Source organism: Silurus aristotelis, assembly GCF_946808225.1.
Source record: "Silurus aristotelis genome assembly, chromosome: 2".
Classification (NCBI taxonomy): domain Eukaryota; kingdom Metazoa; phylum Chordata; class Actinopteri; order Siluriformes; family Siluridae; genus Silurus; species Silurus aristotelis.
The window spans coordinates 24,397,908-24,463,950 of NC_139575.1; the positions used below are offsets into that span (position 1 = coordinate 24,397,908).

Sequence of the window (66,043 nt, forward strand, 5' to 3'; positions counted from 1 at the left end):
CCATCCACCCTTCTCTCTCATTTTCCTTGTTCATCAGCTGCTCGAAATACTCCCTCCATCTACTCAACACACTCTCCTCACTAGTCAACACTTTTTCATTTCCATCCTTTATTGCTCTAACTTGCAGCACATCCTTCCCAGCTCAGTCTCTCTGCCTGGTCAAATCCTTTTCTCCTTCCTTAGTGTCCAACTTCACATAGAGCTTTTCATATGACTTTCCTTGGCTTTCGCCACATCCCTCTCTACCTGCTGCCACATCTCCTTGTACTCCTGCCTACTTTTCTCATCACTCTGTCGATCCCTAAAATAAGTCTTTGTCTTCCTTTCTATTTCCAGATGTCACACCAAGTACCTTTCTAGCTGTCTCCTATATCACTTCTGCAGTAGTTGCCCAATCATCCTGCAACTTTTCACCACCACGAGCCCCACAGTCTTTCTCCTTTAGTTTCCACCACCTTATTCTTCTTTCGGTCCTCACTCTCCTCCTCTTCTTCCTCGCCTCCAAAAACCATCCTACAGACCACCATCCGATGCTATCCTGCTACACTGTCCCCTGCCAACACCTTACAGTCTCAAATCTCCTTCAGGTTGCATCTCCTACATTGAACATAGTCCATCTGTGTGCACCTTCCTCCACTCTTATACGTCACCCTCTGATCATCCTTCTTCTTAAAATAAGTGTTTACCACTGCCATTTCCATCCTTTCAGCAAAATCTACAACCATCTGCCCTTCCACATTCCTCTCTTTAAAGCCATACCTACCCATCACCTCCTCATCACCTATGTTCCCTTCACCTACATGCCCATTTAAGTCTGCCCAAATCACCAATCTTTCATTCCTAGGTACATCTTCTACCACTTCATCTAAATCACTAACTAACAATTTTCCCTTCTCCTCCATCTCACAGCCCACTTGTGAATCATAAGTACTGATGACATTTATCATCACCCCTTCAACTTCCAGCTTCACATTCATCCCCCTATCAGAAACTCTCTTTACCTTCACTACACTCTTACTGTACTCTTCCTTCAGAATCACCCTACATCATTTCTCTTTTCATCCACACTATTAAAGAACAGTTTAAAGCCACCTCCTGGCCTTACTCCCTTTACACTTGGTCTCCTGAACACACAACATATTTACACAACATATTTTTTTCTTCTCCATCATATTAGCTATCTCTTTCCCTTTACCAGTCATAGTACCAACATTAAAAGTACGAACCCTAACCTCCACTCTCCTTCACTTCTCCTTTCCCTGCTGTCTCTGTAGACCTCTCCCTTCTCTCCTTCTCCTCCTTCGGCCAAAAGTAGCCCAATTTCCACCGGTACCCTGTTGGCTAACAATACCTGTAGTGGTCATTGGTAACCCGGGCCTCGACCGATCTGGTATGAATTTCTCTTTTTTGCTCCGTGTATTTGATTTGGCACGTTTTACGCTGGATGCCCTTCCTAATGCAACCCTAATACAACCATTTATTGGGACCAGCACTAAGAGTGCACTGGCTTGTGCAACCCTATTGGCTGGGTTCAACAATATCATTAATTTAATTTCTAGAACTTTAAAATTCTGCATAAAGCCCCACTTTTGAAAGCAAAACACTGTCTGGATAGGTTGTACAAAGTCCAACTCACAAAATGCAGGACCAATAGTAAGCATCATTAGAATAACAACTGGAGCTACACCTGCACAAATCTAATAATGAAAGGAGCTTAAGTGTTCTATATGTTCTTATATATCGCCTTACCATTTGTGGAATTTAAATTATTGTACAGCATTGCACACATAATTCATTTGGGTAAGTCAATAATTAAATACTTTGAATTGCTTCCAAATATTTCATTCTGCATGAGCAGCAGGTTTTGCATGTACAGTGGTATTATGCCACACCTTACATTTGAGTATTAAAGGTTAGTATATTGTCGTCATCGCAACACAATTTACGAGGTAAAAATTTCCATTACAATTTTCCAATTTTACTAACAAATTTAGTGCATGAAGCTGACAGTGGATGCTTATAAAGAAAAAAAATGCTAAAAGGGGATGCAATTGTACTCACCCAGGATCAATCTTTTGCCTGACCCTGATGAACTGCACTTCTAAAGTGTTCCAAGTTTCAACTAGAGGATTGAATATAGAAAATTATTTACACCAGTTGTGAGATAATTTCATATTTATTTTAATACTACTGGACTTGAAATTGTGCTTCAGTAAAAAAATAAGTAAAAAAGCTAGAAAGTGTGTAGAAGGGAGGAGACTGAAATTGTCTCTCTCTCTCTCTAGTTGGAAAATCATATCTCTAGTCACAGAGTTATGAAAGGACAGCTTGATGATCATAAAGTGTCAGAAACAAAAGCTTCAAATTTACTGTACACACTGGCTGCCCTTACAGCACACTGGCTGTCAGCAGCATGACTTCCCTCTGTTGGTCTTATATCTTTATTCTGCACCACAGACTTTTGTAAATGCTAACATGCTCTAACTAGTTTTACATCTTGACTGGAATCTGCCACACCTAAAAGGTAAAGATCTCCAGTTGATGTTAAGGTATGTGTGCATGTATACAATTTCTACTTATCAATGAAATAAGTTTGAAATTAGTAAAAATAAGTGGAAGTCATTTTAACAATGCAACATTTAGTTTATTATAATTCTATAATGGTAAATACTACACAAATGTGACTATATTCAAAATATTTTCACTTTGCAAAGATGCTATTTGTCAAAGCTGACAATATACCAATTACAAGGGGTTCATTTCCACTAATGCACTAATAATCATTTGTGAGCAATTTAATGACTATTTTTTTTTTCATTTTTGTTAGCTCTACAGAAAATAAAATGTGTAATAGTGTAGAAAGAAAGAATGTAAAATCAGTCTCTGGGAAACTGGAGCGTGTGCTTTCAGTGTGCATGAATTTGTGTTGCTCTGACTAGTATACAAATGAACAAAAGTTTAGAAGACTCTAAACAGAACATTCCCACGCTACTGTTGTCACTTATTAGTGTTGGGCCATCAGGGTCAGGAAGGCCTTCTCTGCTGGCCTAAACTCTATCAAAATATCTGACTTACATTTTAATATATTTTTGTCCATTAAAATGTACTAAATTATTCTCATTAGTCTATTCTCTTGATTTTATAGCAATGCATTTTTAGGTTAAAGTTTCTGTCCAATCAGATTTCAGTCATCACATCACATATTGCATAAGTCAAAAGAAACTGCCATAAGCCATTCACAATAAAGATTGTGAGTGTCCTGTACATTTAAACTAATGTTGTTTAAAGGCTGTTGCTTTAACAAACCAGATTTCAACTTGGCCACTCCAAGGCCCTCTAGCAGGCATAAAATCACGTCTGCATTTTCACATCCTTTGATTGAATGGTCAGAGTGCATAAGTCATAATCTCACATATATTCATCTGGATTTAATCTTTTTTTTTTTTTTTCTTCATTCCACACTGGCTGACAGAGGAGAAGAAATGCATTTAAAGAATTTGCAGATATACTGAAAGTGAGAAATGCACTTTTATTTTTATCATAAAAAAATGTCTAACTATAGGAAGAAAGATCTTGATAATTAATGCAAACCCAACCTGCTTCTCATAAAGCTGTTGATGAGATACTGTCTCAGATCATGTTTGGGGGTGTTCGTGTCAATATAGGCAAAACATTTTTTAAATATACAACTTATTAGGTAAATCAGGGCTGGCTTTTGTAAGACTTACTTTACAAATAAACTGCACCAATATTAGCGATGAATAAACAAAATTGGTAGGAAGATTGGTGAATAAAACTGTTTTTGATTAAATCCAAGAACATGGACAATCTAGTTGTACCGAGCAAAACCCAGGATTCTTTGTTTTTTTAAATAGAAACACAGTTGAATTACTACGATTATAAATGGGCCAACTTACTTGAATTGAGTTCCAACTTACCAACTTACTGGAATAAAAATTATTCAAGTTATGTGGAATAATTACATATTTTGGTGCTTAATCACCAAATTACTTTTTTAATATTTCTAAAATTATCTAGGAGTTAAATGAAAATATATACTATTTAGGCAAACATAAATAGTGAATGACAGTGCAGAAATTCAATTTAAAAATTAAAAAAAATTAAATTTAAATTTTATTGAAATTGGTCTTGCTGCTCCAGTACTTTCAGAGTGAACTGTTTTGTAACAAGGGTGTATTAATATTATATATTTTTTTATTTTAGTTTAAGAAGCTATTTATGATTTAAGTTATATAAGTTGATTACAATAGTAAGTGTAATAATAATAATTTTATCGCATTATTGCTATAACACTTTCACATGGTCTGTATGTGGTCTGGCCTTTTGAGGCACCATGCTTCAGCTGAAGTATTTACAGTGCAGTTTTCTTCTATACCTCGGTATGAGCATTTTTACCTATACCGTTTATGTTAGTATGAGGCCTCCTGATGATCCAAATGCTGTGTCTGTCTTGAGGTGCCATCCAATTCCTGAAAGTGTAAAGTTTTGCTACCCACCACCCCTTACTCAAGATGGGAAAGAGCAGAATCTCAAGGCTTGAGCTACTTCAACTTTCCACTCACCTGCCCTAATATACAACACAAGTTTTAATTTATTATGGAGACCCTGAGCAAAGAAGAGGAAGACTACCCTCTGGCCTTCATCATCACTATTCACAAAGACCTGGAGATGTTTGTACGTCTGCTCAGAGCCATTTATGCACCACACAATGTTTACTGTATTCACGTAGATGCCTAAGCTCCAAAAGACTACAGAGTAAGTGTTGAGAGATTATCAGACTGTTTTTCCAATGTCTTTCTATCCTCAGTTAGCGAGACAGTGACCTATGCAGGATTTTCCCGTCTGAAGGCTGACATTAACTGTATGGAGGACCTGGTGAAGTCTCCAGTCAAATGGAAAAAATTGATAAACCTGTGTGGCCAGAGTTTCCCTGTCATGAGCAACCTGGAGCTGGTCTGGTATATGCAGGATAAAGAATGGAAAGATAAAAATATGACTCCAGGGATCAAACAGCCGAATAGCATGCGAGACAGGGCGAGACTGAAATACAACACAAGGAAGTCACAGGTCAATATGTGGTATCTTTTGGCCCAAATAAAAAAAGTCCTCTGCTCCACACAACCTGGAGATCTACTTTGGCACAGCCTACTACAGTCTAAAAAAGAGAATTTGTGGAATATGTCCTTAACAGCACAGTGGCCAAAGACCTGTTGGAATGGTCTAGGGATACCTACAGCCCTGATGAGGATTACTGGGTAAAGCTTAACCATGTGAAAGGTAAGATCAAACTGATCCTATATTTCAGTATATGATTTAAAATATGATTCTCAGACATTCAAGTAAGCAGATGAGGTATTTGCAAATAATGATACTAATTATTATTTTGTTGTTGTTGTTTTTGTGTAGAACATTAATGATAATAATAAACAATAATTGCTGGTAAATCAGTATGAAAAGCCACAACATATAACACTTATTCAAACTGTTAACATTCTTCACAGAGCCCCCTGACAGTAAGATAGACCCTGGCGGGGAGGGTAACATTCGAGCCATTAAATGGAAAGACCAAGAAAGGACAGCACATCCAGGCTGTAAAAAAAAAAAAAATCATTAGTCATTACAATAGTAGCTGTGCAAAACAAAGGAACAAAACAAAGGTCATGTGTATAGGAGAATTTCAGTCAAATATTTACACAAGATAAACTTACATCAGGGATATCTGCATCTACAATATTGAGGATGTACCCTGGATAATTGAGAGCAACAGCATGTTTGCTAACAAGTTTGAGAGCATTACAGTCTTACAGCAGGCAAAGGTGCCCATTCAGTCAAAATGGGAATTTGCAAGAGAGATCAAAATTAACAATGCAAAATTGCCATCTAATTGAAAAGGTTCACAGTTAATATTAACAGTTAATTCTTAAAAAAAAAAAAAAAAAAAAATAATAATCATAAAAATAATTTAAAAAATCTACACAATTCAACATGAAACGATTAATCCATGGAACAACAACCGTGTAGCTACAGCAGGTGATGTTATACAGGGCTGTTTTTATTCAAATTTGAATGACACTCAAATAAAAAAAATTATAAAAAAAAAAAAAAACAGCCATGTTTAATAAAAGGAATTTTATTTATTAAGGAAAGATTTTGATTTCTGAAAATTTGATGCATGTGTAACTTTTCTTCAAAATACTTATGCACACTGGCTTCATATTGAGTATATATAGAGAGCACTGGGGCCATCCAGCAGGCACACAATAATGTTGGCTTTTACACATACTTTGATTTGAAGGTCAGAGAGTGCACTAGCCAAAGCTCATAGACCACAACTGTTCCAAACTGCACTAGCTCGAAAAGAGCAAAAGAAAGTCCACAATGCAGATGAGAAAACCAAATCTCTTCTTAGAAACTCAAAAAATACAAGCAAAGCCTTTCTTTGAAAAGAGCTAAAAATATCAAACTAACAAAGACATACATAGGGTGACTTGGGACAGGCAGCTCTGGGAAACATGAGAAAAGACAAGGGACTCGGGGGACAAAAAACGTATGCTTAATTTAGTTTTAAAAAATCTCCGGAAACGCACCACACATCATTACAACTAACCAGCAACAAACAGACAAAAAAAAAGGAACACAGGCTAATAGATAGAAGCCCTGAGAACTAACTAGGAATTAGGGAACACTTTGGCGACATCTGGTGGAAAACACCGGAAAATACAAGGAGAGAAAATCTAAAACAATTAAAAATAAATAAATAAATAAATAAATACCTAACCGAAAACCCCCAGATCATGTCAATGGTCCAAAAACTGTAACAGTATAAAACAATGTAAAATTGTTGTTTCTGCTTTCAAATAAGGAAATGGCCCAGTAATTATTACTAATTGTTTCTAAAACACTTTTTATTAGATTACAGGAGTTAGTAGGTTACATTTCTTTTTTCAAAAAAGAATCATCAGAAGTGTGACACTATTGAGAAAACAATGATTAGTAGGTACAAAATCAAAGAATTTCATATATAAGAAAAAAATATTATTTTATACATGCTTTACATCTGACAAAATTCTGCTTTATGCTAAACACTAAGTAGCTCAGTGGTCAAGATAGATAGATAGTGTGGTCAAGATTGTAAGCAAGGCCTTTGACCCTCATCTGTATGTACAGATAGCTGTAAGTCACTCTGGATAAGGGCATCTTCCAAATGAGATAAATATAATATTAAATATGTACAACATATGCAGTAAGTTGCAAACGTGTAGAATGCCACTCACATTGGCATTTATTCTGTAGAAATATAAATTCAACCAGACCATTTTGCTTTTTTTCAGAGTACACACAAAAATCTTGGTATGGATACTTTTTAGACCAAAACAACACTTTCCACTAGATCCAAAAATCAGTGCAAGGAGAATTTGATTGTTTTTCATTTATTTACCTTTTTGCACACCTGATTACCCCAATACAAGAATTCCTTGTATTGCCTGGAATCAGTCAGAGATCCAGTTAATTTAAAATTTGTTCCCTCATTTGAGTTTGGAGCTCCGTGCAAGCCACTTCATTTTTTACTAACCACCTTTACAGAGCTCTTGTGGTCATACTGGAACATTTTTAGTAAATACAATTTTTAATGCTACAGCATATAAAACATTCTACAAAATTGGGTGTTTGCAACATTGTGGCAAAAGTTTGGAGAAGGTCCACATATGAAAGAAAAAAAAATCATGGTGCCATTAATTCTCCCAAAAAATTCCAAAGCTGTAATTTCTAAATTTCTTTTACTGTCCTCCTCACTGTGAATTGAACATTGAAAGCTTGTGTTCACTCATGTTCGATGTAGTTTAACAGTCAAATAAAAAGAAGAGAAAAAGTTTAAAAGATGTACCTATTTGAAGGATGTCTCACTGGGAACTTCTTATGGAAAAACAAGACCAGTGCTTCAGATGCTGGACTTTTGATCAGAAGGTTGTGTTCACATACTAACACTTCCTATCTGCTGCTACTTTGCCCTTGAACAAAGGCCTTAACTCTCAACTGCTCAGTTGGATAAATTAGATCATTGTAAGTCCCTTTTGAAAGGGGCACCTGCCAAATGCCAAAAATTTAAATGAGTGCATGTGTATAAATGTTAAAACATTGTTTTAGGGAATATTTCACCACATGTTTCATATTACATAGTTAGTGTAACAAGCTCCTTAGAGCCAGATAGAAAGGGAAAGGTGTTCACATAGTTTTGTTCATTTGGGGGTCATATGCCCAAAAAGTATGGGCAGTTGATCTACAGTTGTATGCAAAAGTTGAGGACCCCCCGACAATGTCCATGATTTTCATTGATAAATATTTGGGTGTTTGGATCAGCAATTTCATTTTGATCTACCAAATAACTGAAGGACACAGTAATTAACAGAATTAATGCGCAATGTGCATCAAAACGAAATTAGACAGGTGCATAAATTTGGGCACCCCAACAGAAAAATCACATCAATATTTAGTAGAGCCTCCTTTAGCAGAAATAACAGCCTCTAGACGCTTCCTATAGTCTGTAATGAGGATTTCTGTCTGGATTCTGGATGAATGTATTTTGGACCATTCCTCCTTACAAAACATCTCCAATTCAGTTAGGTTTAATGGTTGCCGAGCATGGACAACCTGCTTCAAAATCACCCCACAGATGTTTAATGACATTCAGGTCTGGGGACTGGGATGGCCATTCCAGAACATTGTACTTGTTCCTCTACATAAATGCCTGAGTAAATTTTGAGGCAGTGTTTTGGGTCGTTGTCTTGTTGAAATATCCAGCCTTGGCATAACTTCAACTTTGTGACTGATTCTTCAACATTATTCTCAAGAATTTGCTGCTATTGAGTGGAATTCATGCAACCCTCAACTTTAACCAGATTCCCAGTACCGGCACTGTCCACACAGCCTCACAGCATGATGGAACCTCGCCCAAATTTTACTGTGGGTAGCAAGTGTTTTTCTTGGAATGCTGTGTTATTTTGCCGCCATGTATAACGCCCCTTGTTATGACCAAATAACTAAGTCTTTGTCCACAGCACCTTATTCCAAAATGAAGCTGGCTTGTCCAAATGTGCATTTGGATACCTCAAGCGACTCCATTTGTGGCGTGTGTGCAGAAAAGGCTTCTTTCACATCACTCTCCCATACAGCTTCTCCTTGTGCAAAGTGCGCTGAATTGTTGAACGATGCACAGTGACACCATCTGCAGCAAGTTGATTTTGTAGGTCTTTGAAGGTGGTCTGTGGGCTGTTTTTGACCGTTGTCACCATCCTTCACCTTTGCCTCTCTAATATTTGATGTGGCCTGCCACTTCTGGCCTTAACAAGAAATGTGCCTGTGGTCTTCCATTTCCTCACTATGTTCCTCACAGTGGACACTGAAAACTTATATCTCTTAGATAATATTTTGTAGCCTTCCACTAAACCATAATGTTGAACAATCTTTGTTTTCAGGTAATTTAATAGTTGTTTTGAGACCCCCATGTTGCCACTCTTCAGAGGAGAGTCAAAGAGAACAACAACTTGCAATTGGCCACCTGAAATACCTTTTCTCATGATGGGATGCACCCGTCTATGAAGTTCAAGGCCTAATGAGTTTACAAACCAAATGTTTGTTCCAATTAATCAGTGCTAAGTAGTTACAGGTATTTAAATCAACAAAATGACATGGGTGCCCAAATTTATGCACCTGTCTAAATTTCGTTTTGATGCATATTGCGCATTTTCTGTTAATCAAATAAACCTCATTTTATTACTGAAATATTACTGTGTCCTTTAGTTATTTGATAGATCAAAATGAAATTGCTGATCCAAACACCCAAAAATGTATAAATGAAAATCCTGGACATTGTCAGGGGTTCCAAAACTTTTGCATACAACTGTATATGCTTGCTGGGTTACAAATAAAAGCTGCATTGCCCCACAGCCTGTCCAACTGCCACAAGAACAATGTTTCTTGCGCTCTTTTTTATCAAGTGTCTCAGAATTACTTTGTCACATCACAGCATGCTGTCATTAAAGGCATACAAAATAGAACAAAGCATAAGAAACTCTCAAAGATTCTATTTTTCACTCAAGTTATTGTCCAAAATGTACCTTGTTAGAATGATAAAAGAGGCATTTTTACTAGAGCTCTCAGAGTTATACAGCTAATGTATGCAAGTACATATGCATATATAAACATTATATAAGTATGTATACACACACACAATTTTCATTCAACATTTTTATGCTTATGAGTAAATACATATTCATTAATTCAGGTGTACAATGTCAAATGATATGTATTACATGTGTAAATTTGTGGAGAAAAGTGGATATATGGATGTAGATAACATATACCTCACTGTAGATCTCCTGAAAGTGTGTCTTTCAACTTGGAATATCTGAAGTCAAGTTGCTCTCTGTACCTTAAATGTATTTTTGAATTGTGCATTCTGCAATATCCTGAGTCTTTCTCAGTGGCATTACTGCTGGTTAGTATGTTATTATGACAATATATTAGCTTGTGAAAAGCACCATGAATGAAAGAAGCATTTTCTTCCCTGTAAGCTCTGGTAATAAGCTATAAAGTGGAAGCTACTGTCATTAAAGTAAGAATGAACAAATTTTTTTTACCTCATGTAATTTAAGTGATATTTTATTAAAAAAAATAAATAAATAAATAATAAAAAAAAATATATATAGTATTTTCCTTTATTATGTAGTCTGTTAAAAGTTATTTTAGGTACCCAACATAATTCACTTTTTCTTTATTATTTTGGGTTTCATGAAGCATTAAACAAACTCAAAAACAATGATTTACTGGCAACACCAGAAAAAGGCTAGAAACTCAGGAAAACAAACTTGGGAACACAAACCACACAACAAAATAAACAGAGACAGGCACAAATGGGTGCCTTAAATGTAGTGGTCCCCCAGATCATCTTAGAACGTAACCCACGCGAGTTCCGAAAATGTGCGAATTGTGGACGCAACCCCACAGACCCTATGATACCTTAGTAAATTCATCTAGACATTGTCACTTTATAAATGTAAAGGTGTACAGTATTTGACCAAATACATTTTTTAACATGTTCCTGAACATTCGGCCCCGCTGTGGATTCCTGTGAGCTTTAAGATATTCCGCAACTTGCTGTTAGTTAGGTTCCAATTGAGAACAAAACCAACAAGACTTAGGTGGAAACACCTAACGAAGGCCCAGGGAACACTCTGGCGACATCTGGTGGGGAAAAAACAGTAAACAACATACACACACACACACACACACACACACACACACACACACACACACACACACACACACACACACACACACACACACACACAAGCCAGGAACCTCCCAGATACTGACAACCGAATCTAGAATGGACACAACTGCTGTTTTTAAGGGGTCTTCCTGATTATCAAAATGAACATAAAAATAGTTGATAATTAGTGCTTTGTCTAAAGAATTAAATAGGTTTGAAATAAAAACCAGAATAGGGCCCTGGAGGACTATAGATACTATAAAAATACTAGACTTGTGTTTGGAAGCAACATACATTATTTTAATTTAAAGAACTTTGAATGTGTTACATTTATATATTTTTTTTTTTTTCTTTTTTGTGTGTGTGTGTGTGTGTGTGTGTGTGTGTGTGTGTGTGTGTGTGTGTGTGTGTGATGCTGCATATAACTGCTACACCACTTTCTTTGCCATTTAGACAGTGCTGGTTTATATAACTACCCTTCAGGAGGCATGATTTTTGTCAATAAATCTTTAAACATTGGAAGTGTAGGGAGTCGGTAAAATCTTCTTGTGACTTCAACTTGCAGTAGGTGATTAATTTTATTAATTACACTAAAGCTAGTAATTTTTTTTCACAAGACATTGCTTAAATGTAGATTGTAAATTTAAATTCCACAGTACATTCTATTTCCAGCTGTCTTTTATGTGTTATAACTATGCATGTTTATTTGATGTTGAAGAGCAATACAAAATTAAAGTAATTGCACTATAATTACATAAACGATCAACACATTATCTATGCTATGCTATTACATTTGTAATCTGTACAAAAGGTCAAATTAATGTGTCCCTAAGTTTGGTTAATTACATTTTAATCAAAGCAGCTCAGAGAGGCACATTTCTTCACGTAATTAGACGTCCGCAATGCATACAACTTGATATGGATCCAGAAGGGAGACGAATGGAAGACTGCCTTCCATACCACTAGGGGGCACTAAATATATACAAGGTCATGCCATAATGCCTCACAAATGCACCTGCAGTGTTCCAATCTTTCATGATTGAGATATTCTGGGATCTACTAAATTCATGCGTCATCGTGTACATCAATGACATTCTGGTATTTTCCAAGACATATCACCTCCACATCCAACATGTTTGCCTTGTTCTAAGCTGTCTACTGCAACACCAACTCATGGTCAAAGCAGAAAAATGTGTTTCACCAAAACTACCAACTTTTTAGGCTATGTCATCATTCGATGAAGTGTGGAAAAGGGAAGAAGTAAGGTTGAAGCAATAACATCTTGGCCATCTCCATCCACCATTAAGGAATTACAAAGGTTCCTGGCATTCGCCAACTTCTAGTGGCATTTCTAAATTCTACAACACCTAGACCCAAACAGTCCCTTTATTGTGGAGGTAGACGCCTGGAGTTGCGGAATTGTCAGTGTACTCTACTAACTTTGTGGCAACCCAGGGAAAGTTTTACTGTGGGCCTACTTCTCATGAAAATTAACCTCCGCAAAAAAGCAACTACGATGTTGGAAATTGTCAGCTTCTTTTGATAAAGGAGCTACTAGAAGAATGAAGATATCAAAATATCAAGAGAAAGAATCTGAATCCACACCAAGCACAGTGGGCACTGTTCTTCACAAGGTTAAATTTCACAGTCACCTACTGCACAGGTTCTAAGAACCCATTGAGAGAACAACCACCCCAACGAACTGCCCACTCAATAAGCAGGGTACTGAAATGGGTTATATTACTAAGTACAGGACACCCAGGTATTCACCACACTACCAAACTTGTACAGAACACCTTTTGCTGGCCATCATTTCACACAAATGTTAAAAGATATGTTAAAACCTGTCACCTGCGTAGTAAGTAAGAATTACCATAAGGTCTACTGGAACCACTCCCAGTCCCTCAACGACCAAGGTCACTCGTCGCTATAGACTTTGTCATGGGCCTTCCCAATTCACAAGGGTACACTGTGGTACTGGCCTGTGAATTCATGCCGATAAAGGGCCAACCTACAGCAATGGAAACATCCAAGTTACTACTTAAACAAGTGTTCAGAAATGATGGCCTTCCCGAAGACATTGTATTTAATCACGGAACCAAGTTTACATCTAGGCTATGGAAAGCATTCTGTGACGTGTTAAGCATTCAGGTAAGTCTTTCATCAGGATACCCAAATCAAACAAACGGCCAGGCTCAGCAGGTAAATCAGGAACTTGTGTTTTTTGAGGACATACTGAAACAGGGAGAAAAACCAGCGGCGCAAGTTTCTCCCTTGGCAAGGGTACGCCCAAAACTCCTTAATCCACTCCTCCACTAATCTAACCACCTCTTTTCCCATGCTCGTGGAAGCCCTTGAATGTCCCAGAGATAAATAACTGGTTCCAACTGGTCCTCACCCTCCTTATCAACCAAGAGAAATGGTATGGTTGTCCACCCAAAATATCAAACTCAAGATGCCATGCCAGGAACTAAGCCCACGATTTATTGGACCCTTTAAAATTATACGCTGAATCTCCCCATCCTTTAATATTTCACTAGTTTGACATCTTGTCATAGATAAAGTCCCCAAATACATTGTGCACACCATCTTAAAATCTTGTAGAAGGTGGGGTCGACTTCAATACCTGGTAGATTGGGAGGGATATGGACCAGAAGAACAATTCTGTATTTGTATTTGATGGGCCATTTTTACCACTGTGTAGCATTCTGACTCTTCTACTACAAAACCATGCTATTGTAATTAGATACAGTTAACATTGTCTTGCTCAAACATACAAGACTTTCCCTGAAAAATATATTTTCTGGATGGAAGCACTTGTTGCACTTAAGACTGTATACATTGTTCAGCATTAATGCCTTTCCAAATGTGCCCATTCCACAGGCATTAATGGTCCTTCTCCTCTTTAGTCCATTGGAGTTGGGGGAAATTAAAATTTAGATTCATCTGACCACAGAACAGTTTTCCACTTTGGTCCAGAGAGAATGGCAGAATTTCTGGATCATGTTCACACATGCCTTCTTTTTTGCATGATAGAGATTTAACTTGCATTTGTGGATGACAGGGCAAACTGTTCACAGACAATGATTTCTAGAGGTGTTAATGAGCCTATACAATAATTTAATTACAGAACAGGACTGTTTTAAATGCAATGGGAATCTATATTTAATATTGGTTTTTGCGCTTTCTTTAGATTCTTCGAAACTTTTGATATTTTGTTCTGTAAATGATGAGATATTCAACTGTTTTGCAATTTTATGCTGAACATTGTCCCGAAAATGTTCCACAATTTGTAAACACAGTCTTTAATGATTGGTGAAGCTCTGCCAATCTTTACTTTTGAGAGACACTGCCTTTCTAAAGTACACTATATACACACCCAATCATCTTACTCGCTTGGTCAATAAACCTAATTAGTTACTAAATGTTTTACATTATTCTTGTAGTTGAGACTTAAGAATCATCACTACGCTGCCTCTACTGGCCAGCTAGGAACTACAAATAGGAAAGAATGTTCTCCTAAACCTTTAATTACAAGTAATAAATCCCTAAGCGATGAATCTGGAACTTTACATAATACAAAACACACTGGCATATTTAGGCAAGTCTTTATAAAGTTTATCAAAGATGCTCTTTCACAGGATATATACAGATGTGGGAGACCAATTAAAAAAAATTGAGTGGCCCTGTTATGTAATTGGGGCAGTTGCACAGAGTTGGTTAAATTTTTACATAAGCGTGAGGGCCATTTTAACAGTACATAATTTTAAATGATCACTTTTATCTAGTCCAATGCACACTGAAGCTGTTCCATTGGAAACATTTAAATAGGTTGACCTCTACTGACAGTGAGAGTGACATATTATTTAACAAAAAGTATAAACTTGGCCTCAAACACCAAGAGACCAACAGTCTGAATTTCTACTAGTTCTAATACAACAGTTTTATGTAACACTACTGTAAAGAACATAAGTGAAATATAACAGAAAATGGGATAAAAAAGTTTTTTTTTATGTCAGAAAAAAACAATCAGAAATAAAAATATGCTTACACAAAGAAGGTGTTTGGAAGAATAATGTACACAAAACACAATTACTAAATTAGGTCGGAAGTCTTTAAGGGAAATATTGAAATGCCTTTTTAAACAAAATGATAAAAGCTTTAAAAAATATATCCACTGTTACCACTAGAGGGCACTTTTCCTCCCACATACTACTTATCATGTGGCCCTTAAAAGTGGTAGGGTGTGTGGGTAACCCAGTTGGACATCTGGTCTTTGGTACGCTTGGCAGAGCTGTGAGATGTAAAGATGGATTTGTAGGCCTCAGACTTCTCCTCCATTTCCTGGATGGACCTTTTACTCCCTGCTACAGCAGCAGACTTCACAAGCTTCGAACAGCCAGAGGGACCTGGTGCTATAAGTGATTAAAAGGAGGGAAAAAGATAATTACAAGTAATTATTTGTGGTTAAAGATGTACAGACTTAAGTATGCCCAAGTATTACTTTGGATCAGCAATCATATATTTTACTATGTAGGGTATGAGTAGCACTTGCTTAAAAACAACAGCCAGCATCTTATTATTCCTTTACCCCACACTGTTGTCTCAGTAACAAAAAGCTAAGTAGGCTTTGGAACAGCCAGTATGTCCTCTAGCAAGCTGATTTCATTTCAGCTTAAACTTCCCCAAAGAATTTAGTTCTTTGCTGATTTTCTCTCACACGCTACAAAAAAACAGGCAAGTATAGTGGCACAGGCTTGTTTTGAATCATAGAAATGTACAGCTCTACATCTCTATGAGAAGTAGGCAAACTTGGACAAAGGGCTGCACTATTTTGAGTACAATACATCAGGATGTCACATAGTTTTAGCTTGATATTAAATATAAATTTACATTAGTCAATTACAATTGACTGATTTCAATTTATTGATGTGGGATCAGAGCAGACTGGCTATAATTCCTCACACGCACCAATCAGCCTTGGCATCCATGGCCTTGTTAGACAGTTCACTGATTGCTCTTTCTTCGACTGTTTTTAGTTGGTATTATTCACCGCATACTGGAAATACCTCACAAGATCTGCTGTTTTGGAGAGGTCCTATCCAGTTGTCTAGTTGCTCAGATCCTCATGCTTGCCCATTTTCCATGCATTATACACATCAACTCTGAAAACTGACTGTTTACTCACAGACTAATTTATCCTACACCTCCCTAATTGGCTCCAACTTCCTATACTCCCTCCTTGGTTAGAATATTTGGTTTTGGGTGTGATGGTCTGGTGTTGAGTTTAGTCATTTCGAGATGCCTAAGAGTGTAATTTTGGTCTCATCTGACAGCATCACATTCTCCCAAGCCTTCTCTGAATCATTTAGGTGTTGGTTGGCAAAAACTTTAGACAGGTCTGTTCATGTGTATAACCCTTGAGATCATTAACATGCTACTCCCATGTAATTCTGGGCTGATCCATACCTTTCTCAGAATCATCCTTACCCCATGAGGTGAGATTCGGCATGGAGCTCCAATGCGAGGACGATTAACTTTATTTGTATTTCTTATTCAGTTATCGTGCCAACACTAGTCTCTTTCTCACCAAGCTTCTTGATTGTCTTGTAGCCTATTGCAGCCTTGTGCAAGTCTACAATCTTGTCCCTGATGTCCTTTGACAGCTCTTTGGTCTTGCCCATGCTGGTGGAGAGGTTTGAATTAAATAGGGTGATTCTGCGACGGGTGTCTTTTATACACATAAGTTGATATTAGGAACGCTTTCTTAAAAGGACAGGACTAATTTGGGTGTGTGGTGGTCAGAATTCTTGCTGGTTGTTAGATCAAATACATATTTCACTCAATCAAATACAAATTAATTTATATATAATAATTTATTATGATTTTATATATATATTTTTTTTCGCTCTGTTGGATTAAACCTACCATAAAAAATCTAGACTGTTAATTTCTTTGTAAAGGGGGTGGGGGGGGGGGTTTAACAAAATGAACAGGGGATTAAATCATTATTTCCCCCACCATATAGTGTGTCTATTAAGTAAAACACAATTAAAATTGTCCACTTAAACAATAAGAGAAACTATGTTTATTCTAACAAACATTTTTTCCATAAATATTCTTCCAATACAGCCATTGATTCCTATTCCAAATAAATACAAACAAATTGTTATTCCTGAAACCTGTGAAACCACTAAAATCCCGCTGTCAGCCATTAATGTGGACCTAAGAACATAAGCAGCTGAAATACCATTAAGCACAATTACTGACAAATTTACACAGGTTGCAAATTTGCCTAGACTTTTACCAATCAACATGTTTGTTCCAAAAAGGGAGAGAGTATAAAAGGAAAAGGACTTGAATGCCACTGTAAAATACAGTGGCGGATCACTGATGCCTTGTACCTGAATGTTTCCGACCAAAGGTTGCCTCTTCCAGGTTGTTCAGACTTTGCCATAAATCGCTCAATATGATGATGAGATAATTATATACCCCAACATTTAAGGTCAGTCACTGAATTTGAACTCTACTGAAATCAGGTTGGTAAAATTGGTTGTAAAAAAACTGGACTGGTTCATCTGCACAAAATCATCTGTTAGCATTTTCAGCCTTGTTCGATTTTACAGGAATTGACTCAGTAGAATTACTTTCTTCAGTGCAGACGTAAAAAAATATTAAAATGTGAGGATGCTGATAACTAAAATACATTTGATTTACTTACAAGGACTTAAAAAGAATTATTACACTAAGGACCCCTATATAACAATAACAAATCAAATATATCAGCGATGTTTCAATTCAAAATCTTAATTTTGTCGATACTTTATAAACAAGCTAGTATCAGATTTGATAACAAGATAGTAAAGCCTGACAATGATAATCATTGCCAGCATTTACGGCATTGTCAGAAGAGTACACAGACTTTCATGATTTTCAATGGTAATGTCTTGTTAAAACAAAGTCTCCTTTTGTGTCAATGACACATTTATCTCCTATGTGAAAAAAACCTACAGAGCACTGCACAGCCTAAGGCTCCCATTACAGAATAGCACAGTCATATGCTTTCTGCTATCGGCCGTTATTAGAACAAACAGTGTCGTGTTTTCAACAGCCAAGTTTATGGTGCCCTAAATGAACAATGTCTAGTATTTACAACAAGCAGAAATATTGCTGCAGTTCTATTCAAACATATGTTGTAAAAGGACAGTTATTGTGAAATCTATACCTGAGTCACTGCTGCTGCTCTCTCCATTTGCTGATTTAGACTCGGACTCTATATACAAATTAGGGGAGGAAAAAAAAAAAAAACACAGTTAACATTAATGTACCAATCAGGATCTAAAATCTTTAAGCAGCAGGTTTCATTGCATTTTGTACGGTGGAATTATGGTACAATTTTTGTTTCTTGGGTGTTACATGGTTACATCACAAGATAATTTAAAATTTCAAAGGTCTTATCGCAATTTTCTGACATTACTAACAAAGCGCATGTACTGGATGCATATACTGGGGAAAAAGCCAAAGGGGTGTGGTTATTAATTTGTTTTATTTATTAATTATTATTATTTTTTTTTTTATACACCCATGACTAATAGTTTGCTTTCGCTTTGCATTTGTTTTCTCTAATAAATCATTGTTGAAACATATGTACTACTGGTCTACAAAACAACATGTATTAATGAATAATATTTGTCAAAACAAGAAGCAGTGTCTAAATAGATATCTAAGAATACAGCACAATACACATGCGTGGCAGTGGGGTACTACAATACCCAAGCACTCTCTCAGTCATCCTAATCAGATTACTGATTTCACACACCCCTAAACCACCTTCACAGTGTTACAGTATTAGGATTAGGGATGCACCGAATATTCGGCCACCGAAAATGGTCCAAAAGTGCATTTTCGGTTTTCGGCCGAAAGACTTTGATCACCCAAACAACATGACGCAAACAGAAACCGCGGCCTGCACATGCTTTCTGAAGCAACATGTCTGTGGTGTGAACGTATTTCAGTATATATGAGAAAGACCCATGGATAGCGATTTGCAAAACATTTAATGCCGAAATTTCAAGAGGGGGTGCGTCTGCAAAGACTTTCTCCGCGTCGGGTTTAATTTATCACCTGAAATCCAAACATCCCGATCGCTATGCTAAATATGAGAGGAACGTGGCACAGAAAAGCAAAACCCCTCAGAGCACGTGCACTCCGTCTGTGGTGGACGTTTTTGAAAAGGCAAGGAAGTTTCCCAGTGATAGTGTCAAAGCAAAGGTCATTAAACAAAAGATTATGGAATTCATTGCCTTAGATGATCAGCCATTCTCTGTCGTCAGACTTCACTGTGATAAAGCAGAGAAGCTAATCTTCATCAAGAAAAACCTGACACTTTACCTCAAGAAGTAAAATGGGCTTGTCGAAATATTTATTATCCATTTTGCACATCTGCAATTCTTGGTGCATTTGTTGCTGTTAAAGTTCTACAGTTAACATATGGGCTATGGCAGACTTTGTTTTGATACACTATTATGTTGTAGGCCTACAGTGAAAATATTGTTGTATTATTAAGCAGTTGCACTTGTTCTGAATGCACTTTGTTTTTATGAAAGAACATATTTAATTTTACAACCTTTCAGCAGGCCAGAGGGCCTGTACATTATTATTAAATGTACACATAAGTACATTTAAGTTAAACATTTCAGTTTGAATTAAAAAAAATTTTATCATGTGCATTGTTGCAATGTGCTATAAATATTTTCATAATTTGTTATTGATTTATTCTTTGAAACTAATTTATGCAATTGAAATGCCTTGATTTTAGTAAGGTTAGTACACAGTCATAGCCATAAATGCAATGGTAATAATAATTGACATAATTGCTTTCCTCTTTTTCGGTTTTCGGTTTCGACCAAGAATTTTTATTTTGGTGCATCCCTAATTAGGACTCACCACCATCACTACCAGTTGATACCAAGCCTTTCAATTGTTAACTGTTTGTCTCTATTTTTGTGATTCTGTCCAGTTATGTTTGCTCATTACCAAAGCTTGTTTGAGTTTTTTTATTTTTGAAGTACGTCTTTTTTGCTATCGTTAATAAAATGATTTTTCATACAGTCCTAGCTGTTTTTTCCAGGTCAAGTGAGGGTCCCAGAAAGCTCAAGTCAAGTCAAGAAGCTTTTATTGTCATTTCAACCATATATAGCTGACGCATTCACAGTGAAATGAAACAATGTTCCTCCTGAACCCTGGTGCTACATACAACAACAATCACAGAAAACAGAAAACACAGGGCTGAGGATTAGTCAAGTCAAGTCAAGTTTATTTCTAAAGCGCTTTTCACAACAGACATGGTCTCAAAGCAGCTTTACAAAAATCAACAGTCAAGGTGAATAATGTGCATTTATCCCTGATGGGTGACATCAAGAGTTTGATCATAAATCTTTCAACAATACAGAACACTGGAGAGTGAGAACTAACATGAGTACTGGAGTATAAGATTATAAGTAATGTTCTTTCCACAGTCTTATACAGCCTTTATGGTTATAAAACTAGGAGCTACTGAGCTCAACATTTGTGATCATCACAGATCCAGCACCAGCTTCTCCATGCCAGAAGCCTTTAAACACTCCAGGAGGTCCAATGTCAAAACTCCACACATGTAGTGGGATCCAATTGGCACTAGTAAGTGACTAGTAAGTGTCCTCGCCACATAAAATGCATTGTGTGCAACCTGGTGCAAACAGTGCAAAGACAACAAGACAGTATAAGACAAATACACAAAACAAAAAAAAACTAAATAGCACCGTCAGTAAATCTGTTGTATATTGCACACTGTGGAGTGTAAGAGACGTAAAGTGAACACTGTAAGGTTGCCCAGTTCAGAGTGGTAAAGTGCAGGAATAGACGATCGCCATCCATAGCTTTTATTTGCTTTTCCAGCAGGTGTTACTAGTTAGACTAGTTAGACCTGAGGCAGATAAAGTGTGGCAGTGTATGCACTTTTTTTGCATACACTTCCCACAAGAAATGCATTTAATCTGGGCATATAATCTGATAAACAACTATGTGTAAGGCAAGTGAAAGACAAACTTTAGTACTGCCGCCTCTGGATACCACAAGTACTACATAATGTTATATGGGCTATTTTTGGCACCAGCAGTGTTTATCTTGGCATTGGCCAATGCCAAGATAAACATTCAACATTCTGGTCTACTCCAGAGATCAAAAAGGTCTTGCTTCAGTTACTCGAACGCCATTTCTACGTTTCGTGTGCACAAGGAATTAGCACAAGACTCAGGAATCAGCATCTAACTACACATCTCTGAATGCAGAATCGGCATTCCGCAAGCATGCCGCTGATGACCAGGGACAATACCCAAACTCTCACGCACCAGATTACTGATTAAACACACCTGGACTCAACTGCTTTACCAGCACACCCTCCCTATAAAAAAAGACTCTCAACACACACATTCATTCTAAATTAAATGTCATTTAGTACCAGTCGATACTAAGCGCTAGAATCTCTTTTAGTCTCTCTGGTTTCGATGTAGTTTGGATTTCTCTCGTTGTGATTAGGTCCAATTCTTATTTGCTCCATGCCCTTTTTAAATTATATTAATCTTGTTAAGAAAATCACTAAATACTTGCACTTGCATACTCTTCTAATTTCTGTCAACTATACCAAAGAATAAAATATCTATATACTTTACCTTTTGGTTCTGGTGATTTAAAAACAGTCTCAAGAGCCTTGGTTTTCTTCGACTTCTATGGGAATAAAGTACTATATTAAACACTAGAAATACATGGTACACACATTCTACACTGGCAATACCAGGCAGGTTTGTGAACAGAATATAGCTAAATATTTTATTGTACAACAGATATGGGACTATATAACAAAATGACAAAGAAGCAGAATTCTACCTTTGCTGTTTTAGCTTTAGCCCTTCTCTCCTCCATTGCCTTCTTTAGCTTTTCTTGCTCTTCTTTGCTTCCATTCAGGACCACAAGATCATCTTCGTGAAAGGGGTCTCCACACTATGAAACAGTAGATAGTGCAGAAGTTTAAAACCAATGAAACAAATCTTCACACTTATATGAGCTCTTATACCAAGCAGGCATAACATTATGACCACCTGCCTAATAGTGTTGGTCCCCTCTTTCCTGCCAAAACAGTCCTGACCTGTCGAGCATTAACAGCATTTACTTCTTCAGCAGGTTTGGCTACAGTAGTTTGACCACACGGGCCAGCCAACCCTATCGCTGGTTCACCACTGTTTTTCCTTGAAACACTTTTGTTAGATACCGCTGCAGACCAGGAACAGCTCAAAGGAGTTGTTTTGGAGATGCTCTGATCCAGTCGTCTAGCCATCACAATTTAGCCCTTGTCAAACTCAAATCCTTATCCATTTTTCCTGTTTCTAATACATCAACTTTGAGGACAAAATGTTGCTGCCTGATATATTCCACCCACTAATAGGTGCCATGATGAAGAGATAATCAGTGTTATTCACTCATGTTATTCACTTATCGATCATAATGTTATGCCTGGTGAGTGTAGTTTTGAACATTATGTAAGAATGAGGTGTCTTGCTGTATTGCTGCAAAGGTTTACTTTAACAAAAGTGTGATTAAAATTTTGGTAGCTTCTCATTTGGATCTTTTATGAACATTTTCTTTCTAGAATTACACATTGTATGTATTAAAATATGCAAATGTATATATAAATATGCCTCAAAATAATGACACAAAACACATGTAGGGTATTTTAGCCAATTATGGATTTTTGGTCAATCTAGTGAAGCGAGTTTCTGATAGGGTGATGATCATGAAGGTGGAAGTTGAAGGGATGATGATAAATGTCATCAGTGCCTATGCTCCACAAGTTGGCTGTGAGATGGAGGAGAAGGAAAGATTCTGGAGTGAATTAGATGAAGTGGTAGATGTTGTACCTAGGAAAGAACGATTGGTGATTGGGGCAGACTTTAATGAGCATGTAGGTGAAGGGAACAGAGGTGATGAGGAGGTGATGGGTATGTATGGCTTTAAGGAGAGGAATGTGGAAGGGCAGATGGTGGTAGATTTTGCTAAAAGGATGGAAATGGCAGTGGTGAACACTTATTTTAAGAAAAAGAAGGAGGATCATAGGGTGACGTATAAGAGTGGAGGAAGGTGCACACAGGTGGACTATGTGCTATGCAGGAGATGCAACCTAAAGGAGATTGGAGACTGTAAGGTGTTGGCGGGGGACAGTGTAGCTAGACAGCATCAGGTGGTGATCTGTAGGATGGTTTTGGAGGCGAAGAAGAAGAGGAGGAGAGTGAGGACTGAAAGAAGAATAAGATGGTGGAAACTGAAGGAGGAAGAGTGTAGTGTGAGGTTCAGGGAAGAGGTCAGACAGAGGCTCAGTAGTGTTAAGGAGGTGTTGGATTATTGGGCAACTACTGCAGGAGTGATGAGGGAGGCAGCTAGAAAAGTACTTGGTGTAACATCTGGAAATAGAAAGCAAGACAAGGAGACGTGGTGGTGGAATGAGGAAGTGCAGGAGAGCATAAGGAGAAAGAGGTTGGCAAAACAGAAGTGGGATAGACAGAGTGATGAGAAAAGTAGGCAGGAGTACAAGGAGATGCGGCAGCAGGTTAAGAGGGACATGGCGAAAGCCAAGGAAAAGGCATATGATGAGCTGTATGAGAGGTTGGACACTAAGGAAGGAGAAAAGGATTTATACCGCTTGGCCAGGCAGAGGGACCGAGTGGGAAGCATGTACTGCAAGTTAGAGCAGTAAAGGATGGAGAGGGAAATGTGTTGACTAGTGAGGAGAGTGTGTTGAGAAGGTGGAGGGAGTATTTTGAGCAGCTGATGAATGAGGAAAATCAGAGAGAGAGAAGGTTGGAGGATGTGGAGTTGGTGAAGCAGGAAGTAGATAGGATTAGTAAGGAGGAAGTGAGAGCAGCGATTAAGAGGATAAAGAATAGAAAGTCGGTCGGACCAGATGACATACCGGTAGAAGCGTGGAGATGTTTAGGAGAGATGGCAGTGGAGTTTTTGACCAGATTGTTTAACAGGATTCTGGAAGGGGAGAGGATGCCTGAGGAATGGAGAAGGAGTGTGCTGGTACCGATCTTTAAGCATAAAGGAGATGTGCAGTCTTGCAGTAACTACAGGGGAATTAAGTTAATCAGTCACTCCATGAAGTTATGGGAAAGAGTAGTGGAAGCCAGGCTGAGAGAAGAGGTGACCATCTGTGAGCAACAGTATGGTTTCATGCCAAGGAAGGGCACCACAGATGCATTATTTGCTTTGGGAATGTTGATGGAGAAGTATAGAAAAGGTCAGAAGGAGTTGAATTGTGTGTTTGTGGATTTAGAGCAAGCGTCTAACAGGGTGCTGAGAGAGGAGTTGTGGTAGTGTATGAGGAAGTCCGGTGTGTCAGAGAAGTATGTGAGGGTGGTGCAGGACATGTATGAGGACAGTGTGACGGCAGCAAAGTGTGCAGTAGGAACAACAGACTGGTTCAGGGTGAAGGTTGGAGTGCATCAAGGATCGGCCCTGAGCCCTTTCCTGTTTGCAGTGGTGATGGACAGGTTGACGAATGAGGTCAGACAGGAGTCTAAATGGACTATGATGTTTGCGGATGATATTGTGATTAGAGTAGGGAGCAGGTTGAGAAGAGGTACATGCTGCAGAGAAAGGAAATAAAAGACAGTAGGAATAAGAAAGAGTACATGTGGTGGTGGTGAAGGTGGAGGAGTTTAGGTACCTGGGGTCAACTATGCAAAGTAATGGAGAGTGTGTTAGAGAAGTAAAGAAAAGTGTGCAGGCAGGGTGGAGGGGGTGAAGAAGAGTGATTTGTGATAGAAGGGTATCCGCAAGAGTGAAAGGGAAAGTTTATAAAACTGTGGTGAGACCTGCGATGCTGTATGGTTTAGAGACAGTGGCATTGACTAAAAGACAGGAGGTGGAGCTGGAGGTGGCAGAGTTGAAGATTTTGAGATTTTCATTGGGAGTGACGAGGATGGACAGGATTAGAAACTAGTTTATTAGAGGGACAGTGCATGTAGGACGTTTTGGAGACAAGGTGGGAGAGGCACAATTGGCAACATTCCACAGGCCACAATCAACAACCTGATCAACTCTATGCAAAGGAGATGTGTTGCTTTGTGTGAGGAAAATGGTGGTCACACCAGATACTCACTGGTTTTTCAAAGGAGAAGTGCTCACTAAGACAAATTTAGACAGATTCGAGAACAACATTTTAGAGAAATAGGCTTTTTGTGTACATAGAAAAAGTCTTAGATCTTTGAGTTCAGCTAATAAAAAATGAGGGCAAAAACAAGTGTTGCGTTCAAAATTTTGTTTAGTATATAATCTGATTTAGGAGTAGAAAAGTAGTACATTACATTGTTCACAGTGTGTGTAGAAAAGTGTATTTAATGTCACTCCAATAACAGGGAAGCAACCTGATAGTTGAAAAGATGAAGGGTTAAACTTGGCAGTTGAGCAGGTGTTTATAATCATTCAGATGTATTTACTTAAAAACATTTAAATCATTTAACACAAGCAAGCGTGTCTGAATGACTCTTGTGACTCAGTGTCTTGTGGGAGGAGAATGAAGAAAAAGTGGCATGTGGCCAAGCAAGCCGATTATGCCTCAACCTGTCTCAACCTCTCTCTCTCCCTCTCTCTTTCTTGCAGAAGGGTCAAAAGCCCAGTGAAGAAAGAATAGTACGTTGATTATTTAGTGAACTTTAATTACATAGCATGCGTTGGCTGCACTTGTAGCACACTACATCTAACTGACTGGCATTCAACAGGTATGACTCCCCTCTGCGTGGCTTGTGTGAGGTTAGACTGGAGCGGACGTTCCTGAAGGTCAACGTTCTTTAACGCTTATAAATTTGTTATCTTGAAAGGAATCTGCCTAGCCTTAAAAGGTAAGAGTAGTTTCTGGTTGATGTATTAAAAAAAAAAAAACGTGTAATTGGAGATATCCATGTAGTCCAATAGATCAAATATTTAAAGGTGAAAAGCTATTACAGGTGATAAAAACTGCTGTAAAATAAGTTTGTCTGTTCTAGATATCAACTTAGCTAATCTGAGTGAAACGAATGTGAAAAAAATTAGTAGGAAAGAAAGGATCAAAAAAATTAAGTGTTAGTTATTTTTCAAATCCATCTCCTTTTTCCTGTTATAAAATTGCATTTTGCCCAAAAAAAAAAAATAGGAGTATTAAACTTATTTTGACATTTATACAAGTTTCAAATTAGTGTTGTTCAATGGCAAATAATTTAGCTAATTCTAAGAAATACACCTACCTGCAAATATAGCTTGAAATGATTAAGAATAACTAGAAATAAGTAACATAATTATAAAAAGTTGTGTTTTTTACAGCGTAATCCTATAATAGGAAACACAACTCAATATTTTCACGTGCCAAAATGTCTTTTTTTTATATGATGCATAAAAGGTCATAGAAAAAATTGCAATTAAACTCAAACTAAAGTCTAAAATAGATGCATTTTGTATGAAACATTAGGGCTACAGTTTACGTCTTCGTTTGTTCTGAGGTAGGAAAAGTATGTGTGTGTAATCATTTGCATGTCGGTTACAACTGGAAATAAAGGCAACCAGTTATTTGTCTCAAACCCAAAACACACAAAAAAAAACAAAACAAAAAAAAAAAACACAAAACATTACACTTCCTCAAACTAAAAAGACCACAGAGGAAATGCATTAACGTCGTTAAACATCGTGCTGATTCAATGAAGATAAAATGATTTGTAACGCAAACTTTAGCATGCAAAGTTTTATCTTTGTAAACCTGCTGTGAATATGGGGGGGCAACCATATCAATGTATACAAGCTGTTATTGCATGCAGTGACAGCATGATTTTTAAACTGTTTTACAATGGTGTAAAAACTTGATGTTGCCGCACCACTACAATCAATATTTCCTTCATCTGGTATTTGCTGAAAAAAAAGTTCACATCTTTACATCGTGAATTCGCAGGTCGGAATTCACCAAACTTGAACTTTGAAATGCAGTTAAATGTGAAACAACGTTGCGATTAACTTGTGTTTCTAGCTCCAGCAATCACAAGAGTGTGAATGGAAGTCAGTGGAACAAAAACTGCTTCGGACTTGACATTTTACGATAAGTCATTTGTCAAACACAACATCTAAGCAGTTGTATGTTAAGGGCCTATGCTTAAGGGCAATCTTGGTATTACTGGTATTCGAACTCACAACCTTTTTAATCAGAAGCCCAGCATCTTAACCACTGTGCTAGCTATTTCAGTATATTTAGAAGTGTCTACAGTTTTGCAAAGATAAATGAATTTCCTGGAAAAAGCAAACCCAGAAGCATTTAAATAACAATTCTAGTAAATTCAGCCAAGAGCCTGTGTACTTTACATTACCTATTAATTTTGTTTACTCATTTCAGGTGGTCCTATGTTGTCAGGTCTGCTTTGAAGCAAGATTATGCTTCAGTTTGACAAAGCCAGAACAAGTTTTCTTTTATGCCTTGGTGTCAACATCTTTATCGTTCTAGTCATTTATTTTAAGGTCAGGTTTTCAAATGCGCCAAAGGCTGCGTCTGTCTTGAGCTGCCGTCCATTCCCAGAAAACTGTAAAGTTTTGCCACCTACCACCCCTTACACAAGTTGGGAAAGAACAGAATGTCAGAACTTTAGCTACTTCAACAGTCCACTAAACTGCTCCCATATGCAACACAAGTTTCACTTTATTATGAAGACCCTGAGCAAAGAAGAGGAAGACTACCCTCTGGCCTTCATCATCACTATTCACAAAGACCTGGAGATGTTTGTACGTCTGCTCAGAGCCATTTATGCACCACACAATGTTTACTGTATTCACATAGATGCCAAAGCTCCAAAAGACTACAGAGTAAGTGTTGAGAGATTGGCAGACTGTTTTCCAAATGTCTTTCTATCCTCAGTTAGCGAGACAGTGACCTATGCAGGATTTTCCCGCCTGAAGGCTGACATTAACTGTATGGAGGACCTGGTGAAGTCTCCAGTCAAATGGAAAAAAGTGATAAACCTGTGTGGCCAGGATTTTCCTGTCATGAGCAACCTGGAGCTGGTCTGGTATATGCAGGATAAAGAATGGATCGATAATAATATGAGTCCAGGTATCAAACAGCCAACTTACATGCGATACAGGACTGAAATACAACACAAGGAAGTAACAGGTCAACATGTGGTACCCTTGGACCCAAATAAAAAAAAGTCCCCTGCTCCACACAACCTGGAGATCTACTTTGGCACAGCCTACTACAGTCTAAAAAGAGAATTTGTGGAATATGTCCTTAACAGCACAGTGGCCAAAGACCTGTTGGAATGGTCTAGGGATACCTACAGCCCTGATGAGCATTTCTGGATAACGCTTAACCATGTGAAAGGTAAGATCAAACTACTCCTGAAAATAAAAATTTGATTTTCAAGTTTCGATTGTTTTTTCGAAACAGTCACAAAATACGAGATATGTTCACACTGTTTCAATTCTTCACAGAGGCCCCTGGCAGTGAGGTAGATGGCGAATGGAAGGGTAACATTCGCGCCATTAAATGGAGAGACCAAGAAGGGACAGCACACCAAGGCTGTAATGGTATGACATTTACAAAACAAAACTCATCAGCCACCACCTGAAGCCTTTTTAATATCTAGTGTAAACACCCATGTGTTAAACATCAATAATGCTAAACACTATTTGTCCCCACAGGAACTTACATCAGGGATATCTGCATCTACAATATTGAGGATGTACCCTGGATAATTGAGAGCAACTGCATGTTTGCTAACAAGTTTGAGAGCACAAGATTTCCTGAAGCTCTGGACTGCCTGGAACAGTGGCACAGGCACAAAGTCTTACAGCAGGCAAAGGTTCCCATTCAGTCATCATGGAAACTCACAAGAGAAATGCAAAGGTACCAGGCAGGAAGAAAAAGAGATAAGGTCACAGTTAATTTGTAAACTAAAATTGCTTTACATTGAATAATTAACCCATTGACCAAGAGCTATTGATAAGATAGGTCGAAATGATATACAAAGCTGTTTTATATTTACTAAAACGTGGCTGTAATTACATTTTAAGGAACTTCAGAAGAAGTGTTAAGAACACTGACCATACACAATATTCATTGCTTAAGGTTGTGTTATTTATAACGTTTAAATTAAACTACTCATTTGTCTTCTTTTGTCTTCTTTTATACCTGAAACTATATTATGGGGGGGGGGGGGGAGGTTTAATTTACAACTATTGCTATTTAGATTTCCAGAGCTACATACTGGTTTTCCTCACATGTCCACTGATCTGAAGAAGTCACTCAATGAATGAACAAATGTTGCATTGTCATATACAAATTTACTATGGCATTTACCTAAAACCAATTTTTTATTAGTTTCTCTGCATTTCAATTATCTTTGAGTCATTGGTGTTATTTTTCCTCTTTGTGATAGCTATTTTACACAGCCAAAAATTGTATTGCATACTGATTCAGACTGGAGCTTTGTCTTGCTAACACTGAAATATCCACTCAAATGTAGAGTGGAACTGTCCTTCAGAATGAAGAGGAATTTTGATTTTGCCAGATGCATTGGTTTACGTATTTCTAGAACCGCTGATCTGGGATATTTAAGCACAATCTGTGGAGTGAATTGTGCAATAAACAAAAGTGTCACTTCTACAGATGGAAACATCTTGTCAATAAGAGATCAGTGGAAGATAACCAGACTGGTTTAACCTAACAGAGAGGCTGCACAAACTCAGATAACCACTCTGTATAAACAGGTCAACCCTTGAGCTGGATGGAGTGGGCAACTAAAAACTGGGAAAAAAAAGAAAGAAAAAAAAAGAAAAACAGCCAGTTCTGATTATTTTTACTTTCTGCTGAGGTGGTTGGTAAAGAATTTGGTGCGGTTATTAGCAATATAAATTGAATAACCATTGTCTATTTAGATATTGTGGCTGACAATGTTTGACCCTTCATTACCACAGTTTGCCAATTGTCTAAGAGGTCAAACTGGTTTCAAACTGTCAAACTGGTTTCATGAACATGACAATGAGCTCTTTATTAGTCTTCTGAGTCACTGGGAACACCCTTGAAACGTGGAATAACAGGAGATTATTTTAAGTAATCCACACCACAATATGTAATCACGTGTGGTTAGTATTTCATCATTTAGTAAATCTACCATGTTACTTATTTCCAGTAAAGAAGCAGTCCAAGCATAACATTTTGAATTAAAAGGGGCTGTCCCATGTATCCTACAATATAGCAATCTGAAGAGCAAACCCACATAGTGCAGAAAACAAATGCCAACGAAGCAACCAAAGCTAACAAGGGAAGACTAACAACATAAGCCATGGAATTCCACAACATGCTCAAAAATTTGTGATTTTTAATCGGTTACAATCAATTAGTCACTATAATAGTTTTTTTTTTATTATTATTATTTATTTAATAGGTGACCATCTGTGAGCAACAGTATGGTTTCATGCCGAGGAAGAGCACCACAGATGCCTTATTTGCTTTGAGGATGTTGATGGAGAAGTATAGAGAAGGACAGAAGGAATTGCATTGTGTATTTGTGGATTTAGAGAAAGCGTACGACAGGGTGCCGAGAGAGGAGTTGTGGTATTGTATGAGGAAGTCCGGTGTGTCAGAGAAGTATGTGAGGGTGGTGCAGGACATGTATTAGGACAGTGTGACGGCAGTGAAGTGTGCAGTAGGTACGACAGACTGGTTCAGGGTGAAGGTTGGACTGCATCAAGGATCGGCCCTGAGCCCTTTCCTGTTTGCAGTGGTGATGGACAGGTTGACGGACGAGGTCAGACATTAGTCTCCCTGGACTATGATGTTTGCAGATGATATTGTGATTTGTGGTGAGAGTAGAGAGCAGGTTGAGAAGAGCCTGGAGAGGTGGAGAAATTCGCTGGAGAGAAGGGGAATGAAAGTCAGTAGGAGTAAGACAGAGTACATGTGTGTGAATGAGAGGGAGGGCAGTGGAGTGATGCGGTTGCAGGAAGAAGAGGTGGAGAAGGTGGAGGAGTTCAGGTACCTGGGGTTAACAGTGCAAAGTAATGGAGAGTGTGTTAGAGAAGTAAAGAAAAGAGTGCAGGCAGGGTGGAGTGCGTGGAGAAGAGTGACAGGAGTTATTTGTGATGGTAGGTTATCTGCAAGAATGAAAGGGAAAGTTTATAGGACTGTGGTGAGACCTGCGATGTTGTATGGATTAGAGACAGTGGCATTGAGTAAAAGACAGGAGGTGGAGCTGGAGGTAGCAGAGCTGAAGATGTTAAGGTTTTCGTTGGGAGTGATGAGGATGGACAAGATTAGAAATGAGTTTATTAGAGGGACAGCACATGTAGGATGTTTTGGTGACAAGGTGAGGGAGGCGAGATTGAGATGGTTTGGACATGTGCAGAGAATGGACATGAATTATATTGGTAGAAAAATGCTGAAGATGGAGCCACCAGGTAGGAGGAAAAGAGGAAGGCTCATGGATGTGGTGGGGGAAGACATGCAGGTAGTTGGGGTGAAAGAGGCAGATGTAGAGGACAGGGTGGTATGGAGACGGATGATCCGCTGTGGCGACCCCTAATGGGAGCAGCCGAAAAAAGAAGAAGTCGTCACTATAATAGTTTTTATAATAGTTTTCGGTTTTGAGCATAATAGAGGGAACACTGAGGTCTAGTGAGGAGGCTTGGCATGAAGTGAGTTCCAATTCACTCTAAAGGTGTTGGGTGAGGAGTTTCAGGATCAGTGCAACCCACTTGAGTTCTTACACACACCACCTTTGACAAACAATATTATTACAGAGCTTGGATTGTCATGCTGGGACAGGTTTGATCCCTTACATTTTTTGTTATTCTTGATTCTAGAGCATACAAAGACATTCTTGATCATTGCGTGTTTGCATGGTTGTGGCAACAGTTTAAAGAAGGTCAACATAGGGGTACGATGGAGCAGTTCACCCAACCTTTGTCATTTTATTTACTTTATTATCTTAACCAGATGACAGAAGCTGCCGGGTCTTGAGATGTTATTAGACTGCCTCACACCCACAGTCAAACATGGGGGCGGAAGCTTAACGGCTCAGGGGTTGATTAGAGCAGGGAAGGTTTGAGACTTATTCCAGGTGAAAGGAATCCTGAACCGATATGTTTACCTTCTGCAGGCAACAAGACAAAGACCCAAAGTGTATGTCCAAGCTCTGTAAGCAAAACAGTCAGATGGAGCTATTTATCATAAAATGGCCTGCCCAATCCTTGGATGTTTTGGTGCATTTTTTGTGAATTACGGTTTTCCTGTGGATTTGAAATGAAGGCAAATTGTGTGCTTTTGTGCACATTCTTCGAGAAAGAAAACACAAAAGTATAAATGCAACTGTTTTGAACTGCCCTTTCCTCACAATGGCCACCTTTTCATGAAAGGTCCGTCTTGGAAATGTCCATGTAAGCGGATCTGCAACCAAATCAATTTATCCTCCTCTGTCCACCAGTGGGGAATGAAAAACATCTATTAAATCCAAGTGAATATATTAAAATGTTAGACATTATAGTGTTTGCTATAAAAGTTGTTTGCAAGCTCTGATGAGTGTCTGTAAACAGCAGAGGTGGGAAGTAACGGAGTACAAATACTTCGTTACTGTACTTAAGTAGATTTTTTGGGTATCAGTACTTTACTCCACTATTTTTTTTTACTCCACTAAAACTTTTTACTTTTACTCATTACATTTTTACACAAATATCTGTACTTTTTACTAATTACATTTTCAAAACCGGCTCGTTACTTTAGTTTTAATCCATTGATTTGGTGAAATATATTTTTTATTTTCACTGCGCGCCGATTTCAGCCGAACAACCGATTTCCTGTGACTGCGCGTCTTTTTCAATCCGCTGGTGTATAAAGTCCTGACTCTCACTCTTTACGAACATAAGAATCAGCAGGCAGAAGGCAGTAAAAAGTTTGGGGTTTAACGTGGATGAGACAGAGGGAGTCAGTGATGTAAACATGACTGAGAACAGACACATTCATGATGATCATCATCTTTTCTCTGCTTGTGTTTTATATGTGGATCTTCAGCCTGAATACGTTCATTCGGTAACAACATATTTAATTAGTTTTGTATTAATATATATATATATACATACATACATATATATATATATATATATATATATATATATATATATATATATATATATATATATATATATATATATATATATATAGCTGTCAAAATTCAAATTATTTTAAATAGTATTTAATACTAAATAATATTATTTTAATACTATTTAGTAGCACTAAATAGTATTAACGCACCATTAATTTAGCGCGCATTTTTGTTTTTACCATTTTAATTAAAAAATATAAATACATAAACAAATAACCAAATATAAAAGAGGCAAAATTAAAACCTCCAGCAAAACATACACTTATTCACGACGTCCCTTCTTTACTTAAATATTAAATAAATAAATAAACTCCACCGAAAAATAATTTTAATCAGTAAACTTTTGTTTTATTTCTGCACAAAGTCTCAAATCAAACACCAATTCCGCAATTAACAATTAATCCTCTGAGTGGCGCTTTGTGGGTTTTTCCCTCATAATGGCGACACGAACTTAAATTACTGTCTTTATTGATCGTACAGATAAAAACAAAACATCATTCAAATCTGTAAAATGTCTATGATTGTGTATATATATATATATATAAAAGCTTCTTGACTTGAAGAGGTGCACTTTCTCTGGTATCACCTCATTAACTGTGCATGTGGAAACATAGCAAAGGCTCTTAATGATGTCCACACATCTCTGCACTGTTATAGCCTTTATATTTAATCACTGTACATATGCTTACATACATATCACATGCTGTACATATGCTACATATTTATCTGTACTATTTGCACGATTGCTACTTTTTGCACTTCTGGTAGATGCCAAACTGCATTTCGTTGCTGTGTACCTGTACTATGCAATGACAATGTTCCATCCATCCATCTGTCTGTCTGTCTGTCTGTCTGTCTGTCTGTCTGTCTGTCTGTCTGTCTGTCTGTCTGTCTGTCTGTCTGTCTGTCTGTCTGTCTGTCAAATTTTAATATGATGTGAGGTCCAGTTAACAGCTAAAACGGGTAGAAGTAATAACTACTTTTTTACTTAAGTACATGTCAGAGCCAAGACTTCTTTACTTTTACTTAAGTAAAAAGTTATAATCAGTACTTCTAATTCAGCAACTTTTACCCAAATATTTTAAAACATGAGTATCTGTACTTCTACTTAAGTAATGGATGTGTGTACTTTTGCCACCTCTGGTAAACAGACACTCCCCTTGTACTTGTAGCAGCACACTCGAGGGAACACGATACAATTAAGAGAATGGACTGTTGCCAATATTTTAAATACATTACTGATTATGAAAGTACATTAAAAACGCAAGTCAGCGATTCTGATGAATTTGCGGCAGCAGAGCAGTGTGTTCCAAAACTTTTGACAGACACTGTACATATGAAAAGGGTGTGTTCTTAAATGGTATTTTACAGCCTTTGTTTTGAGAGGCATTCATGTTAGCTGCCAACAACTATATGTCACTCACTGCTTGTGTTAATGCTGAAAAATGCAATGTTTTTACTTGTGTGCCTCAACCTCCGGAAATCTTGCACTACATGCAAACAGGATTATACGCAATTTTATTGGCTGGCTGTGTAATTGCAAAACATAGACAGACAAAGAGGACACCCTCTTTGCAGAAACATTTTGCATTATAGCTGTTTACTATTAAAACCCATTTTACTCAGAGAATCGACTTCAATCAATTAAATCCTAAAATGTCTACTAAATGTCTGAACTAGATCTTAACAGCAAGATAAAAGCTATCTTGTCTTTCTTAACCTAGTGTCAGAGATGCCTAAGAAACATGTTCACCCAGATATTAAGGTAACGGTAGCAAAGCTGGTAAGTATTTCTATAATTATAACAATGCTGAGCTCATTACCATCAACAGCGGCAGATGATTATTTCCTCTGACACATACGTTAATCTACAGATCGCAAAAATCAGATCCTTCTCCAACGTTATGTTATAGCTTCTTACCTTATGACAGATCTCGGTCTTCACTTCCCGGAGAGCTCGTTCTGAAAACACGCAGCCACAGCTTTGTAGGTAGCAAAACCTGTCATGAACAAAATCAATAAATATAAATGATGATTAGAATTTAAGTTAAAGTTTAAGTTAAATGTTTCTATACATTATATAGATTCATTTAGGAAAGTAGGACATGATTGATGGTTTTTTCTTCCTTAAACCAGCCTGCCTAGCAGCAGCAACCTTTTCATGGTCAAAATGTGTTGACAGAGATCACTTTTTTTTCCCTCCCCAAACCTGCTTGCTCATATCTGCCTGACTTTAAGCAGCTGCTTTTTTTGTCTTGTTTTTCTGCTACAACTGTGGCTTTAATCAAGGTGAAGGAAACATGTGCCAGTCCATTTTGCTTTAACCTAAACAATTTAGATGACTTCCATGACAACCACCAAAGCACACCTCCAAATCAATAAAGGAATGGCTTCGCAAAATCAGAGCAAGGTTATTGAATGCTCCAGCCAGAGTTCAGCTCTAAATTTAATGTAAAAGGTTGACCTGAAGAGGGCGGTGTACATCTGGTAAATTCGACAAAGTTAGGATGTGTCTATGACAGACATGGGCAAACTACGGCCCGCGGGCCACACATGGCCCGTTGAGTTGAGAAATGCGGCAAAAATGCTGATTAGCGATGTAATTTTCCATGAATCTGTTATATTAGCGATTAAAATATGACTTATCTAGTGAACGTTAGCTTGTGTACAATAGCTTGTAGCATAGTGCACTGACACTAACACACCAAAGCTGTTTAACATGCAGTGTTTTATTTGGGACGACTTGGTATAATGTTACTTTACATTAACGGTCACATTTAGCATATTGTTTATCTGTGCATTTACTAAATGAGCACTGTGCTACGTCCGAACTGACCCCACTGTATTCTTTTGTATAATCAATTTCTATTCTGTTCTTAAGTGTCTCAATTAATTTTAAATACAATTTTAAACTTTTTTTTAATTCCTTGTTTTGCTGAACCTTCATTGAACCTGAGAAAAACTTTCAAAATAACCATAAGGACGCATGCTACAATAATAATAATAAAAGCTAAGTTTTTCACTGTGGGGACACGGTGTCTTTATAAGTACAATTTGACTATTATTTGTGTCCCCTTCAAAAATTGCTAATGAGAAATTTTATATTTATTGTCTCTCCCTACTGTTAAATGAAATTTACGCAAATGGGTACGGGTAAACATTGTTCAATTTACCTTTCCCCTGTAATGCCCACGTTTCCCCTAAAGATGTCGCACTTCAGCTCTATTGACGTTGTTTGCGTGCAATACTCTCTTCTTCTTTTAGGAGAGCTTAATCTGATACTCTTTAAAAAACTGCGACAGACTTTGATGAACTGGCAAAATAAGGAGTTCAACAACACTGTTCCTATTGAAACTGAACTTGAGTTTTTCTGCTGTGTTTATTGATGCACTGGCAAAAAAAAAAAGAGAACTATGAGAACGAATGTAAGGAAGATGTTCCACACTCAGAGTCTTACCAAAAAAGATTAAATAACACTCAATCATTGTACATTTATTACAGTAAATGTAGGTTGAAAATTCGATCACTAGACCATTTGGCCTAGCTGAATTCTTGTTCATTAATGGCATGTGTACTGGCCACTGGTAGCATCAGAATTAATTTAAAGAATTTCAAGTTTTATATGGACCCCACACCATTTAACTTTTGATAACCGACTATCTTTTTCCAGCAGGTTGTCCATATATGTGTCCCTTTTTTTACCCATCAACTTTCACAGTTAAACAAATTGGGACATCTGGTGTTCAAATAGTGCAACTGCACTGATGTACACTAATCAGCCAAATGCGCAGTAGCTGTGCAATAAAAAAATTATAAAAATTAACCTGATATTGACAAGCATCTTCAGGTAACAGACACATCAATCATCAGAATGGGGGGGAAAGTGTGACTTCCTGAGAATTCCACACATTCAACAGTCGCTATTGTTTACTCAGAATGGTGCTATTAATAAAAAAAATGTAATAAAAAAACATCCAGTCTGGTTTGAACTAACAACTCTGTACAACGGTGGTGAGCAGAAAACCATTTCAGAAAAGACCACAGCAGAATTCAAAAAAAGAAAGCTGATGCACTGGGCTCAAGCTCACTAAATCTGAACAGCTGATGTGTGGCGCCTCATGTGATGAATGTCAAATTCGAAGTCTCATAGAACGCAAGATTTAAATTTGGCAAGAGCAGCATGAAGCAATGAACCCAGCTTGCCAACAATGCAGGCTGGTGGAGACAGATTGTGCAATCATCAATTCCACATCCTATTTCATGACCATAAATTACACAATAGTTACTTCCAGCTAAACAATGCACCATGTCTCAAAGCAAAAAATCTATCTAAATTGGTATTCTTCACTTCTCAGTCACCAGGCATGAACCCGATAAAACATCTGAGATATAGTAGGGTTTGAGATTGACATTCGAATGTCTACGGGAAACATCTGCAGCATTGGCATGATACAATGAGAATCTCAATACATTGTAAGTCTTCATGAAAACACGAGGCTGGTTCGAGAGCAATGGGAGGCGTAACCATCACAATGAATCAAGTCACAATGTACAGTAAATCCCCCGTTTATCCCCCGCGCTGAACGAAAAACAGCGATAAACGGGTGCCACCCCAGAAACGCTATTTTATGTATACAGTACTGTACTGTAATTAACATTTGACTTCATTTTCTAATTAATAATTCTATTTTTATTAATAAATTTCATTATTGAAACATAAAACTCCATAAAAACAATTCCCTTAAGTTCGGGGTTGGATGCGTATAACAGAAATGGACAGTCCAAATCAAAGTGATTTAGTGAGATTGTCCTTAAAGTGTCCATGTGCAGTATGGTGTGGTATAAAGTGACACTGTGCTGTGCAAGTTCAGAGTTGAAGTGACAGTCCAGAGTTATATAATATAATCTAAAATATATAATTTATTTTATAAAATATAAAATAATGTCATATAATAGTGAAAAAAAGTTGTCCAGTACTAGATCCTATAAGGACTGATATTTAATACCCCCACAGCATCATTAATCCCCGACTTGTGCTCACCTCTAACTGTGTGGTTATTCCTGAAGCTAGCATTATGATAACATGACAGTAAAAGAGAGTTTCACTTACTTATGTTTGCCGTTCATTTCCAGTCCCACTACAGGGCAGATAAACATAGAGCAATGCATGTCTTCATAGCAGTCACCCTTAGCATTCCTTCTCTCTCCTTCCCATGCTGGGTTATCAGTCAGGTTCAACTCTTTTATATCCTTTGTGTATAAAAAAAAAACAGAGAGAAATTAAAGAGGTGTGTAAAACCAATACATATCCATAAAATGTTCTTCATATTTTACATTATTTAAGAGCAGATATTTAGTGTTGTGTATTTATCCTGTCCTAATTACATCTCTAACACAGGCACTTTAATCACGTGTAAAGGTGCTATTTGAGTCTGGCTAGCATCCTTCTTTATTTACTTTACAATAACATTTTTAATTGTGAGGTACCAGCATGCTATGCTAGCATTAGAGTTAGAAAACAGTTCTAGTGATGCATTGTAGTGCATTTTGATCTGGTACTTTTACAGTCATGGTATTTGGCTGTTGCGACTCACAGTTATTTCAGTTATATAAATGTGCCGCTGAAGGCTAAGCTGCTAGGCCTTGCTTAAAGTCCAAGCAGCAGCAACTTGGGAGCTTATGAATAGGGCTGTAGCTATCGATTTAAGTAATCGAGTATTCTATCGATTAATCTAATAAAAAGTACTTCTTTTTTTTTAATTAAAGAGCAATACTATATATACACAAGAGAAAGCAAGATAAGTCTTTTAAAATGAACAAGTAATTTGTTTCCTTTTTAGAAAATGTAAATTTTTATTGCTGAAATTGCAAGAGAGTGTGTTTTATGTAAAGTTTGTTTTAGTTTGAAATGATCACAAACTTTGGAAACTTACTGTCTTTTTCTTTGGCTTAAATTTATGGATGCATTTTATGCCACATTACCAAAAATTGCCTAATTTTGACCTTTTTTTCTCGCAATTTTGACTTTTTCTCGTAAACATACGACATTTCTGGTGCATCCACCAGCAACCATGTTGTGGGCCTGAAGTCTGAAGCTGGTGTATGAACGAGGCTCCTCTTCATCTGTCTTGTTGCGTTTCCTCCAGAGCTGATTGTTAGGCAGAGTTCTCCCAGGGATCAGATGCTTAGTTTGATACCATGCGATTCCTTTTTTTAAGTGTAACGCTTTCTGCCACTAGAGATAGGGTGACACTGCCCAATTGGCTAAAAAAATAACCCTCACAAATGCAAGAAATAAAGTTGAAATTAGGCAAAATGCACCGTATGTAGTTAAATGGACTAAATGAATAATTTGCCTTGATGATTTTTTGTATTGTAATTACTCAGGTTACTTAAGGAATTGTTTCAGCCCTAATTACGACCTTCCAACCCAAAATCTAACGTCTTAACCACTGAGCTACCGCTTGGCCTACAGCAACACTTTGCTCTCGCTCCATATGTGAAGTGCAGCAGATGGAAAAAGCGCAACAGAGTTTGAAAAATATAAGTACATAGATTTGTTGCCACACCAACAAGTAGAAGAACCAAATGGAGCTTTTTTTTCTTTTTTTTTTTTTTTACATTTAAACAAACATTGAGTACATACAGGGTGACCTAAAAACATCATAACATCTACTTCTCCAACCTAATAACCATAACGAGCGAATAATAGATTTATAACACATATACATATACATTATATATATATATATATATATATATACATACACACACACACACACACACACACACACACACACACACACATACACTGTATAACATGCTTCTTCTGGACTTTGTATAAAACCAAGAAAATTTGTCAATTGTAGCAAGTTAAAATAGAATTAGACAAACAATTTTTCATATTTTGGTTGATAAAAGTGTTAGTCTTTGGGCTTACCTTGATGGCACGTATGTGTGCAACAACTTCAGTGTTTGGTCTTTCAGCAGATTTATCCAACAGATACTCAATGAGCGCATCTTTATTGTATAGCCTGTTCAAGAAATTCAATTAGGTTCAAAAACAAAGAGAGAGAGCAGCTATTTGTAATAAAAATAAAAAAAGCAGCATTCTTTTACCTCCCGAGTTCACAGGCCACAATAGGGCGGCGTAGCTTCTCTTGGCTCAGGCTGCAGTATTTCCACTTGGCAGCAAGCTCTGCGTTTTTGTCTACCTGAAATAATAATATATATAATAATTTTAATAATAATAAAAAAAATGTATTTAGTCCATTTAACTACACATGGAGCACTGTGGTTCCCCAAGAACCATTAGCACTAACACACCACTTGCTAAACTCTGGACCATTCTGAGGTCTCATTTATAAAGTGCATACACCAGTTTCCACGCAAAGGCCAATTCCTCTTCTCGCCTTCTGTGTTTCTATGTTGTGCATGCGCAGGGCTCAGAGTTTACTTACAGAAGTGCAGTTTTTTTTATAAGTTTTTAAAAATCGCAACCTTTGCATGGAAAGTGGCGTAAGCCCTGTACAGGTAAACACAGAAGAGGCTGCATAATGAAAAATGGAAACCCGGAGAAAAAAACAACAGAAAGGGGAGAAGACAGTTTGCAAAGTTTTGGATAATTTCAAACTTAAACATAAAGAAAACACCATCCAGTGAATTTACCCTTTTTTAAAGTAATTTGAAATTTTATTTTATTTTTCATATTTTTATTTATGATTTCTTTATTTCTTTACATTTTTTCTAAAAAAAAAGAAACAGAATGCTTGTTCATTTTCAAAGAACCCTCTCATTATTCTCATGTATATTTAGTATTGCTCTTTAATGAAGAAAAAGTACTTCTTAGCCGATTACTCGATTAACTGATGGACTAGTCGGCAGAATACTTGATTACTAAAATAATCGATAGCTGCAGCCCTATCTAAAAATCCAACCATCTGCAAACTAGCACCTAGATTTCAGGGTCCTACAATGCTGCTTGAAATCCAGTGATGGCTGGTGGTGGTTTTACATGAAGAGTTCAAACGTACCTGTGAAATCTCTGAAATCTGTCAACAGCTAAACAACTGCATAACAAGAATGATGTATGGTAAACTACTACTGCAACTATAATTCACAAACTAGGGACAAGTGATACCAAAAACAGTATATACAGTAATCCCCCACTTCACCAAGATTCAAATCCCGCCCCCTCTGGTTTATCGCAGAATTGCATTTGCCACATAACATTTGTTTCGCTGATTTTCACGGTCTCTATTTTAAAAATTGTCCAAAGTAGCTACATTAAGCTTCAATGACAGCTTGAAATACTCATGGCATTCTCTGATCAGATTCAGAAGTTAGTAACCTAGAATGCTTTTCAGTTCACAGGGGTACCTTATTGTTTCAGTTGTCTTGTGGCCTCTTTTTTTATATTGTAACTTTTGGAAAAAGGTTTTGGGCTCATGATAATTATATTATATTATATTATATACAGTGAGGAAAATAAGTATTTGAACACCCTGCTATTTTGCAAGTTCTCCCACTTAGAAATCATGGAGGGGTCTGAAATTGTCATCGTAGGTGCATGTCCACTGTGAGAGACATAATCTTAAATAAAAAAATCCAGAAATCACAATGTATGATTTTTTAACTATTTATTTGTATGATACAGCTGCAAATAAGTATTTGAACACCTGTCTATCAGCTAGATTTCTGACCCTCAAAGACCTGTTAGTCTGCCTTTAAAATGTCCACCTCCACTACATTTATTATCCTAAATTAGATGCACCTGTTTGAGGTCGTTAGCTGCATAAAGACACCTGTCCACCCCATACAATCAGTAAGAACCCAACTACTAACATGGCCAAGACCAAAGAGCTGTCCAAAGACACTAGAGACAAAATTGTACACCTCCACAAGGCTGGAAAGGGCTACGGGGAAATTGCCAAGCAGCTTGGTGAAAAAAGGTCCACTGTTGGAGCAATCATTAGAAAATGGAAGAAGCTAAACATGACTGTCAATCTCCCTCGGACTGGGGCTCCATGCAAGATCTCACCTCGTGGGGTCTCGATGATCCTAAGGAAGGTGAGAAATCAGCCCAGAACTACACGGGAGGAGCTGGTCAATGACCTGAAAAGAGCTGGGACCACCGTTTCCAAGGTTACTGTTGGTAATACACTAAGACGTCATGGTTTGAAATCCTGCATGGCACGGAAGGTTCCCCTGCTTAAACCAGCACATGTCCAGGCATGTCTTAAGTTTGCCAATGACCATTTGGATGATCCAGAGAAGTCATGGAAGAAAGTCATGTGGTCAGATGAGACCAAAATAGAACTTTTGGGTCATAATTCCACTAAACAATGTTTGGAGGAAGAAGAATGATGAGTACCATCCCAAGAACACCATCCCTACTGTGAAGCATTGGGGTGGTAGCATCATGCTTTGGGGGTGTTTTTCTGCACATGGGACAGGGCGACTGCACTGTATTAAGGAGAGGATGACCGGGGCCATGTATTGCGAGATTTTGGGGAACAACCTCCTTCCCTCAGTTAGAGCATTGAAGATGGGTCGAGGCTGGGTCTTCCAACATGACAATGACCCGAATCACAAAGCCAGGATAACCAAGGAGTGGCTCTGTAAGAAGCATATCAAGGTTCTGGCGTGGCCTAGCCAGTCTCCAGACCTAAACCCAATAGAGAATCTTTGGAGGGAGCTAAAACTCCGTGTTTCTCAGCAACAGGCCAGAAACCTGACTGATCTAGAGAAGATCTGTGTGGAAGAGTGGGCCAAAATCCCTCCCTCAGTGTGTGCAAACCTGGTGAAAAACTACAGGAAACGTTTGACCTCTGTAATTGCAAACAAAAGCTCCTGTACCAAATATTAACATTGACTTTCTCAGGTGTTCAAATACTTATTTGCAGCTGTATCATACAAATAAATAGTTTAAAAATCATACATTGTGATTTCTGTGATTTTTTTTTTTTAGATTATGTCTCTCACAGTGGACATGCACCTACGATGACAATTTCAGACCCCTCCATAATTTCTAAGTGGGAGAACTTGCAAAATAGCAGGGTGTTCAAATACTTATTTTCCTCACTGTATATGTATCATTCTATTAATAGATTGTGTGCCAAGGGTAACATTAGAAACCTTTTTTATTACATAAACTACGTTGATTAAGCAACAGTCTTGTGATACAAATGATAATAGGAACCTTATATAGAAATAGATAAATATTTATATAATAAATGCTTAAACTGAATATTTAAACTTGTGCTGGAAATGAGTTGCTTGCTACCGTAACCTGAATGTAAACAACTGGGCGACAGTACAACTCGTTTAAATATGACCCATAACGCATTACTCATCTTGGAGAAATATTAATACATTGTTGTTATTATTATTATTATTGTTATCATTATTATTATTATTATTATTAATAAACGGAAACCCCAACTGACTAGCCTACATCATAGCCAGCTCGCTATCTTTTACGGTACGCACGATTATGTTCGAAAAATTAGCTCAGACCTTTTCCACCTTCTTTGGTCCCTTGACTAGTTCGTGTCTTTTAGGAATGGTTCCTCCGTCACATCCCATCTTTTCTCACAAGTCCAAATATTTTATATACAATTTTAGAGAGTTCACACAACTAACAAACCTTAACCTAGCTAGTTGGTGGTAGCAAACAAACAACCAAAGAAAGCCTAAAAAAGACAACACGTTTGGCTGGTTTTAAAAGTGCTTGTGATTTTGGATAGCGCCCCTTGTGGTGATTATTATAAATAAACTTATATAATGCTCTTTTATATGGAACACTAGATGGAGCTGACTTGTCACGTCACAGCAGAAATGTTCAATAGCAAGTAAAGTGAAAGTTGCCATGGTTCCTCTCATTTGTGATTCTGCCAGAACAGAAAATGTCTTAATGTATACAACATATATAAATCATATATCACCACGGGCCAACTTTGGCCAATGGTCTTTAATTAGGGCATCTCTGCCTTAAAGAAACATCCTTGCTTATACTGTTTATAAATAATCTATTGCACTGGTTAACACCCTTAAACTGTTTTTTAGAATTATTATCAGAACCCAAATTGCACTTAACCTGAATGAATAATTTAGAATAATTATTAAACACATTATAAATCTGCATTTAATATCCCATAATATTAAAGTGAGGGAAAGTATCAATATATTTAACAAAATTATTTACAAAAAAAACAACAAACAAAGCTCATAAACATTTCAATTCATTAGCACATTTTGTCAATGTCTGTCCATGGGATTATCACTCTATTCAGCACGAAAGACATAGCTCACACCTCAGGCTGTATGTTTGCACGCCAGCGGAAAAGGTGGGTCTATACTTGGAACAAGCGGTATAGTTGTAGTATGATATGTTTTTACTTGCTTCAGGTAACACCTAACCAAAACTGTATCACACTTTAACTGTATCTTGTTACATTTAATCAATAAGACATGCAAACCAACTGAGCAACTGCAACATAGTTTCAATCAGTGTTTTTGTCCACTCAAACTTATTACTTTAGAAAAGCTAAATAACTATTAATGCAACTTATTTACTGTGTACTTACTCACAGTGTTTTAAAAGGTCTAAAACAATTAAAATGCCTTGTTTTATGCATTGCTTCCAGCATCACATACAAATATGTCAGGTCAAATCTGTACTTGGAATGTATTTTTCTAACTAACATCCAGGTCCTGCCTGGGGTTCTCACTTTGGGATAAAGATGGGTTTAAGAGGTTGGCTACAATGTTGCAGATATTTCTGAGAAGCCAAAGGGTGTAGCTTAGAAAAAAAACTGTATTGGCTATCTGTATTGTATTGATAGCCAATACAATACAGATAGTACTGTATTGTACTAGCCATAAGCCATGCAGCTAAACAGTAACTTCATTTTCCTAGTCAGGAACGCCAAAATAGAGGGGTTAAAGGTGCTTTAATTACAGCCATTAATCTTTTTGGATATGTCTGTACTAGCTTTGCACACCTAGGTTGGGTAATATTTGCTCATTATGCAAGGAACAAATATTACCCAATCTAGTGGTGCAAAGCTAGTTTTTTTTATTAAATTTTATTTAAAAAAAAATTGAGTGAGTGTCAACTGACTGCTTTTTTAAAATTTAAAATATCATATTTAAGATAGGTATCTGACATGTCCACTTAAGGACCATTTATCTTCCTTTCCATAAGTCATTGCTTTGATCATTTGAAGGTACATTTAGAATCATTGTCATGTTGGAAGGTTAATGACCTACCCATCTTCTGCTGTCTAGCAGGGACAAAGTTTTTCTCAAGAATATGGATGTACTTGGAAGCATCTGTTTTCTCTTTAATCCCGACCAATTGTCCAGCCCCCCCCCCGCGCAACATAATGCTGCCACCACCCTACTTAACAGTAGGTATGATCTGTTTTGAATGCTGTGTTGTGTTTGCTTTTTGTCAATATTACTTGGAGTTCAGTCCAAAAAGGTTTTCAATTTCAATTTTGGTCTCATCAGACCAAAGCACCTTTTGCCAAAGGCATAATATTTAGGGGTGTTTTTATATTTTTTTTGGTATATTTTTTTTTCGGAAAAAGGCTTCTTTCTTGCCACCAAACAGGCCAGCTTTATTTAAAGCTTGTGAGATAGTTGTTATATGCACAGACTGACCAGTCCCAGCTATAAAGCCTTGTAAGTTATTCAAAGTTCCCCTCTTAATAGCTTTTCTGATCAGTGTTCTCCTGTCTTGATCATCCAGTATGGATGGATGGCCTGATCCAGGCAATGTGTTGGTGTTGCCATATGTTTTCCACTTCTTAATAATGTTCTGAACAGCATAGCTAAAGCCTTCAAAAATATTTTCTCAGCCTTCTCCTTACTTGTGCCTTTCCACAAATGTATTTACTCTACAAAACCTATACAATTGATGTCAGGTGGGTACCATTTATAATAGCATACGGTAATGGGCTTTATCAAACACCTAAGCAAACCTGGTATTTTAATAATTAGTTTTTTTTTTTATTTAATTTTCACTTAGCTTAAGAAATACATTGTGTACATACTGCTCTAAAAGTTAAAGTTCATTACTTTTATCTTCCAGGGTGTATGGTGACAAAAGGGTATGATGATTTCTATAGGCACTGTATTGCAGAGATTTGGTGAAATGTGCCAGATTATGGTCATGGTGAAGTGAGGTGTAGAGGTATAGGGTGTAGATGTGTGACCAGGTGTCGTACGGTGTGTAGAGGTATGGGCAAGTGTGGTGAGGTATTCAGAAATGTGCAGAGGCATTATAAGGTGTGTTGAGGTGTTAAGGGGTATTGTGTAGCGGTGTGATGAAGTCCGCAATGGTAGGTTAAGGTGTTGTTTAGTGTGCAGAGGTATGATGAGGTGTAAAGAGGTGTGGTGAGGCATATAGAATAATGGGGAGTTGTGTACAGAGCTGGAGAAAAGTACTAAGGTGTGCAGAGTGATGTGTAAGTTTTCCCACTGTAAACGAGAAATTTCCCCATTGTGGGATGAATAAATGTATATCTTATCTTAAGTGTGGTGAGGTGTGCAGAGGTGTGTCGAGGTATGATAAGGTGTGTAGAGGTGTGGTGAGGTGTGGTGAGGTGTAAAAAATTGTGGTGAGGTGTGCAGAGGTATTGGTGAGTTTTGTTAAGGTGTGTAGTATGATAAATGTGTTCAGTGGTATGTTGACGTGCATAGAGTTGTACAGAGGTATATTAAAATGTGTAGAGGTGTGTTGATTTGTGCTGAAGTGTGTGGAGTTGTAAAGAGGTATGGTATGATGTGGTGAGGTGTGTAGAGCTGTGCTGAAGTGTGTGGAGTTATGAAGAGGGAGGGTGATATGTGTAGAGGTACGGTGAGGTGTGTAGAGTTGTGATGATGTGTGGAGTTGTAAAGAGGTGCGTAGACAAACCTATCCCAGAAGTATATTCACTCAATTTGTGTACTGAAGCACAGTTCAGAAAGCCTGTTGACCTACTTGCAAACCAAAGCCATTCAGAAAATCCATGCATTTCAGGGCGAACATGTGAATTACAATCAAACCAGGAAAAAGCTGCCCACTGTTTTTTATCATATAATTGTCACATAGATTAAAACATCAGGTGTGCAAATGATACAAAGCCTCTTTAGGTCCTAACTAGCCATGCTAGCTTTAACATTTATAAAATATGTATTGGTCATTATATGGAGCTGAAGCAGTTGCACAATGGTTTCAGTAATGGATGTATACTTTAATCCATAACTTTTTAAACAGCAAATAATTATCTGCTGATTCTATAAAGCATTGGAAACGTCATGTAATTAGCTTCCCACTACTGTTTCCAAAGATTTCCAATGTAAGTGTCTTTGGATATTTTAATAATAATAAGAAAACAAGAAAAATAAGATTTCTTTGTAATAATAAAAAATAGCAACACATCTGTTTATGATTAGCCGTGTCCACAGTACAAGCCCCTGTGAATGAGGTATTTCAATCCAAACAATGAAGTGTTTGAACCAGCACATTAAAATAAGTACAATTGTCTGAGCTGCTGTTATAGACAATTAATCAACACTGCCCAGTCAGATTCAAGAATGAAATTTGTTGTGATATATCCATTCATATTAAATAATATACTTTAATATCGTATGTCTCAACTAAAGCAGTGATGCGCCTTTCTCAGAATTATTACAAGTCGATTTTCTCTCACTATCAACAATAGATATGAACAGAAATGGTCAGTGACAGGTCACTGCTACAGTTCCTTGGAAGAGAGAGATAAAAGTTTTCTTGAGTGCTAATAAAAATCAATTTCCTGAGCCACACGGAGACATTGATTGGTTTAACATTGATGTACACAGAGGACTTTATGGAAGAGGATGGCCAGATGATTGATGTGCATGAATAAGGTTCAGGCCATTAAGTATTAATGATAGAGTTTCCTGAATATCTTCGGTGGTGCGAGTAATGTGTGTAATGGGAGTTATTTAATTATAAAGAAGTATGAAGGCTGTAGATGTTTTGCTCATTAGATCATGTGGCATGCTGTTAGTTTTCTCTTTGTAATACATCGAGTATCTCTGCAGTATTGCATTGTTGATCTAGAGAACTTGTTTGGATGTTTCTCACTTCAGAATTAAAGGTTGTTTATTTGATGCAATAGCTGTTTATTTAGAGAAATAGAAAAATCCAAGGTCCTTTTCATGTAATCAGAATCAGTACAAACTGGCCTCTGAACCCGGGGCAACCATTAGATGTAGTCATCCTGGCTGACGGGGCAGTAAAACAAACGTATTTAGCATCTCAGTTTGTGCAGGCATCTCACCGCCTCCACAGCAGGGGCTCCTCCTCACCAAAAGAATCTCCAGCCACTTGAAGGCAGCCAAAATTCCAGAAACCTTAAGAATGCACCACTTTTTCTTCCTTCTTTTATTTCTCCAAAGCAGGAAACAAACCATACTAGGGACATTCAGGGTAGCCCGGTATGGTATAGAGATTGAGGTTAAAATAATAGTGGTTCGACTGGGAAAGGGAAGACATGATGCGATTAAATTTCAAAAGGTAGTCTTCAAAATATGCACAATGGAAAAAGAATGTGAGGTAGTTCCGAAATGGGAGTCTTTTTTGTGCATTGTTTATCACCTGTAGTGATAAATCTCTCCACTTGAAATGTTTCTAGACAAATCATTACAAATTGGATAAGAGTCATAACATGGCAATGACTAAAGCTCACTGAAAAGACTTTCTCTGGAAAGTATGCCAACGCCATTAGTGCTCTATGGGTCAATTATTATTAAGTTTTTATGAAGAATCCTCATAATAATCTTAACCATGAATACATAAATTAGTAACAGTCTAGGATATCTTTTTTCTTGTATGGCCGAAAAATGCAGTAAAACCTTAAAAATGTAATAAGTGAATTCTAAAGTTGCTAATACAAAGCATACAAAGGCTAAAGTAATGTAGGTTTAACATCATCAGTGATGTAAAAAAGCTCTACAGTCAAATGTAGTCTGGTTACTGCAGTCTCATTATTCTACTTTATTCTATTCTATTTGTATCTGTATCTGTATTTCTGACTGTTTGGTCTTTTATATATCAGTACTAGCATGGCATGACCTAAAGAGATTTTTGTTTGATTTGCTTTTAATAAATGTAATCCAGACCACTGGAAAATATTAGAGATTAACCAGGTAGATAAATGCCAGCCAGTACTGTCAGCATGGTCATGTCATAATCTCAGCTACATATACCCCTTCAGTTTATAAATAACCACAATTAAAGATTGTTTTGTGTGTGTTATTTGCCCATGCAATTATTTTGGTTTATACCATCCCACAATATTTTCAAACAAATTCTATCTGAATATAATCCCCCAAATCTATTCAAATAATTCATATAAATGCATTATAGTTTATTCTGTTTAGGCTCACATGAAAATAAAAGAAATTGCCACTTAGAGAGATATTTTTGCTGTTTTCAATGGGATTCCAATACCAATATACAATCCTCATGTATATATCCTCATTAAACTAATTTCTGGTTATATTAAACCATCAAATAAATAAATATTAGTGCACCTCCTTTTTGTATCTGTGTTTGTGTCTATGTAAAATACATAATCTTTTCAGTCTAAATATTGTATTTGTTTAAATGGCATCTTTACATTTAATGTTTATTTATAATTATTTATCTATTTTTTTATTATGTTTTAACATAATCACAAGTACATTACAGTACAGTGCAATTGTTTCTATGCATATTTCAGCAATGTTACAGGTTAAAAGGGGGTAAAGGGGGTTTTTACTTGTCACATGAACATTACAGCACAGTGAAATACCTTTCTTTGCATATCCCAGTGATCAGGGGTCAGAGCACAGGGTCAGCTATGATACAGCGCCCCATGCAGCACAAAAGGTTAAGGGCTTTGTTCATGGGCCCAAGAGTGTCAGCTTAGTGATATTGGAGCTTGAACCCCCAACCTTCCGATCAGTAACCCAGAGCCCTAGTAACTGAGCTACCACCTCCTCCCAATTTGTCTTTTTGTTTAAAAAATTCAGTTAAAACATTGACCATTTAAATGGGATAGAACAAGCACCCACCCACAGTGTATTATCACACGTGATCCTGCTGAATGATAATGCACTTAGCCCCATTTGCCTTGATTATGGCTCGTTCCTACTCTCCACCTGACATCACTTTCTGGTAACAGAACTCCTGAAGATGTTTTCCACTGCTTAGAGTAATTGGCAACATTCATGGGCCTAACGAGGGAAGCCTGAAGCCCGAGAGACAGGGGGAAAACCCAAACCTTCACATGTGCATGAGTGGAACAAACCCAACACACCCCCCTTCTAGTTGCTGGCTGCTTGAGCGTGATCGCCTCTCGTTACGCTAAGGGATGAGAGCAACGTTTCTGACAGCTCTCTGGCTGGAGCAACAGTTACCCACCGAGTTGGGGACATACCTGTGGCTAGTGTCTATGTGTGTGCGCGTGTTTCTGTGAGCTGCATGATCATGCACACAGGCACTGCCACACAGTAGCCAATGCCAGACCTCGTCTCTTAGAGCTCTAATAAATAACATACCTCTGCTGCCTCCGGGTGCATGCTGTTGCATATCAATGAGCTCTAGCTCTGTGCTTTTCCACATTTTGAAGTGTGTAGCTCTTGAGTGGTGCAACAGTAAAGAGTTTGCCCTATCATCAGGAGATCACGATTTTGAATCCTGACGATGCCAAAGCCATTGGTGGCCTGGAAAGTGAATGAGTAGAATCGGCCATGCTGTTTGGGTGGGAGGAATGTTATTATTCTCTCTCCAGTTGATCCGAGTGATACCAAACAATTCTGGGCATTAGTGAGTTTATGTATTTGGTTGAAGAGTGTTGCTGTGTTCAGAGGATTAGCAGCTCTCATGTCTGGCTTTACTTGTCTCAGAAGAAGACTTCCAGTTGAGTAGCTGTAATACGACAGAGCTAGAGTATAGAAGGAATTTGGTAAATGACAAAAAAGTACACGTAAAAAGGGCGTGTTCGAGCAGGAATCACAAAAGAGGTCTAAAGTGTGCTCTAAAGAGGCATTGTTGATCCCAGGATCAATTAATGGCTGTATTTTTTAACCATATGCTAGGAAAAGCCAAAGAAAGTGCTCCTTAACTAAAAATTCCTGCTCAGGGAACTTTTCAACTCCAAGTTCAGTAAGTCACAACATATTAGCATGACTGCTCACAGCATTAACTGTAAACAAAGTAGCACTTCTTACTTTCAAATTAGTCATACTGTATACACAAGAATATGCTACTAGCTCGATCAACATACTATTGATATAGCATCTTTTGTAACTATAATAGTAATTATACAGTTTTCAGTTTTGAGAACAGTAATATACATTAATCACTGACTAGCTTATTGCTAACAAAAGTTGAACATGGTGTTTCTCCACTTTGTAGCATAAAAACATGGCGGTTGAGGAAAGAAGATACAACTCTTGTGTCATACATAAACACACACACACATGCGCACACACACACACGCACACACACACACACACACACACACACACACACACACACATGCCCTTTATTGTTTACTCTGTGCAGATGAAACCAAATCTCTGTTTCTCTAATTTTCATACTATTTCCAGAGCACTTCTGGATTGCTGCTTCACCAAGTTATTCTCTCTTTTTTCTTCTCTCCTCTTACGGCACATGTTTCTCATAAAGGCCCGAGCGTCTGGCCTTGCATAAATGTTTTTGGTGCGTTCCTTTTGGGACCGGCTCAGCCTTTACTGCATAGGCTAATCAGCTGTAAATTCTGTTTTAAGAAGGGAAGAAGGGGGAGGGAAGGAGTTAAGCCACCAAGACCCATTGCACAACACTCTCAGAAAAGAGGATAAGAAAGGGAGGGGGTGCAGGGAAGAAAGAAAAAGAAAAAGAAGAGAGAAAAAATGGTCTGAGGTTTGACAAATGATCTAATAAAGGGGCAGAAGGATTACAGGCCGGGCGCCTGTTGAGAAAAGGAAGTGGTGTGGTAAATATTTTAAAAAGCTGTCAATAAATTTACAGCATTAAGTCGAGAATACACTACACAGAGGAGAGCATCAGCGAGTTATAGTGCATTACTAAATTTCATTCATCTGAGAATTTAATGGCAAATCAAAAATAAAGAGATTTGATAGTTTGATAGAGCAATCATTTTTTAAAGTTGTATTTCAGTATCTATTCATCTATCTATAGATTTTATCTATCTATTTATAGATCTAGCTATAGATATTTAAATAGTTGATAGATAGATAGATAGATAGATAGATAGATAGATAGATAGATAGATAGATAGATAGATAGATAGATAGATAGATAGATAGATAGATAGATACTTTCTCTCTCTTTCTCTCATATATATAAGAGAGAGAGAGAGAGAGAGAGAGAGAGAGAGAGAGAGAGAGAGAGAGAGAGAGAGAGAGAGAGGATGTTATAATAATGATTAAATAATATTTAATAACCTGGTGTGGGTATCTATAATAGGGATACAGCAAATAAAAAAGGACATAAGACTGAAGGAAACATAAACAATAAAAAAATAAATACAAAAATTAAGACATAAGACGTCAATGTTGAAATACTAGCATTAACTCCTGCTTTTCAATTTTGGATGCAGAAAAACTTAACTTTACAATGTAACAAACTGTAAAAGGAAACAAAAAAATCATTTCTATCATATACTGTTATTTATGCTTTTTATTAAAATCTCAGTTTCAGTGCCACATCTGTTATTATTAGGTTGTTGTTTATTAGAAAATCACAGACAACCAAAAGAGTATTGTTTATTATGTTTTTTTATTATCACCTATTATAAAAAAAAACTAGTATATTCTATGTCTCTTCAATCCACTTCATCACACTTCACATACAAAACTATATTCTAGTATCCTCTCCAAATGCCTTAAAATTAAATCCAAAACGAGTTCCAGCGCACACCCTGACCGCTGGCTGCTTTCCCTCACACCTTACTCTATAAAAGTCACCTGTGCTCACTTTCCCACACATTCATCCCGGCTTGTTAGTCATCAGTCTATTAAATCTAATTTAAGCAGTTCACCTGTGCTAGCCAGGGGGTGGTTGTGTCCCGGGGACAACTTGGCTTGAGTGATGTGTTGATGAAGTAGGAAGGCTAGCGAAGGGTCAGGCCTGTAGACACTTGCTCTGACACCTAGAGAATGGAGTGCTTCATTAGTAAAGATAAGAACGAAAGGGGCTATGAAAATAGAGAGGTTTAATTTTCTGTTGCTCATCTGATCTATTTGGCTTCCACTGCAGTAATAAGAACAATACATATAATTACACCGATCTACTAATTATTATTATTATTATTATTATTATTATTATTATTATTATTATTATTATTATTATTATTATTATCGCCATTTCTATATTGCTCATTTATCTTAAGGGGGCACCAAATTATTTGCATATAAAAATGCATTAAATTACATTGTATGAGAATACAGTTGCAGTCTAACAGTCTTATTAATTTGTTTTTCTGCAGTTTGAAAGGCTTATTAAGACTTTTATTTGTTGTTTATTTTTATATTTTTTTTCTTTCACATAATAGTGATGGGAAGGTCAGATCATTATGGTGACTTGTTTTTTTAAACAGCATTCATCAAAATAATAAAATCATTAGTTCAATGCATTCCTTTGATAAAAAAAATGAAATGTTGCACTTTCAATAAGCAGAACACTTCTACATACACAAACCTTGACTATAGTTTCAATAATGAAAAATTGGCATTGCAGCTAAGGATAAATTGTTGATAAACAGAATGAGTAGCTTACCTAATATTTTTTATGCTGTGGACTGGATTAACGTGACAAAGGAACGACTTTACCCATGGGACTTTTGAGATGAACTACTCAATTCTGTTTTTCTGTTTTGCACCGCACTGCATTAACGGCTCGGACTAGAAGAGTCAAGTGGTAAACTACTTAATTCTCGTTCCTATACATAACCTAGGGAGATTTTGCGATGCTTCGGTCAGTTGAAAATAAACGAATCAGTCTTTGAGACAACTTGTTCTACTTAAGTCACATTAAAGAATCATTAACTTTTTCCAGCTGTTCTGCACTTGATAATTAATGATCTATACTAATATATCTATACTTTTATCTCATTGAAAATATTGTTTTGTTGATAAATCAGGGCCTGGTTGCAAATCATTCACGTTGCCCTAGTTCTGAATGAAAATAAAGCCTTTAATGGTACATTGGGCGTTAACCCAGACACATATTTCTGACCAGAAAAGGGAAAATAAAATTTGCCAGTAAAGTCACTTTCAAGACCTTACTGTCTTCAGACTGTCTTCAGACAAGGGAAAAACATTTTCATTTATTCTCACTTAATAATAGCCATTGCACTTTAATTAAACTTTCCAAAATTATACACAGTGTATGATAGAATAATAACTGTTAAACTGTAGATCCTAATTATTCTGACAGGCCAAAATGTATATATATATATATATATATATATATATATATATATATATATATATATATATATATATATATATATATATATATATATATATATATATATATACACACTAAAAACCTATTAGTGGTACAATCTTTTTTAATTGTATACAATAATTGTATGATTAAATACCATCAGCATATATTATGAAGACACCTTTTAATATTTCAGGTACAGTATGTGTATTTATCTATGAATGGGAACATAGTGGTAACAAACCACACACAGACACACAGATAGACAGACACACAGACACACACAGACACACACACACACACACACACACACACACACACACACACACACACACACACACACACACACACACACACACAAGGATGTGGGCTGTTTCCTTGCGTTAAGCAAGAGGTTGAGGACATTCTTGCTCAGTGAGGCGTTGCTTCAGTCCTCTTCTTCTCTGTATTTGTTAAGCACTGGGAATAACGTCACACCTAATCCACTGAATGAATGTGCCTCTGCCTCCCAGCTGCCTCGCAGCTCCGGATACTGTTTCATTAACTCGGAAAAGTGCAATGGTTGGCCTAGCAGTAGCTGTGGAGCAGTGGAGGTGGGATTTCTTTACAGACTCACTCAAATCTTTTGCTGACAAGCTGAGCTCATCATAAAAGCACCCTGCCATAGTAAGAATGAAAATGCAGTATTTCTCATACTGTTCCTTTTGGCCAAATGTTAAAAATTTATTCATTATCGTTATGCTCTTCAAACACTTATGGAAGGAGTGTTTGCTACTTTCACCTTGTCAATTACTTAATTTTAATTAAATACCAATCTCCTACATCTTTTTATTTCTGGCCCATCTTCTAATTCTTCTTTATTACTCCACCCTGTTTGCAACATTCATTTACTGCAGCACCATAAGCAACAGTAAAATACTTGCAATGCATCCTAAGCAAATACATTACTTAAGCAAGCACTCACCATACCCAACACCTCTCTAAATCAAGTCAATGCCAGTTTCAATTACTGTCAGCTTGGAGTGCGCTGTGCTGGGGGGAAGCCAGAGTCTGAAGTTTCATAACCACAGTAAAGCTGTCGAACCTACCAATTTTTTCAGAGTAAAAACTCTGAAACTTCATTTGTAGAAATTCCTGCCACAAACATTTCTGCATCCTGACAAAAAAAAAAAAAAAAAACATAAGTAAAACATGCTACTCACAGTCATTAATAATCCATTACTTATGGTGATTCTTTTTTTGCATGCTTTTCATTCCCCTTTCTTTCTTTCTTTTTCCTTCTCCCAGTTAAGTGCAAACTGTATTTGTGCTTCGTTTTCTTTGGCAGTTCTATCAGGTTTGCGGTTTTATGCCTATGCAGATGCTCAGTGCATCAAGGCTGTGAAGCTCTTTCAGTCTCACTACACTTGAAGAGATGCGAGTCTGAATCAGTGTGCTTCTTAAAGTGATGAGCTCTCCCACGTCTTTTTTGTTTATTTATTCATTTGTGGGTTTCCCTCCAGTCTGTCAGCATTGCTTTTCCTCTTAGCCTACCTGCCACGTGTGTGTGCTGGCATGATTAATGCTTTGTGAAAGGTAAATGTCCTGGCATTTGTGATTTTCATCTGCACATCACTAAAGAATGTTTACATAAGAAGAGACGACATGCCGCACATTTACTAACTGCTTAAATTATTTTTTTTCATTCTGTCTCTATCCTAAGCATCCAGAGATCATCAAGTTTTTCGTATGTCACTGGTCTCTAAATTGCTGATACCTGCTGTACAGAATCACCGCCTGTATTTGCCGATTAATAGCCCCGCATGCTATTCAAAAACAAATAATAGCAACTTCCCCTGGAATCTAAGTCAAAACAATTGTAAGGCCGAGCATGTCCACAACACCCTGGCCAAATCAGCACCAGATGTCTCCTGAACCGTTCCTCTTCTCTCCTCTCACCTCCCCTTTTTTTTTTCGTCTCTTTTGCTCTTTCCTGTCTGGAATTCCACATTCCTTGTGGATGGGGATATGTGAAGATGGTGGTGGTTTGGGCACCCTGAAGAACATTTTTATTGGTGATTTATTTAGTGGGATTTTCGGACAAGTTCTTTCTCTGCTGAGTTTTATCAGGACTGAAAAATGAGCATTATCATTTTCTAAACACTGTAATGCTCAGTTTCCTTTGGAATCAAGCCAAACCAGGAAAGAGATGCGCTGAAAAGACCTGAAAAGCATCTTTACAAACCTCGCTCCACTCCCCTCTCTGCATGAATCAGTGTGAGCCTTTCTTTAAGCCTGAGCTCGCTTCTGCTCATCTCCGTATGGAGTGAGAGTATCTGCTTTGGCCAAAGAGACAGTAAATTGCCCACTATGGCCCACCCAAAGTTGTCCAGCACCCTGCCTGTCGACACACTCCATTCACACTGTTCCCTCATCCAGGGAGAGAAGACTAATTTACTTTTCCACTTGAGTGCAGTAAGAAAACTGCTGCCCTGCAGTGACTAAACAAAGCAGCCACTCGAGAGATGATAGCAACTCTTCAGGCAGCTACTCTATCCTCAACCAGCCTAGAAGTTTAAAGATATCTAGTGAAAGAGTACACATGCATACTGTAGTCTAAGTGATAACAAAAAAAAGCCTCTCAATATTGTCTTTAAGGCTCAGGAGTGACTCGGAGCGCCACTAAGGGGTCCTCAGAGAGTTTGAAGTGTGAGAGGTTTGGAGTTGATGGCTATGCATTTTTTTTTCATTGTTACTTTTTAAGAGTGGCAATTGGCAAGCAGCACATAATAAAGGGCAACACAGCATTGGGGAACCAGCACTGTAAAAAAAATGGAATGAAAAAAAGAAAAACACCACAATTGCTTACTATTAAAACTAATACCACTATTAATTAAATAAAATGTAATAAATATAACTTTTACCATTAAATAGACCTTTACACCCGACATCCTCAACATCATATTCTACAAGTGTTATTTATGCCACAGCATTTTAGTTATGTTGCTCTGTTGTATTATTTTTTTCCTGTCTACTCTCAAATCTGAGAGTAGAGATTGTAAACGTCCAGTGTAGTGGGGCTATTGTGGGGGGGGATTTGTGGGAAGGAAAAGCTCTCATTGCCAGGGATCAGCTTGTGTAAACATTCAGGTTAATGAAGCTCACCGCCCCTAATCCCTTCTTCCCCACTTACCTCCCCCCCTCTTGTCTAGCTTAATCCAACTGCAAAACCCCAACCTGTCAATCAAGTGGCCCTAGGGTCCATGTTTGTGTGTGTGTGTGCGTGTGTGTGTGTGTGTGTGTGTGTGTGTGTGTGTGTGTGTGTGGGGCTGTGGCTGTTTGTGCTCAGGCAAGCTTAAAGGAGTTGTATCAAGGGTGAATTCTGGGCCCAAGTTCTGCTCAGATCCAGATGAGGGTTTATAAGTGCACACTTGTGAGTAAGTACACAATTCTAATCAACTCCACATGACCGTGGTTCAAATAGAGATATTTCTGCAGCCCCAGAAATGCTTACATCATGACCCGCTGCTCTGAGTTTCGGAGAAGGGGCATTTATTGATGAGGTATTAGGAAGGATATGAAAAGCGTAGTGGAGTGGACTTTTTTCTTGCCACACATAAAGACAATACTGAGTACCAGCTATGAAAATGCACAACATTGGGAGTTTCATTTTTCAAAAACATCAGCTGGTTTAGTAGGACTATGGTTATTGCTATTTACTTTTTGTTACCATTATTTATTCAGCTCTGCAGTGTCAAATGTTAATGTGTGTTTTATAGGATGTATGAAGTTGCCTTGAGGAGGAAAACCAAGGTGATACCTGCTCTTACTTTGAAAAAAAAAATGCTACCAAACAGCAAACTTGAAAGATCTCTGACAGCAATTTATATATACAATAGCAATTTATATATAAGTTTGCTCTTTGTTTGCATGCACTCTTAAAAGAATGTAAGAGATTAAAGCTTTTGACATCTTTAAAAAATTTTTTTAAATAAAATTAATTTTCTTCCAGGGAAGTTATGCATTGCTATACCAAAATCACTTTCACTTTATTGGGCCCCAAGCAAGATTGAAACAGATTTTTTAATAAATTATTCATAAAAGCATTTGGACAAAAGTATTGGGACACCTGACCTTTCCAGCCATGTGTGGCTCTTCCCCAAATCTGTTCCAACATAACAATATCACTGTGCATCAAGCTCAACTAAAATATGGACTGACCTGCTCCAGATCTCTAACTTCAACCCTATTAAACACCTTTGGTATAATTGGAATGCTGACCGCACCACACCTCTCATCCTACATCAGTACCTGACTTTACTAACATCCGTTTGGGGAAATGAGCACAAATCTCCAACACCCACACTCTCAAATCTTTACTGAAGAGTAGAAGCTATTTTAACAGTAAATAGGGATTGGCATGGAACAGGATGTTCAAAAAGCACATATGAATCGTGCATATAACACATATAGTTAGGTGTGCACAGACTGTTGTTCATGTAATGTATTGTTTGTGGATTATTGTACTTTCCATATAGGGATAAAACATGCATTTAAATGTCTTAATTTGATCATGTTTGCAGCATTTTCCCTTGTTTAATTCACATGCCACTCACCTTGAATTTGACTTTATAAGGTACACTGCTAAATATTGTTGTCAGCAAAAAAGTGAATCAAAATGACTTTTAGTATCTGCATTTCTCCCGTTCCTTTCAACATTTTACATTTGTATTTTCAGGTCTCTGTGACAGGAACACAATTTACAGCTGATCAACATTTCCACATTTATGATTTTTTGTTTGGTTTCTGCAATCTTTTAAACACATGCTTAATACACTTAAAGATTGATTCATGAGATCCATAGTTTTCAAATCAGCTTTGCAATACTGATTAGACCAAATGTCTAAAAAGGGGAAGCCATGCATGCTTGATTCCCCCTCTAAATAGGAAGTATATCAAGTGGTATTTGTCTTAAATTTTTATTTATATATATATATATATATATATATATATATATATATATATATATATATATATATATATATATATTGCTATTTAAATTTATATATATATAAATATATATATATATATTGCTTTTTAATATATATTAATAACATTCACACACCTTCATAAAATTAAAGCCAAACACCACTGTTAAATAAAATAAATAAAACAAAAGTTTTTGGATGTTCAGTTAATGAAATACAATCACATCACACCATGGTGACTCACTATTTTCATGGTACACTTCCTACTTAGAGGGGGAAACAAGCATGAATGGCTTCCCCTTTTTAGAGTTTTTTTTGTCAAATCAGTGTTGCAAAGCTGATTTAAAAACATTTATTAATCTTTGTTTGCAGGAACCACCTCACCTGTATGGTGGATATACAGTATATATAGTATATTTTCACACACACACACACACACACACACACACACACACACACACACACACACACACACACACACACACACACACACACACACAAACTCATTTTTCTTGTAGTTAATATGTCAAGAGACAGGGCTTGTCATGTCACTAAGAAACAAAAAATGACCTTACTCACAAAGACTTGATGCCCTGACAATTCCTTGAATTTAAATTAATCATCACTTTCAAAAAAGCTTCACTAGATCAATGACAGTGTTTGTTTTGACACCCCTGTTTGTAATTTAGTTATTATTAGGCTTAGATTGTTTAGAGCATTTATGAAACAATAAATTTCTTGTGAATGTTTTGATTTCCTGATTTTCTAAATAAACGCATTACTGTGAGCCTAATATAATATAGCTGTGCTTTTATAGAATGTTCATCAACACATTCTGACCATTTAATAATTTGACAGGTCTGTGGTAATACTGACATTATTGACATTATTATGTTTTTAACAGGATATCCCTGTTATTTCTTTCTAGCCATACCTTGGCAATAGATCAGAAGGAGCATGCAACATTCGAACCATCATTGGCATGACTAATATCTTGAGTATTATAATACCGCTCTTGCCTGTTTGTTCTCACACTTCTCCCTTTCCTTGTCATCTTCATTCTTTTCTCTTTTTTTTTCTTGCTCACTCTGTCCACTTGGGGAGAGGAAGGAGGGAATGTTTTATTATGGCATAGTTATTGTGATGATGTTGATTTATGTGCAGGCCCTCTCTCTTTTCACTCTTTACCCCCGTTCTCATAAATCAGACGAGTATAAAAAACTTGGCACTCTGCCACTCATGCCAAAGAGACACCTTAGGGGATGAGGGGAAGCCAAAGCACCTTAAGAACTTCTTGCTTTTATATTGGAACATTTTATCATCCTTTCATTTACCATCAGCAAAAGTTGTTACATGAGTTGCAGCTTTTTCTTTGTGCGTCTTTCAAAATTTTGCATCTTTAATACAGACAATCTGTTACTGTTTACCACTTCCATATTTCACTAGAAGTCTTTGCTAAGGCCTCAGAGGCCAATAAGAGTATAAGGCCAACTGACTTTGAACACAGTTAGACCCGAGTTTTTGTGTATATTTATGTATATGTGGGTATGTCATGAATGACTTGGGGGGAAAAGAGGCTTAAAGAGAAGAAAGAGGTGAAATTATAGCCCTTGAATGTCAAAAGATTCAGCCAGAAAAACGTAATCAAGTGAGACAGCCTTTTCCGTCAAACCTGGTGCCCAGATTGTGATGTGCTACACCTCTGCGACAACCACATCCAGATCCACAAGGGTATCTGGGCGTCCCAAAGCAGATCTGTTCACCATCAAGCCACGTGAGTGATGATGATATGTTCTGTCTGAGCTTCGGTTCTCTGGGCCTCTTCAACTGAATCTTTATGGTGGGCCTCAACAGTTATTATTTCTATTAACAGGCATTTTATTTTCATCCCTGATGCCAGCAATCATTCGCACAGCTGGTTTTGCTCAGACGCCGCATGTTTGCTTAAACGGTACTTTGGAAAATGCCGACTGATATTTTCCCTTCAGTGCCCCCTTTTCCTCTCATCTTCTGTCTTTTCTTCATTCCCCTTTTTCTCCTTCATTACAATGTTTGTTTAAAAATAACTGATGTCATTTATTATTCACCTTTCAGTACTACTGGCTCATTCTTAAGTACTACAGTCCGATGTGTAGTTTACTGCTTGTGCTATTTGGGCAACAGTATATACTAGCATAAATTCAGAGGACATTTTAAGCTAGGAATAAGAAACTGTGGAAATAATGGTGAAATACTGGAACTGTGAAAATAAAAATTGTGGTTACATATGTCCTGGCATTTTTTGCCACATGCTTGTCTGTAGATGTTGATCAGGTTAGTTACAAATGGATTTATATGCTCAAAACAGATGATACACCATGGAAAAAGAAAAAATAGTGCATAAAGAGGCGAGTTGGAGTCTTGTGGTCTTGAGACCACATGAACGTGGCCATGGGCTGCGTCCGATTACTGTGCATCTCATCCAATGCTGCAGGCTAACACTAGGCTGGTGCCTTATGTTGACTTTTAATCATTAATGAACCACTGAAAGAACGTCGCTAGGTTACGTATTTAACCATGGTTCCTCCAGGGAGTGTGAACACCGCTTTGGGAACGCTTTTGCATTGTCTAATCTCTGAATCACGTGTGTGATCAGTCGAATAGAAAGCGTCACTGGCAGCATCACTGGTGACGTCAAGACCAGAAAGCTATAAAAGCACATGCAGTGAAATCGGTGCTAACATCTGAAAATGGAAGGTAGCGCTGCAGAGATGCAGGTAGTGTGGCATGGAGACGCAGTGTCTCGCTCCCTCAGGGAACCATGGTTGCATACGTTACCTGGAGATGTTCTGGAGCTGCGTCAACAATGCTTTCGGAACGAGAGTCTAATAAAGCCAGCCTGACCAATCCCTGCCTAGTGTGGATGTGCATAGTTAGGTCAAAGGACAAAGGGGCCAGGAGTTGCACTAAGGTCAAGGCCATAAAACCTGATAAAGATCAGCGGGGTGAACCACCGCAGTGTTGCAGATGTCTTGAATGGAAACTCCAGAGGACAAAGCCTTAGTGGGTGCCACACAGTCAAATAAGCTCTGACCAGGCCTGCTGACTAGTTCCGCAAACCATGGCCTGCCGGGCCACCGTGGGGCCACCAGGAGGAAATGGACTCCTAAAGGGGCTGGGGTTGTTAGGGAGAACCAGAGGGGACAGTGCGATGTCTCTTGAGTCGCAAACAGGTCCACCTATGTTCTGTAAAATCTCTCACTGATTTGCTCCAACACTGTCTGCTCCCTCGTTTAAGTGACCTGGGATATACACTGCCCTCAAGGACAGCAGCTTCCCCTGGGCCCACATGAGGATCTAATGTGCCAGCTTGTAAAGGAGGCGAGATCACAGACCCCCCCGGTGGTTGATGTAGGAAACCACCAAAATGTTGTCCATATAGACCAACACATGGTGGCCTCTGAGGCCTCCCTCCTGGAAGGAAATGCTTCAAAGCTCAAATCACGGCTAGCATCTCTAGGCAGTTGATATGCCACATCTGATGGGGCCTTCCCCAGAGACCTTGGGCAGAGTGGATTGCCCCTCCGAGAGAACCCTTGGGCCCTAATCCACCACTGGAGGGGTCTCATGTGGAGGAGGCCAAGTGGAACCATATTGGCGCTGCTGCCATCAGACACAGCAGTCTTTAAAACTGCATCACAGTGATTGACTGGCCTCTCACTCTCTTGACAGCTGTAAGGATGGATTTAAAATTTGAAATGAGCAGGGGACAACTGCGCCCACATAAGCGCCCACACTCTTTTTGCTGTTCAGCCTTAACCCCAGCACTTCCATGTAGAAAAGAATGACATCTCGATACTGGACCACCAGCTGCTCCAATTGAACCAATATCAACCAATCGTCAATATGATTTAGAATACAGACGCTCCGAAGTCTCAGCGGGACCAGTGCCACATCTACACAATTTGTAAAGGTGTGGGTGAGAGTGCAAGATAGAAGGACCTGGTATTGGTAAGCTTTGGCCCCGAAAGCAAACTTTAGGAACTTCCTGTGAGCTAATGGGATGGACACATGAAAGAATGATCAGGATTTATGATTTATCGTGACAAACAGTCCTTGGACCTGATTTGTGACATGATCTGATTCATGGTCAGCATCTTGAACCTGAGTCTCAAAAGTGAGCGGTTCAGGTAAATCTAGTATAGGACGCAACCCTCCGTCATATTTGGGAACTATGACATGCCGGCTGTAGAACTTGGACTCTTTGACTGAAGGAGGGACCACCTCAATGGCCTTCCTCCTCAAAAGAGTATCTACTTCTTGTTCCATGACCAGAGCCTGCTCAGGCCCTGCCAGGGTGGGGTACACCGCGTTGAAACGGAGCAGACGAGACCAGAACTGAATCGTATAGCCTTCTGTCTACAGCGCTATACGATGCTATACTAAAAGTGGCAAGGTTAATGAACCAGCTCCTTGAGCAGGATCCTCAGGTGGTCCTATATCAGGATTTTTGGCCGAAACTATTCTATTGAAGATGACAGTCCTCAAACCTGTCAGCTCCCGGGGCTTTGGCCTTTGCACCTCACAAAGCCAGGCATGCTGGGTTGTGGTTGAGGCTGCGCCCGCCAAACAACCCAATGAAAGCGACGTGAGACATATGGCTGATACTGCAGCAACATTTTTTTGGCCTCCTGGAATCTGTTGACGACTGCATTAACAACGTCGTCGAACAGGCTGGTCGGCACCAGAGGGGCATCCAGGAGCACAGCCCTATCCATTTGTGAGTCATATGTGCCTCTCTGTGGACACCAGGGCAGCCATGAACCAGCCAATGGCCCTAGCAGTCTCCTATATAGCCCTGAGAGCTAATTCCGTAGCACAGCGAAGCTCACGGACTTCCTGACCACCCAAGATGCCTCCCATGTCTAGTTTTCATTGCAGGTTAGCTTGATAGGCCTGCATCACAGCTATGGTGCATAAGCCATAAGCCTTGTCCACCAGCACCGAGGTTGTTCGAAGGGGCTTGGTGGGCAGCGCCAGAGTTTTTAGGGATGACGCAGCACCTGGGGAGAGATAGCTAACCAGTGTCTCTTTAACCTGGGGCATAGTCCTGTAAACACACTCTTTTAGTACAACTATATTAGAAAATAGCAACACTTTAGGACTGAAGCGACAGACCGAATAAAGCTTAGCCCAAGACCTGGACACCTCTGTCCAGGGAAAAGGGCAAAACCCAGAGTGGGGGCAGTGACGCAGTTTGCAGAAAGTGCTCATCGAGCTCACTGGATGGGCCAGCTTTCTGCTGATTGGCTTGCAAATCTTTCTCAACCTTAGCTATGGCATGGGTCACTTCCTCTAATAGCTCCTTAAAAAGAATTTGCTGAGGGGTTGTCTCTGAGTGCTCGCAGACCTCCATCCCCCCTCCACAGATTAAAAGAGGCAGAGCTGAGTTCTCATTGCAAAGGGAAGCAGCGGAAAGGCATGCTTCTGAACCTTTCAACAGAACACTGGACCTGGCAGGTAAGGAGGGAGAAAGGGACAAGCCCATCTCCAGACCCTCCAACAGGTCAATTTGCGAAACCCAGGTCCTCAGATGCCACTTTACCTCAGCAAAAGCAGGGCCTGAACCACAAGGAGCAGGAGCACCCTACTCAAAGAGTGCGACATGCCAGCGCAATCTGCACAGTTGGCTCCCTTGAGAACTGACCTTGCATGCTCTGCTCCTAGACAAGTGCTTTTATTTTATTTTTATTAACCACTTACCATAAAGACAAACACACAGAGAGCTTCCTGAACAAACAGAAGCTAGCACCGGTTTCACTCAATGTGCTTTTATAGCTCCCTGGTCATGACGTCACCCCACCGGTGATGCCATGCTTTCCAGTTGACTGATTACACACATGATTCAGAGCGTGGACAACGCAGAAGCATTCCCAAAACGTTGTTGATGGAGCTTGAGTTTCTGAAGGGGAACTATTTTAATTACGTCAACTAAGCAAATATCCATAACATAGCATAGTTTCCCATAGCATTACATAGTAACAAAGCATGGTTTCATTATAATTATTAATGGTAAAGTTTTCTTTTTTGCATGCAAGGTAATCATTAA

The 66,043-nt window shown here is 38.0% G+C and overlaps 3 protein-coding genes across 5 annotated transcripts; 2 read left to right on the forward strand and 1 right to left on the reverse strand.

The window, feature by feature from the left end:
- Positions 1-4,327: 4,327 nt before the first annotated feature.
- On the forward strand, positions 4,328-6,088 carry LOC310720337 (beta-1,3-galactosyl-O-glycosyl-glycoprotein beta-1,6-N-acetylglucosaminyltransferase 7-like). Its single transcript, XM_083530855.1, is given in 5 exon segments — positions 4,328-4,755; positions 4,759-5,117; positions 5,119-5,179; positions 5,181-5,298; positions 5,523-6,088. Coding segments are annotated over 5 exon segments (789 nt in total). The 5' UTR covers positions 4,328-4,617; the 3' UTR covers positions 5,636-6,088.
- An 8,798-nt stretch (positions 6,089-14,886) lies between these two features.
- On the reverse strand, positions 14,887-44,201 carry rtf2 (replication termination factor 2). The gene is made up of 9 exons (XM_083530798.1): positions 44,011-44,201; positions 40,612-40,706; positions 40,433-40,526; positions 38,603-38,742; positions 35,414-35,492; positions 22,214-22,327; positions 22,000-22,054; positions 18,516-18,563; positions 14,887-15,705 (listed from the first exon to the last, which is right to left on the reverse strand). The coding sequence occupies exons 1-9, from the start codon at positions 44,077-44,079 to the stop codon at positions 15,521-15,523; spliced, it is 879 nt and encodes a 292-aa protein (XP_083386924.1). The 5' UTR covers positions 44,080-44,201; the 3' UTR covers positions 14,887-15,520.
- Positions 25,971-29,545, forward strand: LOC310720178 (beta-1,3-galactosyl-O-glycosyl-glycoprotein beta-1,6-N-acetylglucosaminyltransferase 7-like). Of its 3 annotated transcripts, XM_083530557.1 has the most exons (6): positions 25,996-26,014; positions 26,104-26,223; positions 27,300-27,442; positions 27,734-28,715; positions 28,826-28,921; positions 29,036-29,545. In XM_083530557.1, the coding sequence occupies exons 4-6, from the start codon at positions 27,773-27,775 to the stop codon at positions 29,284-29,286; spliced, it is 1,290 nt and encodes a 429-aa protein (XP_083386683.1). In that variant the 5' UTR covers positions 25,996-26,014; positions 26,104-26,223; positions 27,300-27,442; positions 27,734-27,772; the 3' UTR covers positions 29,287-29,545. The 3 variants fall into 3 exon arrangements, with proteins under 3 accessions (XP_083386684.1, XP_083386685.1, XP_083386683.1); XM_083530558.1 differs by having other exon boundaries at positions 25,971-26,223; positions 27,375-27,442; XM_083530559.1 differs by lacking the exon at positions 26,104-26,223 and having other exon boundaries at positions 25,978-26,103.
- Positions 44,202-66,043: the final 21,842 nt, after the last annotated feature.

What these genes read in the sequence shown, in the direction of transcription:
- LOC310720178 (XM_083530558.1), top strand. Translation starts at nt 27,773, where the DNA reads ATGCTTCAGTTTGACAAAGCCAGAACAAGTTTTCTTTTATGCCTTGGT. An exon ending in AACGCTTAACCATGTGAAAG is followed by an intron (nt 28,716 to 28,825) that starts GTAAGATCAAAC and finishes AATTCTTCACAG; the next exon opens with AGGCCCCTGGCAGTGAGGTA. An exon ending in AGCACACCAAGGCTGTAATG is followed by an intron (nt 28,922 to 29,035) that starts GTATGACATTTA and finishes TTGTCCCCACAG; the next exon opens with GAACTTACATCAGGGATATC.
- rtf2 (XM_083530798.1), bottom strand. Translation starts at nt 44,079, where the DNA reads ATGGGATGTGACGGAGGAACCATTCCTAAAAGACACGAACTAGTCAAG. An exon ending in GTGGCCTGTGAACTCGGGAG is followed by an intron (nt 40,527 to 40,611) that starts GTAAAAGAATGC and finishes TTTCTTGAACAG; the next exon opens with GCTATACAATAAAGATGCGC. An exon ending in AGACCGAGATCTGTCATAAG is followed by an intron (nt 22,328 to 35,413) that starts GTAAGAAGCTAT and finishes ACTGTTTCATAG; the next exon opens with TGTGGAGACCCCTTTCACGA.